General features: G+C 45.5%; 1 protein-coding gene across 1 annotated transcript; it reads left to right on the plus strand.

The window, feature by feature from the left end:
- Positions 1 to 14,211: 14,211 nt before the first annotated feature.
- ARR3 (arrestin 3) lies at positions 14,212 to 44,551 on the plus strand. Its single transcript, XM_056859720.1, has 15 exons — positions 14,212 to 14,286; positions 19,702 to 19,813; positions 23,035 to 23,079; positions 24,149 to 24,348; positions 25,213 to 25,272; positions 27,635 to 27,702; positions 29,934 to 30,069; positions 30,381 to 30,465; positions 31,135 to 31,207; positions 31,935 to 32,072; positions 32,183 to 32,266; positions 34,597 to 34,620; positions 35,350 to 35,406; positions 43,144 to 43,152; positions 44,350 to 44,551. Exons 1-15 carry the CDS (start codon positions 14,212 to 14,214, stop codon positions 44,447 to 44,449), a joined length of 1,266 nt encoding a protein of 421 aa, XP_056715698.1. The 3' UTR covers positions 44,450 to 44,551.
- The last annotated feature ends 27,538 nt before the right edge of the window (positions 44,552 to 72,089 follow it).

Below are 72,089 nucleotides of genomic sequence, written 5' to 3' on the forward strand. Positions count from 1 at the left end.
GTATGGATCGGGCCCGAGTGTCAAACTGGAGGACCATCCAGTCAGCGGCTTTTCCAGTCAATAGGGAGGCAGCGAAGCGCGCCCGGCTGTCTTCGGTGGGGAAGTGCTGCCCCTGTTCCCGCATATAACCGTCCACTTAGTGTAGGAAACAGGGTAGGGCCTCAACTGAGCCGTCATAGGTCACTTTTAACCGAGGTTGTTTCCACTGTATGGGAGGGGGCGCTGGGGGCAGCACTGGTGGTTGCGCTGGAGGCGGCAAAACCGGTGCTCCTGGGGCCGGCAAAACCGGTGCTCCGGGGGCCAGCAAAACCGGTGCTCCGGGGACCGGTGTCAGGCTGTTATCTGTTTCTGTTGCCTCTGTTCCTTTGCTGAACCGTCCAGACCTCAAGGACAGCTCCACATACCAAAGCCTGGGAAAGTGTGCTCTGTTTAGGCTTTGGTGATGCTTTGTAATCTCCCGCTGTTTTCAAGCCTTATATTGCCAACTAGCTAGCAAGACACTCATAGCTGTCATTTTATCTTCTGTGCACTGTATCGCCTATTTGACCAGTAAAAGCCATCTGCTTGGATTCTAAATGTCTCTGTGGTGATTTCTGGTTCTTTGGGTCAAGAGCTCACATTATGACAGCTATCTCCTTCATCACCCTTTTCATCAGTCAGGCTGGAGCCCAGGAGGGTTCGCATGCCACTCGGATGGGAGCTAAGACAAAGCTCTCCGAGTGAGTTTACCGTGCCTGGAGCCCCGTGTGGCTCGCCTGCCACTCGGATGGGAGCTACTACAGAGCTCTCCGAGTGAGCCCGTTCCCGGTGGATCTGTTCCCCGGAGCAGGAGCTCTGGAAGGGTCTCCTCCTTGATACCTTCCTTTGGGGAAGCCCTAGACTACGTTCATCGGGCAGAAGTGGAACGTAGCCGCCTGACTGGACTTGTAAGGGCGTAGCGTGGAGGCCAGCGCCGGCCTCCACGGAATGACCTAGACCACCGCTTCAATGGCCGGGATTGCTAAGCTGTCAACCCCCGTCTTTGGCGTCAACGCAGCGACCTTAGCGGTTCAGGTCCTGCCGCAACTGGATCTTCCGGATCAAGCCGGCTCTATGTCGGCATGGGAGCAGGAAGCTCTGCCACTAGTGACCACGACCCTGACCACCAAACTTGAAACGGATCAAGTTTTAGCGGATCGTAAGGGAACCAAAGAGGACTTGCACTATGAGGAAACTCTCTGGACTGCAAACTTCCGAATCAGCCAGCCCCGTCGCTTAGGTGATGCGGGCAAGGATATGTTTTTGCTCCGACAGCACAATCGGGAACACATAGACCGGGTGGCCCACTTGCAGGGTCAAATGCACGTTTTGCTTCACGACAACGACTGCTTGCAGCAGATACAAGCCGACCCGGATGGCTCGGCCCCAGCTCCACAACCAGGGTCTCCGGATCAGGCTCAACCGCAGCAACCTGCGGCACCTCTGGACGGAACGCCCATGTTGCCAGTAACTCTAGCAGTGCCTGTGGTGCCAGGGGACCCCAGAGCTCCCGTCCTGCCACCCCCAGGAAGTCCAGGGGTCCCGTTGCTTGGATCTACACCAGCACCCGTACTACCTCCAGTTCCATGGAGACCACCCAAACTGAAGATCTCTTTTGCCGACTCGGCAGAGATACTACCTTGTCAGCGACCCAAGGTGAGGGGAGACCAAAAGCCTCCCCCCGAAGTCTCTGTTCCCTGCCCGCAGAGATCAGCACGGCCCCCGCGAGACCGCGAATCCCGATTCCAAAGGGGAGCTTGCCTCGTTTGCGGCGCGATGAACCACTTTGTTTCAGCATGTCCTCAACGCCTGGAACTCCCTCGACCGAATGCATTGCCCCGAGCTCGGGGACGACCTCAACGCAGAGGCACCGCGGCCACCCGCAGTACAGCACCGGGACGGCCCAAACCCTCTGCACTTCCTACTTCTGCAGACCCCTCTGGGTCCTGGATTACAAGTGCCCCATTGGGGGACAATTCTCCGTCTTCGGACAGGGATCCTCCCTGGGATACCCTAGCATTAACCCTGGACTCACTTCCTGACCTCTCGCAAAACCGGGGAAGGTCTCAACGCGGAGGCGCCGTGGCCGTCCGCAGTATAACGCCAGGTCGGGGACGACCTCAACGCAGAGGCACCGCGGCCACCCGCAGTACAGCACCGGGTTGGCCCACACCCTCTGCACTTTCTACTTCCGCAGACCCCTCCGGGTCCTGGATTACAAGTGCCCCAGTGGGGGACAATTCTTCGTCTTCGGACAGGGATCTTTCCTGGGATACCCCAGCGTTAACCCTGGACTCGCTTCCTGACCTTTCACAAAACCGGGGAAGGTCTCAACGCGGAGGCGCTGCAACCGCCCGCAGTACAACGCCAGGTCGGTTCACACCCTCTGCACTTCTGTTCAGAGACTCTCCCGATCTTCCTGTTTCTACAGACCCCTCCGGGTCTCGGATTATAAGTGCCCCAGTGGGGGACAATCATCTCCAGGATACCCCAGTGCTAAACCTGGACTCGCCTCTTGACCTGTCTAATAACCGGTCACAGTCTGCGGTGAATGGAACGTCCCCGCAGACCCCCGCAGTTTCTCCTGTAAAACCTACGAAACCGACGAAGGTGAAAGAAGTAGAAAGTACGGTGTATGTGGATGCAGTGTTACAACACTATAAAGGGGGTCCCCAACTGCCTGTCAAGGCACTTATTGACTCCGGTTGCGCTCGCACTCTCATCAATGAAGCCACATTTGCAGCACTCAAAGTCAAGTCCGAGGCTTTACCAGCCCCCGTCCATTTTGCCCAAATGGATGGGAGCCATTTCAAAGGGGGCCCAGTTGATCATCGCACTATAGGGGTGGCGATGGGAATTGGCTCCCACTGGGAGCAAATAGACTTTACCATAGCCCCTATCCGATTTGAAGTGGTCCTGGGAATTAACTGGATTAAAGGTCATAGTCCCAGTATAGACTGGGACACGAACACGATCTCCTTTGCCAACCCAAAATGCGACCAGCACCGACAGCAAGTTGCGGTGCTGTCTCCACCCGCTTCGGCATTAATCTCCGAAGTCCCATCACTGCCATCCCTCCCTGATGTATACCAGGACTTTTCTGATGTCTTCAACATTAAAGAATGTGATACCTTACCCCCCCACCGGGCCACTGACTGTGCAATTGAAGTGGTAAAGGACTGCACACTAACCAAGAGTAAAATTTACCCCATGAGCGCTTCCGAGTGCACTGTACTACGAGACTTTTTGGACAAAAACCTTGCCAGAGGGTTCATTCGCCCATCGAATGCCCCAAACTCAGCCCCTGCATTTTTCGTCCGAAAAAAGGAGGGCGACCTTCGCCTATGCATTGACTTCAGAAAACTCAATGCAGTTACTCAAGCCAACGCCTATCCTATACCACTAATATCAGATATTTTGGGGCAGTTGCAGGAGGGTCGTATATTCTCCAAGTTGGACTTAGTAGAAGCCTACTACCGGGTCCGCATCCGCGAAGGAGACGAGCCCCTCACTGCCTTCTCTAGCTGTTTTGGAATGTTTGAATTCCTCGTGATGCCTTTCGGGTTGAAAGGGGCCCCGGGGGTCTTCATGCAACTCATCAACGAAATCCTCCACGATTTGCTGTATCGCGGGGTGGTGGTTTATTTGGATGACATTCTTATTTATTCAAAAACCATGGATGAGCATGTAGTTCTGGTCCGAGAAGTTCTGCAGCGCCTGCGCAATCACCAACTCTTTGCAAAGTTGGCTAAATGCGAATTTCATCAGAGCAAAATAACGTTCTTAGGATACATAATCTCCCACCATGGCCTTAGCATGGACCCTACCAAGGTCCAATCCGTTCTCGATTGGACCCCTCCTACCAACCGCAAACAAGTGCAACAGTTTCTAGGTTTTGCTAATTTCTATCGCGGGTTCATCCCTAACTTCGCCCAAGTGGCGCTACCCATTACCGACCTGCTGAAAACCAAGGGTAAAGAAAACTCGGCTACTTTACCCTCCGCTAAAATACTGTGGACTGATAAATGCCAAACCGCTTTTGTAGCCCTCAAACGCCTCTTCACTTCGGAACCCGTGCTACGGCACCCAGACCCAAATCGAATGTTCATTGTGCAAGTCGATGCCTCCGACGTGGCTATGGGAGGGGCTCTTCTTCAAAAAGGACCGGATGGTCTCCTTCACCCTTGCGCTTACTTCTCGAAGAAGTTTGCGCACTCCCAATTGAACTGGCCCATTTGGGAGAAAGAGGCATCGGCCGTTCACCATGCACTTACTCTATGGCGACAATTCCTGGAGGGGTCTAAAGTCCCCTTTGAAGTTTGGACCGATCACAAAAATCTAGCTGCCCTCACGGGGTCCCATAAATTGTCCGCAAAACAGCAGCGTTGGGCAGAATTCTTTGCTCAGTTTCGTTTCGTCCTGAAGCATGTCCCTGGGAAACAAAACGTTCTCGCAGATGCTCTCTCCCGGTTACCTCAATACCCGGCGAAACTCGATCGGCCAACAAACTCTTTATTTACACCCGCACAAAGAGAAGCCCTGCCTGTACTAGCTGTACAAACTCGATCCCAGACGCTGCCGCAACGGAAGCACGCAATAACCGGAACGCAAGCTCCTCCAGCCCTACCGGCTGCCCAGCCGCCTCCGCAACCGAAACTCATGATGGCCGGCGCTCCCGCTCCTCCAGCTCTACCGGCCGCCCTGCCGCCTGCAGTCTGCACACCACCGCAAGTAAGCGCTTCCCCCTCGTCAACCCCCATGACTGCTCCTGATGCCACTATGACCAAGGGGGGGGGGCCCCCATCTCCGAATCCTTCTTAAAGTCCCTTCGGGAACAATGCCTTATGGAACGCTCAGATCAAACCCTGCCTCCTGGTGTAATCGAACAAGGAGGCTCTTGGTACAAAGACTCGAAATTGTATGTGCCCAAAGTGCTCCGAAAAGACGTTTTACACTTGGCTCATGGAGTAAAGACAGCTGGACACTTTGGGTTCCTGAAAACCCTTCACCTGTTGCGCAGACAATTCTGGTGGGGGGGAATGCGTTCTGACATTGACTCTTTTATTCGCAGCTGTCCTGTTTGCGCCACAGTGAAACGTTCTCAAGGCAAGCCCCCAGGCCTACTGCAACCACTTGAAATACCCAACAGACCCTGGGAAGTGATTGCTATGGATTTTATGACGGATCTCCCTCTCAGCGGGGGAAAAACTGTATTATGGGTTATCACTGACTTATTTTCTAAGCAAATACATTTGGTTCCATGTGCGGGGATCCCCTCCGCTCAGAAGTTGGCCCGCCTCTTCGTGTCACATGTCTTTAGACTACATTCGTTTCCGCGCAAAATAATCTGCGACCGCGGAAGTAGTTTCGTTGCTAAGTTTTGGAAAGCTTTTCTCAAATTGGTGGGGGTGGAACAGGGGTTGTCTAGTGCATACCATCCCCAAACGGATGGTCAAACCGAACGTGTCAATGCTGTACTCGAATGTTATTTGCGCTGTTATGTCAACTACCACCAAGATGACTGGTTAGAACTGTTGCCTTTTGCAGAATATGCTTACAATAATGCTGTACATCAGTCCACAGGCTTCAGCCCGTTTTATGCGGTGTATGGACAGGACTTCGGTCCTATCACCCCAATAGAAGGTTTGGAGGGGGAGGGGGATGCCGACATTGCCTCTTGGGCACACACCCTCCGTACCACATGGCCCTGGCTGGTTAGCAACCTTGACCGAGCCAAGCGCAAATACAAGGCGCAGGCCGACAAGCATCGTTCCCCCGGGGGGGACCCGCAAGTGGGTAACCTGGTATACCTTTCCACCAAGAACCTGCGTTCCACCCGTCCGTGCCATAAGCTCAATGCTAAGTACATTGGCCCATTTCCCATCGTTCGCATCATAAATCCTGTCACGGTGGAACTGTCTCTCCCCAAAACCCTGAGGCGTGTGCACCCCGTTTTCCATATCAGCCTTCTAAAGCCCCATGTTGCTTCCCCGCAATGGCACCCGGAGCCGCCTCCTAAACAGCCCATAATGGTGGGGGGGGGGAAGAACATTTCGAGGTCTCTAAAATCCTGGATTCCTGCATACACCATGGAGTCTTGCAATACTTGGTCCGCTGGAAACACTTCCCCCCTGCCTATGATGAATGGGTTCGCGCACGAGATGTCTCCGCCCCCAAACTCGTCAACGCCTTTCACATTGCCTACCCAGACAGACCAGCCCCCTTGCAGAATGGGAGGGGGCCTTAAGGGGAGCAGGATGTCAGGCTGTTATCTGTTTCTGTTGCCTCTGTTCCTTTGCTGAACCGTCCAGACCTCAAGGACAGCTCCACATACCAAAGCCTGGGAAAGTGTGCTCTGTTTAGGCTTTGGTGATGCTTTGTAATCTCCTGCTGTTTTCAAGCCTTATATTGCCAACTAGCTAGCAAGACACTCATAGCTGTCATTTTATCTTCTGTGCACTGTATCGCCTATTTGACCAGTAAAAGCCATCTGCTTGGATTCTAAATGTCTCTGTGGTGATTTCTGGTTCTTTGGGTCAAGAGCTCACAACCGGCTGAGCTGGAAGTCTTAGAGGCGGCTGGGCTGGTTGTCCTGGAGGGAGGAGAAGTGGTGCCCTCAGCGGTGGAACTTGTGGTCATGGAGCCGGCAGAGTTGGCTGAGTTGGCACCGGTTGGACTGGGGTAGTTTGAGCTCGTTGTAAACGTTCATTTTCTCGGAGTAATTGCTCCATTTGGTCCTGCAGACGGACCACACGATCGTTCAAGTCCCTGTTTCGCCCCCGCAAAAGATGCATTTCGTCCCCAGCTCCCCCCATGCATCTGGACTGGCTAACCTGGAGATCAGTAGCCCAGTGGGGTCCCTCACCATACAGGTCCTCCTCATCCGAGTAGTCCTGTTTGATCAAGCGACCTGCAAGCCGACGTGCGCATTGCGCGTCGCTAGACGGGCCAAAAGTCAGGGGAAATGGGGGGATAAACCCGAATCCTGTGCTGTCTCTGGGACGCACGTCTGTGACCATGCGGGCTCAAACGGCGGCCAAACGTTGCTCCTCTTCTTTCTTGGCCCGCGCCCGAGCTGCCACCGCATCTGCTGCCCGCAACTGTTCCTCAGCTCGCTTTCGGTCAGCGAGCACTTGGTCGGCCTCGAGCTTGGCGGTAATCGCCGTGGTGACGATCGGGAGAGCTTCTTGCTCCAGAAGCAGGAGGAGTTCAGAGGAATCTTGTAGGTCCAATAACGGTTGAACCCGAACTGCCAGAGCAGCAGCGTCTGCTCCAAACTCAGGAGTTAAACACTTCATGAGTTCAGCCACCGTGGCCGTGGCCGAGGTCAGTCCCACAAACAGTAAGGTTGTCCGGGCCGCTACATCCCGTGCTTCTTTCAAGCACAAATTGGGATCAGGAGCGGTTGGGATTGGGACCTCCTCCGCCCATGTTCCCGCCATGGATCGGGGCGGGGCGGATCGGGGCCACTACCGGCTCTTGTTGCTCCTCACGTACAGTTAACCCCGCTAACAAACGGGTCAAGGCTGCGCCAGTCGAACTTCTTCCACCAAACTTCCACCAAACTGTCCAGTATTCGGAGGTCGTGCTGGGCACTTTGATCTGCATCGGGGGTCGTCCAGGGGGTCGTGTCAGCCAGGCGACGCCACTGAACTCGAATGAGTACAATCAGGCGATTGATCTCCGCATCCGTTCGCAGCGCCTCAGCAAGAATGTCATTCAGCAAAGAAGGGTCATCGGGGTACTCGTCCGACGGTTCCAGCGGAGGGTACCAAGGTTCAGGACCCTCCAGGGTTTCGGCCAGAAACCCTTTACCCGGGGAGTGCTGTCTCTACTACCACCCGGGACCTAGGCGAACCCTCCGGGGCTCCAGCCACAGGCAATTCACTCGGAGAGCACGTTCCCTGCTCCAATCCGAGACCCCGGCGAACCCTCCAGGGCTCCAGCCAGGCAGGTAAAAAATAGAGAAGGGAGTTGTGCCAAAATGTGAGCACTTGTCCCCGTGATAATCCCACAAACAACATCCACAGACAAGGAGTCCAAAAGAGAGTTGATTTATTGGAAAACCTACAGGTTTACAGAGCTAACAAGTAAATTGGCACAACTGGGAACGGGTAGCACAGTACAAGGCCTATATGGGAAAGCATGAGTCACAACGGGTCACGGTAACCCCCCCTCCCAATGAGGAGCCGTTCCCACAGGAGATAGAGCTGGAACAGGAATTCAAAAGTTAGCAGGCTCGGCCTTGAGAGGCCTCGAAACCAAAACATTCTCAGTCTGACAGGTTGCTGAGAGCAAAGGAAAGCAGGCCTGACACCAGCGGATGTGGTGATGGTCACAGGCATAGGCAGCTTTAAAAGGGGATTAGACAGATTCATGGAGGAGAGGTCTATTGGTAGCCAGTAGCTGTGGGGACTAAAGGGAACTTCCATGTCCAGAGGAAGTAAACCTCTGGATCCCAGTGCCAGGAGGCAACATCAAGGGAAGGCATTGGCCTCCGTGCCCTGTTGGGTCTCTAGTGTAACTGGTGAGAGAAGGGATGCTGGACTGGACAGACCATTGGTCAGATCCAGCAGGGCTCCTATTATGTTCTTATGATTTGTTGGCACTTTCTACCACCGCCCTCCCATACGTCTGGCATTCCCTCACTGATTCACATGGACCGTCCTTCCTTTTCTTGTGTCTATGAGGTTTACCACACCAAATGTCCCAAACGTCTTCCAGGTCTTTTAAACCCCGCATTTTCAGCACTCACCGCATCTTTTCCCCCCATTTGGTTGTGGAACCATTTTCAAAGCGCCGAGTAATCGTTCTTTCCAGAAACCCTTCTCTGGCGATGTTTTTGAATGCTCCGTCTCCATGATGTTTTCTCCACAGGTGCGAAGGGCCAAGAACGTTGCTATGAATCCCAGCAGCAATACCCACTTTCCCCATGTTTCCTCTCGCTGACTCCGCCCCCTCCATTTCGTCCCAGTTTGTGTTTCCAGGCGGCCATTTAACTTCTTTCCAGCTCCTCCGTAATCTTTTTTTAACCAAACATTTGAGTCTATCACTGGGAGGAAAGAATGTTAGAACGAAGGGACAAAAGGACAAAAGGCCATTGGCACAAAGAGTACAGCTGCACAATGACACAGTGCTCCCCCTCTCCTCCCCCCAAAAAACGTTCTGCTCACCCTGGTGCGTTGGGGAAATGTTACGTATTGGCACTTGTGTTGAAAGCGTCAGTGGGGGAAAGTGCGGTGAGGATTTCCCTAAATGATTTAAAGGGTTGAGTGGTGAGGGCACACAAATTTATTGGTGCGATAACCCCTGTGTTTGTTTTAATAGTTTTCAATTGTTTGTTCATATCTATATGAGTTTTAACTTATTCAAATGTTTTATGGTTTGCCACCTTCGGAACCTTAAATTGGGTGGAAAAGCAGCCTAAACATGGTTTAAATAAATAAATATTTATTGTTTACATTTTTGACTGATGGACTGGGATGTGGCTGGGATGTGGCCCTGTCTATTGGGACTTGGTGACCTTGGTGCAAACCATTTACAATGACTGTCATGATATATTTATTATTTATCATTTACAAAACTTTGTATCCTACCTTTCAGCCCAATCAGAGCTACCAAGGCAGCTAACATTTAAAACAAAACATTATAAAAACATATCATAAAAACAATGAATGACAGAAGGGGACAGACATAAATTCCTGGGGAGAGAATTCCATCGCTTGGGTGCCACGGCTGAGAAGATCCTCCTTTGAGTGGCCCCTTCCCCAATCTCAGAAGGTGGAGCAGGGCCTTAGAAGATGACCTCAGCAGCCAGACAGGTTTGTGCGGGAGTAGGCAGTCCTTCAGGTGCCTGTGGCTTCTAAAGTGTGGGCTCTTGGCTCTTACCTAACTTGAAATTTGGTAGGAAGGATTAATTAGGGGAGTTGTATAATCCTGAGAAATACATCCCAACTGAGTGGATTGGAGGAAATTTACAGCCAGAAATACATTGCCCACTGAAAGCAATAGAAATTAATGGTTAATGTCTTGGTTAATGTCTGTCTTTAAGTCAGGTACTAAAGAAACTGATTAAAGTTTTTAAAAAGATAAATCTGATGTTTTTGCCCACTCTTAATTCCTGTGGCTACTTCCTCGTCTGCCTCTCTCCAACGAAGAAGATGAAGGGCTCTTGTGTGTCATTCAAAAATTTTCCCTCGGCTTTTGCCTGGCTCCCTCCAGGAGTTCTTCCTGGCATTTTACCCCAGGGCCACCTCAGCCCAGGGCAGCAGCATCTATGGCAGCAACACAAAAACCTTGAGATCGAGAGCAAAATTCCTTCAGTAATCACTCTCCGCTTGAGCCTGCTCTGTCAATCTCTGTAATCTTCTTTCTCATGGCCCTTGCAGGAGCAATATTTATAGCTCACTCTCTTATTCAACAAGAGTACCTCCACTTAATAGTGTAATAGGATTGTAGATTCAAAATACACCCCCTCCCCCCGCATTAAGCCTAGAATAGGCGCACGCATGCGTGGGCACACATGGAGTCTTTACACATCTATTTCAGAATGAGCAATTCTTAGGGGAGGGACTATGAAGGGGGTATAAGAACTCCCCAGGCAGGAACAAGAGACAGACATCTCCTAGCACTGGTTGTATACACGTATGAGCCAGAAAAGAAGACTGTGCATTCAGTTTCAGGTAAGGCATTCTTCTTATCACATCCTGTTCTTGACTTTCAGATGAAGGAGCCAATTCTGCTTTCTGTGCACTGTGGACTTTTTTTTTTTAGATTGGGGAACACTCTTTTCATGCACTTTCTATTAGCCTGGAGGACAATAATAACAATAACAAAGGGCCAAGAGGCAGAAAAATAGCTTTTGCTCAGATAAGTACTTTGGGGCCTCAAGAATGGTGCCAGAGCCAGCATTTGTCCGTGTTTCACTCATTAGGTGAGATCACCAGGTCCATCTAGCCAGAACACTCGCAAGCAGGGTATGGTGGAAACAGACTTCCCTTTTGGTCTGGCCCCAGGATCTGGTAGTATGATGGCTGGCTCCTCACACTGCTTAGCTATTGTGGCTAACAGTCAGAGCTAATAGGCAATAATTCAACTGGAAATGAGAAGATACACACATTTCTAGAACACTGTAGGAATTGTTCTGTTTTTCTTCCCCCCCCCCCTGAAGGTCTATTATCTCCAGAAATTGTGGGAGCTGCAGCATTTCTATGTAGATCTGCTTGTTTGTTTAGTTAGCCATATAGTCAGAGGCATTTCCTCCTCTCTCTGGATGTGGAGAGCAGAATCAGCTCAACACGTCTTTAGTAAAAGAGGACCAAAAATTAGTTTGATTTAGTTAATTGGGTAGGCGTGTAGAAAGTGACAATATGTTCTCTTTTCTCTCTGGAGAAGAGAATCCCAAAACTGTTGGGAGAGCACCTAGAACATTTTTGCATGCCCCTGCTGACCTTATTTGCCGTGTACTCCTAAGTGGAGGGACACCATTATAAATCTACTGTGGGCTTAGGAGGATGCAACTCAATATAGGGTTGCACTGTTAATTCCTAACTTGCATTTTAAGGGAGCATTTCTAGCCAATATTAGAGGCTGTGGTGGAATATAAGGGTCAAGGCTACCTGTTATATGCACCGAACATTGTCTGGGCTTCTATTTAATTGCATGTCAAAACATTACCTCCAATGGGTCAACTGCTCATGGTAGTTGTCAACTCTCATCAACACTATAAAGAAGGTTGGAGTTTTGGGATTTCCCATAGGCAATAAAAATCCAAACAGGCCCTATACACGCACAATGGCTTTACTAGTAGGGTGGATTGTTCATTATCGGATAACCGCATGCTCCCTGGCGCCCATCCCACTTGGCTTAAACCTTGGTAAGGTCATGATGAAAGCTGAGATCAGCCCTGTTAAGCTTGCTGAAAATCAGCCGATTACAACAGAGGGATATTTTCATTTTAATGCTTAGTGAGGAGATTGAGCAATACTAACTCATTAAGGCAGAAGATGGATTACTTTAATGAGTGAACTGGGAAGTTTTTGTGTGTGATTAGAATATTGTTCAGATTTTACAAGTTCTATGGACGTATTCTGCCATACAACCATGCAGAAAGTGCTTTACTGTTCTTTGCTCATTTATCTTGTGATACGTAGGTTGAGTTGAGAGGTAATTACCAAAGTGCTTGAAAATGACTGGAATGCCGTGCTTGAACTGTCCTCTCTGTGTTCTGCCAGCTGTACCCAATAGGTTCTCATGCTTTCTTCTCCAAAACACACAAGTATGATTAGCGAGTGGCATAGAAGCTGCACCATGAGCACAACAAGTCAGTGTATCCTGGGATGACCATGCACATGAGGTCTCACATATGTAACAGGGGGAATATTTAACTCATCTGGAGCGGATTTGTTCAGTGACCATTTGAATTAATGGTGACCATTTGAATTAAACACAGGTACTTTGTAACCTTGGTGCTTCCCTCTTCCCTTTTAAAGATCACTTCTTATTCACTAAACATTTATGTGAGTTTTTCAAAAATTCCATCTGGCTGGGTGACTTTAAATTTAGTGTCAGACACAGGGTCAGATCAACATTTTTTTAAGGGGGGCAAAAGTACCAAATGACTCCCCCATATATTATATACACATTTTTTCTTTATATATACATATGCAATCAACATATATAATATACATAACCAACAAATCTTTTATTCTATAGAATAATTTGCATTGACCTCTATGAATAATTACACATTTACATTATCTTATCTCTCTATTATCTATGAATAATGGATAATTAAAGTGTAAGTTGATAGGGCTCATCATAACCTCTGGAAGCAAGGTACCAGTCTGAAAGTTAGATTTCTCCCCCTTAACCTACTTTTCAATAGCCACACCTTCCATGCACAGTCTCTCTCTCTCTCTCTCTGCAGTCAGGTCACAGCTGATTTATGACAACCCTGTTGGGTTTCCAAGGCAAGAGACGTTCAGAGGTGGCTTTGCTGCTGCCGGCTTCCACATCAGGACCCTCGTGTTCCTTGGTGGTCTCCCTTCCAAATACTAGCCAGGGCCAACCTGTTTAGCTTCCGAGATCAGGCTAGCCTGGACTACCCAGATCAGGGCACAGTTTCTCTAGTACAGTGTAAAGTATAAGTGCCAAGTATAAGAGACTTATTATTGTGTCTTAAAAGCACAAAATTAATATTCACTTTTAAATAAAGATTACAAAAAACTGAAGAGTAAGAAGGAAGCTCTACTCCTTTTTTGAGCATACCACTAATAGCACAAATATGGGCTATTAATTAAAAAATATATATGAATGAACACAACATGTCAAGAAACTATTTTCACACATATACAACTACCAAGACATTAAGGTGGAAAAGGCATAATTTAAAAGATGGAGGGAGACCTAATAAAATAAGCACATAGTGAGAGCGAGTGTGGTGTAGGGGCTAGAGTGTTGGACTAGGATCTGGAAGACCCAGGTTCAAATCCCCAATCTGTCATGGAAGTTTGCTGACCTTGGCCCAGTCATACACTTTCAGCCTAACCTACCTCACAGGGCTGTTGTGAGGATAAAAATGGAGAACGGTGTAAGCCTCTTCGGTCCCCCTGTTGGGGAGAAAGGGAGGGGGGTATCTATCAATGAAGCAAATAAACAACATATTGTAGACCTAACCAGTAAAGAATGCAGGATTGTGATTAGATGACAGCAAATCAGGTTAAGGAGTAAAAGTGCTGTTTGTGCATCCACAAGCACAAACGCCATGAAGAAAAGTCTGCCTAGGTGCAATTTTGCAGAATTTATACAAAGCTGCTACAATAACATTAACTGTTTCCCAATATTTCAGTGGATCAGTAAATGTGCAAAGAACTGTCCAGTACATTCAAACATACAATACCTATAACAAAAAAACCCTGATACATATTAATTAATTCATGTTACTGATGAATTCAACATTTAATTTTAGTAGGGCAGGTCTAGAGGAATTTCTTTTTTTAATCATACAAGTGTGCCATTCCATGCAAAGCTGCTCCAGTCTAAACTCATTGATTCCACATAAAGTGCAGTTACTCCAGTGTAAAACCATGGACACATATAAGCTCCAAGATCCGCTAAAAACCAACATAGGCAAATCACAACGTTTAAGTTCTCTGCCCAGGGTCTCCCCCCTGACACCCAGGTCGTACCGCCATGGCGGGTGGTCCACCTCCTCCCTGCCCTCATCCTTTGGGAGAGGAATGGGGATGGCGGCTACTGAGCTCTCAAGTGGGGCGCCCACTTGGAAAAGGTGGGGAGGCGAGACTAGGGTTGCCAGGTCCTTCTTCGCCACCAGTGGGAGGTTTTGGGGATGGAGCCTGAGGAGGGCAGGGTTTGGGGAGGGGAGGGACTTCAATGCCATAGAGTCCAATTGCCAAAGCAGCCATTTTCTCCAGGGGAACTGATCTCTATTGGCTGGAGATCAGTTGTAGTAGCGGGAGATCTCCAGCTAGTACCTGGAGGTTGGCAACCCTAGGTGAGATGGAGGTTACTGGGGCGAAGGATGGAGGCAGGGAAGGTTCCACTGTCCACCCTTGGGTACACCTGAAGCTGCCTTATACTGACTGAGACCATCAAGGTCCAGGGTCTCAGGCAGAGGTCTTTCACATCACCTACTTGCCCGGTCCCTTTAATTGGAGATGCCAGGGGTGGAACCTGGGACCTTCTGCATGCCAAGCAGATGCTCTGCCACTGAGCCACGGCCCCTCCCCATGCTTGGGGAGGCGGGGACTTCACACACCCACACCTGCGGTCCTCTCTTGTGGTGGCGGGAGCGGCGGGGGGGGGGCTTGGGCCTGGAAGGGACCCGCTATCTGAGGCCATCTGAGCCTATGCAAAGTGCCTCCCTCAGCCTCAGCCCAGTGCCTTCGAAGGGCGCGGCAGTGCTGCCTCCCCCCTCCAGCTCGCACACCCAGCAGCTGCTAGCAGTGGCCATCCCAAGCGGCCGATCCCGGGCATCACGTGGTAGACGCCCCCCGCCCCAGCAGAGGTCATTCCAGAGGCCAGGTGCCGCCCCAGAAAATGCCTGGCCTCTGCTCTCCACACACCCCCTCACAGAGAGCAGAGCTTGAGAGGCAGGTCTTAAGTGGCAAGTTGGATAGTACAGAAGGAGGTGGTCCTTCAGGTACCCTGGTCCCAAACCATTTAGGGCCCTAAATGCGCCTGGAAACAGATGGGGCACCAGGGGCAACCGTCGAAGCTCTTACAATGCAGGAATGATGAACACAGAGTCCCTCTTTTTACATCTGGGGAGCCTGAGGAAGTTTTCCACTGTGTGTGTGTGGGGGGGGGGGGCTTTTTTAAGCATGGGAACTAGCAACTTTTTTTCATTTGTGTGTTTACCTTTTCATCTATCTCTTGGACTGATTGTACAATGTCACTCAACTCAGCCGCACTGGGAAGTTGCACAACTTCTGTTGTTTTTGAATATTACATGGCTTACTGAAGCTTTGCATCTGAATTCTCGTGTTGCAAATCTCCTGAAATAGGTCAGCTGACAGGATATCTGTTGAGCCCCCTGTAATTTTTTTCCATTTTCCCCCTGTAATCTTTAGATTTTGAGCCCTTAGCCATATTGTTAAATTTAATATAACAATCAGCTTTCATCAGTTATCCTGATCAAAATCCTGCATCATAGAGTGAAATGTTAATGCAATTCTGAACATAGAAATCTTTTTGCTGCACAATAACCATGGCCTCCTGAAGTCTAGAGTAAAAAAAAAAAAATTCTAGGACATTGTTAGTGTCATGCAAAGACTCTTAAGAAATTTATATTGATTCCACCAGGGCTGATGCCTGTCTGTGAGACTCCAGCACCTCGTTGCATTTCTTTCATAAGGAACTTTACTCCAGACGTAGTCGCGAGTTTAAAAGTTTTATTTAAGAAAGCCAGCGAGTTCAGTAGGTCCATAGAAACATAAGGCTAGAATACAGACATGGGGAAACACCGGTACATTTATAGGGTACATACAATAGGATTGATTAGGTTCAGGGCATAATACAAAAGAACGAGGTGCGGCAGAGTTGTCTTGATGGCTCAGATACAAGGAAACAATATGGAAGGTAACTGCCGGTAACTACTCATTGAAAAACCCATACATGAAACTAACCCGTGAAATAGCTAGGTGATTTCCAGGGCTCCCAGGCATTGTTCCGCGGGACCTGGAATACACTAACAATTAGCCGGGCAGGTCTCCATTGAGGGGTAGATGCGGAGGGGAGGGGCAGAGGCAGAAAGCCAGAAAGCCTTAGCTGACACGGTCCAATTGAGATTTGTGGGAGCCTGATATTTTCCAGACAATTTTTGATTTTGTCTACCTATGCCAACACCTCTCAAATGCAAGTTTTGTAGTAATTTACAAATAAATAATTATTTTCCTGTTTTTCTGAAAGAATAATTCATGGGGTGAAGATAATAGAGTTTTTTCTTCTTGCCCTATGGTATTAGAACTCAGGGAGCACCCAAAGAAGATGATCGGCAATAGAGGCAGGATGGGCAAAAGGAGTGAATAAACTGTGGAATTCACTGCCAGTGGATATAGTGATGACCACAAGCATAGATGGCTTTAAGGGCAGGGGGCTTAGCAGATTCAAAATGAGGACAAAGCCATGAGAATAGGACTAACCATAGTGACTAAGGGGAAACTCCATATGCAGAAGCGGTAAACCTCTGAATACTAGTGCTGGGAAGTAACATCAGAGGCCTCGGCCTCTATGCATGTTTTGTTGGTCCAAAAACAAGATATTGGACCAGTTGGACCAGTGGACCGATCCAGCAGGACTCTTCTTATGTTCTTTTCCACCCCAAAGAAGGGGCAGAGGCCAACAGAATTTTACAGGTCCCCCCCCCCACTTGGGTAACGAAAAGGGTGAGGTCTGGCCTAGCTGCGCTCTTGCTCCCTCAGCCACATAATCTATGCCAGTTTATTATTTCTCTTGTTTTCTTTGCCAGAACTTCTATTGCATTGACTGAAGATGTCCAGTGGAGCGAAGTAAGTCTTCTTATTCTTTTGGAATATCTTATTTTAGCCCCATGAAAGACACTCCAACCACTGGAAAACAAGATACAGCTGCCCTTGCTCACAAGCTAACTTGTCTCTGACACCCTGTTCATCAAGTTCCTGTGGTTTCACTATATGAAATTATATTATATGAATATATGTTTGACCAAAGCATTTCCCTCATTCAGCTACCTACTACGTTTCATCCCACCCTTCTCCCCAAGAGCATAGAAGAAGAAGAAGAATTGTTTTTTATATGCCAACTTTCTCCACCACTTAAGGAAGAATCAAACTGAGCTGCCCACGTACCCCCCCCCCCACTCGTTTCTCTTCAGATCCAAACAGTATTCTTTAATGTTTAACACCAACTTGATAACAATAGAACCGGATACAGGAGAACTGTCTTGGTTCTTATTCTATGTTAATTCCAATTTACAATCTTCTGAGGCTTTTCTGCCAGCATTCTCATGGGGAGGGAAATCTCTTCCCAGGACTTCAGTGTAGCAGCCCCCTTCGTGGGCTTGGCCTTAAGGCTGGCTGAGGTCAGGCTGCGGGGTGTGTGTGTGGGGCCGGCTCTCTCCACGGCTCCTCAGCCCTCCCTGCTCTACGGCTCTGTCAGCCCTCAGGCTCCTTCCACCTCCTGAGGGAAGTCTTTGCTGCAGATATCTAGACTTCAGCCCTGTGCCTGTTTTCTGAAGTCCTTCAGAGTACTGTCTCCTCTTGCTGACTAAGTTAGTTATAGAAAAGGGCCAGAGTCCAGTAGCACCTTAAAGACTAACACAAATATTTTCTGGTAGGGTATGAGCTTTCGTGAGCCACAGCTCACTTCTTCAGTGCTCACGAAAGCTCATAACCTACCAGAAAATATTTTTGTTAGTCTTTAAGGTGCTACTGGACTCTGGCCCTTTTCGACTACTGCAGACAGACTAACACGGCTACCCACTGTGAATTAAGTTAGTTATAGTTTGAAGGGGGATTGAAACTCTAACTAGCGATGGACTCTTATCAAAGTTTGCTAAAGGGGCTGATAGGATTGCTACATTCTCCAGTGCTGTCTGAGACCTTTTATGCAAGGGTTGTTTTTATCACACTCACCCCTCACCCACCCACCCCGGACTATTTCAGGGCTTTGTTTTCATTATGCACATCTTTTCCGACCTTTAGAAGTCATTTTGCGCTCTCCCATGTTTTCCCCACGTTTTCTGGTGTTGTTTCTGGTGGCATCCAGAAAACACAGGGAAAATGCACTGATCACCCATCTGCTCTACTCAGTGGTAAATTCTTGTTAGCTGGTTCTAGGAGTTTCCAATGAGACCATTTCTTATGTAACTTAGTGTTGGTACAGGGAAGGCTGGTTTGTTCTGGTGGCAACTCACCATAAACATACCAATTGTCTTTCTCCTAGCTAACTTTAGAAGTTTGCTCTGTAGCCTAGCTTGGAAAGGTATGTTAGACTTGCATCTGAGCATAAGCAGAGTGTGTCAGATTTTCTGCGTTGTAAATTTTATTCAAGTTACTTGAGGTATAAAGCATCCTTTCACTACAAAGGAAAACTGACAGTATAATACTTCACAAAAAGTTTGAGCTGCTAATTTTTCTCCAAGTCTTTTTTTCCTTCTTGGTTTTATTTTTAGAGTTTATAAGAAGACCTCTCGCAATACAAAAGTAAGTATACAGTGCGCTATATGAACAGAAAATAATATAAATATACAGGGGTGCCTAACTACATCTTCAAGCCAGGAACAAAAATGTCACTTGTTTATTTTGGCCTATCCATACAATCCCATATATTTATTGTCTTTGGGAACTCACCTGAAGTCTGCAGCACAAGTCCTTTTCAACATTGTCTCTGGATACTTATAAAGTCCAGTCTATGCAACCTTTTTTCGGATGGCTTAAAGGTTTTGGTTTGTTAAGGCAGTATTGTGAATATTTAACAGGTGGGTTGTTATAGGATTAGGCAAGTAATGACCTTGATTATTATCATGAACTTCATTAACCCGACATGGTGAAGAATCCAATGTGTTTTTACCTTTTGAACATAATATTCATATTCAGAGCCCTGTACACATGTTGGCAGGAAAACCAGGAGTGGTGGATATACTCTTTATTAGAGCTGCTACTAAGACGAGCTCCAGCATGCCACTTAAAATGGATCTTCTAAACTGCTCCAGTACATCTGTTGACTGGGAATGCTCAGTTTGAAGGAGCAATCAGGAATGTTCCTGGACAAAGGGGGGGGGGTGTTGCTTATCCATGAGCTGATCACCCCAGGCAGCTGTCCCATATCTCTGGAATCAAATTCAGAAATGGGGCAAAGATCTGGATTTAAATTTCCTTGTGACATACAAACAAAACAAATCGCTGGCATGACCTTAGGGGAGGGGCTGTGGCTCAGTGGTAGAGCCTCTGCTTGGCATGCAGAAGGTCCCAGGTTCAATCCCTGGCATCTCCAGTTAAAGGGACTAGGCAAGCAGGTGATGTGAAAGACCTCTAGCCTGAGACCCTGGAGAGCCGCTGCCAGTCTGAGTAGACAATACTGACTTTGATGGACCAAGGGTCTGGTTCAGTATAAGGCAGCTTCATGTGTTCATGTGTGTACATAACAAAATTAATGTATAAAGCATTATGCTGAGTAACATAGCTCATTTTTTTATTTTTATTTTTTGCCTTCTGCCCCTTCTTGGATACCCAGTTAACCATTTACCTGGGGAAGCGAGATTTTGTGGATCATGTGGACTCTGTGGAGCCTGTGGGTGAGTCTTGTTTTATATGGCAGACCAATGTGCATAGGGCTGGTCTACTTGTTTAATGTATTCTCGAACCGGATTGAAATATGACACTGATGGAAGAAAAGCATTTTCCCATGGGACTACACTCTTGCTGTGCATCTCATTTAAACTGGTTCATTTACAGAGAGATAAACAGGTGTAAGCTGCAGTACTGGAGTCAAACGTTCTGTTCACGACCTGAGTTCGATCCCAATGGGAGTCGGTTCCAGGTAGCCGGCTCAAGGTTGACTCAGCCTTCCATCCTTCCGAGGCTGGTAAAATGAGTACTCAGCTTGCTGGGGGTAAAGGGAAGATGACTGGGGAAGGCACTGGCAAACCACCCTGTAAACATAGTTTGCCTAGTAAATGTTGGGATGTGACGACACCCCATGGGTCAGGAATGACCTGGTGCTTGCACTTTTACCTTTTAAACAGGGTTACTATACTTCATGAATGTCTTTTGAAGGGAACACATCTGTGTTCTCGGGAGTTGGGTGGGTGGGGAAAAACCATTTTGTTTTATAGATTCTCTATTTACTGTTCTTTAGCTTTTGGGCTGGGGGCTAAATCCTTAAATTTGGTTTGTCTGGATTTTTTTTTTTTTTTAGCCACTTCTTTGCTATTTGTTGAAGTGCCTGGATTTTAAAGTCCCCTCCCCCCAGTTTAAGGGTTCTGTTTTTAATGTCTTTGAAGTATCTTTGTTGCCTGGTTTTTTAAATTGTGGGAGTGGTTCTCCTAGGTTTTAATTTTTTTTGTTTTTCTTAAAAAAATTATTCTGTTTTGGTTTTTAAAAGGAAATGTGTTTGCTTGTATGATTTTTTTGGATTGTTTGGCTTTAAAGATGAATTTCTTTGATTGTGTCTTCTAGTTTAATTTTGAACTGTTCTTTGAACAAGCATTTCTTTGCTGTTTTGTGTGTTTCTGTTTGGTTATTGTAAAGACTTGCTTTCTCTCCAGTTCTTCCCCGCCCCCAGATACCCTCACCAGCACTCTGCCCTACTAAAAGCTAGAGCAGAAAGTTCCCTTTTTTCTTCCCCCAGCTCCCATTAAGTGGGATTTTATTTATTTTTTATTTATTTACAAAATTTGTATCCCACCTTTCTGCCCTTACAAGGGCCACCAGTGCAGCTAACAATCTAAAACATACAAGATAAAATCACATTTTTAATTATTAAAATCAACTCCCCAAATCATTAAAACAATTTAAAACAAAACTGAAATACATACAATTCATAAAAGCAGCAATTAAAATATTGTTTTGGAATGAGGGATCATTGAGGGAATGCCAAAAGGGAAAAAAAAGCCTTCATCTATTGGTGGAAGACAGCAACAGAAGGGGACAGACGAATATCACTGGGGAGTAGTGTTGCCAACTGCAGGTTGGGAAATTCCTCGAGATTGGAGGGTGGAACCAGGGAGGGTGGGTTTTCAAGAGGGGGGTGGGATTCAACAGGTATAATGCCATAGAGTCCACCCTTCAAAGAACTTTATAAGCATGTGAAAAGGAAACGTTTTCCTGTACCCAGAAAAAGTAATTTCTTGGGCAAATCTCTTCTTTAGAACAAGGAGGTGGGGAAGGACAGCACCCACCCCGAAGCTGTCTCTTATGATCTGGCTCTGAGGAAACCTGGCCAAGAGGTGTATGTGTGGAAAAGGCCTGAGTGCAGACAAAGGGCCTGCCTCTCTGTTACTCCTGCTGGATTTATCTGCTGCCTTTGATAACATGGACCATGCCATCTTGTTGAGATGCTTGGAGGCAGAAGGGGGGATGTGCGTTCACATTATTCCTCTCAAAGGATTACTACTGGAGACCATTTACCAGTTTGGGACCTATTCTGTGTGGGTCCACAGCGTAAAATCCTCCAAGCTTTTCAATCTCTATGCAAAGCCCTTAGGCCAAATCATTTGTAGTTTAGGAGTTGGCTGTCATCAATATACTGATGATACTCAGCTCTATGTATCCTTATCCGAATCTCCTGGTGATGCAGTAGAGGTCCTAAACTGCTGCCAGTCTGCTGTGGTTAAATGGCTAAGAGTGAACAAGCTGAAACGCAATCCTGGAAAGGAAGAAATTGGGAGACTTCAGTTGGCGTGGAACGCCACAGCTTAGCTACTATCAGGAGCCAGAAGGAGCACTCATATCAGTCCCATTCTGCAGTCACTCCATTGTCACTCCACTCAGTTACCAGGCTCAATTTGAGGTACTGGTTACCACACACAAAGCCCTTCATGGCCTTGGTGCCTCATAGGTGCCGGACCACCTCTCCCCTATGCTCCGCCATGACTGCTGTGCCTTCTACAGGTGCCACCCTGCCAATGGGCAAAAACATCATTTGCCCATACACAGGCATTCTCTTTTGTGACCCCACCTTATGGAATGGCCTGCTGAGGTCAAAGACTCCCACCTTTTTGGCTTTCTGCAAACTATTCAAATCTGAATTACTTACGAGGGCTTCTAGCACAGGAAATAGGACTGTACTGTAATGAAATGATCAAGAAAGAGGCTCAGGGTAAAGGGTTAGAAACTATAAACTATACAACAACTCTCAGTTGCTGTAAGTAGGTTCCTGCTATGTAATTTGTCCATCGTTTAATGTGTCATATTATTACTTATGCTTTGCTTCTCTGTTTCAATCTCTGCTTGGTTCCTGATTGTTGGTTGTCTGTGGAATCCACCTTGAGTTCCAGTGAGAAAGGCAATCAATATATAATGTAAATAAATAAATAAACCTGAGTCTTCCTGACTAGTAATTTAAATCAAATCCTCCCTGATTGCAGTCTGTACTACTGTTCAGTGTATGCATTATCTTTTTCTCGCTGCATTTACTACTTTTAAAATTCCATTTTCTGCAATGTTTATTGTATGATGCCCTATGCTTTTTGTTTGCATTTATTCTAATTTTGTAATCCTGTGACATTGTTTATTGGATGACTTATGCTGTTTGGGTGCATCGTTGTATAGTTTGTTTAGGTTGAGTCTCCCCAAGAAAGGTGGGCTATGATAATAACAGCAAGTGCAAAGGGTCCGATTGGTTGTCATGCAGCTGCATGTATTCATGTCTGTTCATATCATTGGTCTGAGGACCAATGGCTGACATGAGCTTCATGGCTGACGTGGGATTTGAACACAGCAGTACGAATCCAGTACACGTTGTGCGGGTTCTCTGTATTGTTTCTTTGTCTGATCTTCTCATATTTCTTTGCAGATGGGATTGTCTTGATCGACCCAGAGTACCTGAAAGACAGAAAAGGTTGGAAAAACAAACATACACATATTCATTGTGAAGATGTGAATATTTAGAAAAGTATCCAACAAATGGTTGGATCCCTTGGACTTGACCCAAACAGAAGAACCAAACCCACAACCTTTTCTCCTTCTATCCTTCCATTCTTCATTCAAATTAGTTATAAGCATAAAATAGAACTGTCAGAAATACAAGCATGCTGTAATATTGTGACAGGACAGCTGGTCAGAAGGAGCTGTCAATAACTGTCAGATCCAGAGGATCTGGGCTGATGCAATGAGACAGTAATGGCCTGCAACAGCAGAGTAAACTGGATTTAACCAGATAAGGCCAGAAAGGTGATGCAATGCTATGGGTGTAGCAGCAGGTGGCCTGATGCATATCTGATGTACATTATGTATATAAGTGTGTAGCCTCTAGGGCTCTGTGTTGGGGAGTTAATGAGGGCCAAGCTGGAGGCTATGCTGGAATGTGTTACAGTTTGGACGTGTATGCTGGAGATTTGATGCACTGTAAATAAACTAAGCACTTTTCTAGTAGTCAACGTCTGGTGGAGTGTCTTGGGACAACTGACTAAGCACGCTGAACTCGCGATAAGAACTGTGTTCCATTTATTTTGGAATGTAATAACAACAGTAGCACTTTTTTGCAATGACAGAGATTTATTTCAGTAACCCTTAAAAAAATTGTGCAACATGGACCTCATATGTGAGGTTTTGGTAACACTTGTAGAAGGATTGCTTGTGATAGTGTTTGAACACAAGACTGCCATCTCATACTACAGACTCTTACAATGCTATCCTAAGCAGAGTACAACCTTCTAAGTACATTGAATTTAATGGGATCTGTTTAGGATTGCACTATTAACCACTATGCAGACTATTCCATCATGACAGTATTACTTTGGTGTCTGAATTAAGAAACTTCTAATTCTGAACTCACTAATGTTTCTTTCTTTTCACTCCCTCATCTCTCTACATCCGCCTCCTTCCCAATGTCCTGTCCTGCATTGTCTCTGCCCATCTTCCTCCTCCTCTCTGTCCTATTGAATTATTTCCCTCCTACGGTGACCTAGTGTTCGTGACTCTCACTTGTGCATTTCGCTATGGCCGAGATGACCTGGATGTCATTGGACTGAAGTTCAGAAAGGACATCTATGTCCTCAGCACACAAATTTTCCCTCCTGTGCCGGGCCAGGCACCCAAGACTCTCACTGTATTGCAGGAAAAGCTGCTGAAGAAGCTGGGAGAGAATGCCTATCCCTTCACTTTTGAGGTATGGAAGACTCATTATATGATCACAGACTTTCCCCATCCCTCTGCAACTTCTTCATTTCTTTTTAGGCACAAAGGTTTGATTTCTGTTTTTTAAATAAAAATTCCCATAGGATTGTCCTAGGACTGCAGTACTAAGACACAGTGCTAAAACTTTGATTTGATCAATAGAGCAGCACTTCTCAGACTTTAGCAACTTTAATATAGCTTTTTCAAGGGCAACCCGCCCCTCCCCTGGACCTCTCACTGCCCCCCCCCCCGTATGATGGGCAGCCCCCTTCCGAATGCTGCATGGAGGCCCTTGTCCTCCGGCATCTTCAGAAAATACAGCGAGAGCCACATCAGCAAGTTTAACATAAATGTATGTTTGCTGCCTATTCCTGGCCGACCTCAGAGGGCAGCTGATTCTGTAGGGCCAGAACTCAAAAGACCTTTATATTCTACTCCATCTAACTCCCTAACACATATGGGAGGTCTAACCCCTCCCCCTCCCCCCTTTTTATTACCATTAGGGGGACATCTACACCTGTCCCCCTGACTGTCGCTGCGTGGTACACTCGGTGGGGCACCACTGGACATTTTTGTCCTCCATTTTTGTTTTTAGGTCTTTAAACTGATGTTTTTAGGGGTTTTATTCTAACATTATTTTTATCTTACTGTGTAAGCCTCCCTGAGCCTGGCCTTGGCTGGGCAGGGCAGGGTAGAAGAGTGATAAAATAATAAATAAATAATCACAAAACCAATTCTGCCTGAAGTTCGAGGCTAGTGGATAAGACGATACATGTTCTCTTAGTTTGCTGCAATAAATTCTGCTACTTATTTGCTTGTTTATTTTTTTGTTTGTTTGTTTTATATGTGTTCTTAGATGGCAACCAATTTGCCCTGTTCTGTCACTCTCCAGCCAGGGCCAGATGATACTGGGAAGGTAAATATGGCCTATCTTGTCTTAGTCTTGTTTCCATTTAAATAATGTTAACTAAGGCCATTAACGCATGAGAGTTTTGTCTTGCGATTCTCCCTGGAATGTAGCGAATGTTCCTTGTCCAAATGCACAGACTCAGCGTTGCAGCGGGACCAACCCACTTTCCCTGGTTCGCCAGTCTTTCTGTTTTCCCGATTTAAAGTACCGCTGCAACGCTGAGTGCTTCCTTGTGCATGTGAGCGAGTTGACTCTACTTCCTTCCCTTAAGGAGAGTTTTGCCGCCCCCTTGGCTGGCTCTCGCCTCGCCACTGCTGCCTCCTGCCTCCGTGACCCTTCCAAGCCGGGGGCCTGCGGGGTAAAGGAGCGCGGAGCCGGTGGAGAGGCAGTTCCTTCTGGCACCTCTTCTGCGCCCCCTCAGCAGGCTGCCCATCAGCACCCAAGCCGGATCCTACAGGGTGGAGAAGCGCGGAGCCGGTGGCTCCTTCTGGCACCTCTTCTGCGCCCCCTCAGCAGGCTCCCCACCAGCTTCCAAGCCGGGACGGCAGGGTGGAGGAGCAGACTGGTGGCGGCTCCTACCAGAGTGCCTTCTTCCTTGTCCCATGCGTTGGTTTTTTTGAATGTGCGAGTGAAAATCATGGGACAGAACAGGAATAAACAAATTGAATACCTTGCCATGCATTAATGGCCTATGTGACAGGGAGACCCAGGGTCTTGCAAAACACATATGGGAGGTCAGAAACATACCTTGTTTCCCTCAGAGATAGAAGCCTCTGTCCCAAGGTCTGCTCTCTGTGTGCCTGCCTGGAGAAAGGAGGAGAACCACAAGAGCCCGCTTTTTCAGCCATTGCAACACATCTTTGGAATGCTCTTCCCCTCCAGACTCACCTCCTATGTGCTTTCATTTCTATTAGACACTAGGCCAAAAGAGTTCTTTTTCATTTGGATTTTTACCTGAGAGAATCCATTTTTTTATGCTGTTTAAAATGGTCTTCTGACCTGCAGCCTGTTTTAGGAATATCATTGTGGGCTGTTGAATGTTGCTGTAGGCTGCTGCTTTTACACTCCTGCTTTGTTTATATAGCTTGGTTTTTTTAAAAATTCCTAATTCTTAATGCTTTAATGTTATAAAACGATTTTGATTTTGTTCTTGTTTTGATTTGATTTTGTTTTTATTTTGTGAGCTACTTTAAAATACACATGTGTGTGTGTGTGTGTGTGTGTGTAAAGTGCCGTCAAGTCACAGCTTGATAGGGTTTTCAAGGCCAGAGACCTTCAGGGGTGTTTTGCCATTGCCAGCGACCCTTCAGGGTATTCCTTGGTGGCCCCCCATCCAAATACTTGCAAGGGCCAACCCTCCTTGGCTTAATAAACAGCTAAACACAAGGGTATAATTTAGGAAGGAATGGCACTGTAGCTTTTCATTTAGAGAACTGACCATTTACAGAGCACATGGGATCATGCCTCAATCCACTGTTTAGCCCACACTCTGTGGGTAATTTATGCATCCTTGGGCTATAGCAGTAATTCTTAATATATGCCAGGGAGGAGAACTGTTGATATGACACCAGCAATAAATTAAAGGAAGTCATTAAAGGCTCATCTGAGCCCAGACAGATAATTAAAGGCTCATCTGAGGCCAGACAGATACCCTCTTTCTTCCTCTCTGCTTGAGTCACTACTCAGCAGTTTCTTCTATTGAGGTGAATAAATCTGAGGCATTTTCCCATCAGGTATGGGACAGCAGAACTTGCTACCCTCAAACATGGGTGCCCACAGCATGTGTGCATCAGTCAGTACTTTTCTTATGCTCTCATCCAATCAGGAGGCGTGGTGAGATCAATAAAGATTTCAGCTGGGAAAAACAAAACAAAAAATGCAGGGCAAGGGTGCTCAAAGGGAAGAAAATCCTTCCTATTAAAAGTAGTAATTTTGGCTTGTCAGAGGGAAATGTGCCACAATTTTAATTCAGAAAAAGAGCTGCAGGCTTGGGATATCTTCACCACAAACCTATGCTAGTTAACTGTGATGGTTTCTTACTCACTGTCGAAATCCTATAAAGTGTAATTTGGTGAAAACACTTAGAATTTTTTGAGATCCCTGAAACACACATCTGCAGCCTGGCAGTTCTCGTGGCTGACAGAGGAGAAGGATTGACTGTAACACCAGTAAAAGCCAGGAGTTTTCTGGTCTGCTGCTCATGGAACAGGTGGTGGGTTAGAGAGGCTTGGCCTTGCTGGTTATTTGGACTCAGATTATCCTGCTCAAGATGTGTATGTGTAACTGCAAATTCTTAGGGCCAGTTGTTACATGGGGAACAGTTTGTCTCTAGACATTTGTAACCTTTCTTCTTATGGGTTTTCCGCAGTCTTGTGGTGTCGACTTTGAGGTTAAAGGATTTTGTGCTGAAAACTTGGAAGAGAAAATACATAAGAGGTAAACCTCATTTCATAACAAAATTTCTGCTATTGGGCACCCAGGAGCTTCTGAATCAACATCAAATGTTCATTATCTATTAACTCTAAAATAGCTGTGTTGATCAGTTATTTAAAACAGACCCAGAATCAGGGAATTCACATATGAGCATCACCACACATGCAAGACATGAACCCTTGTCCCAGAGGATCTTTTAAGTTTTTTTGAATACAAAGCTTGGGCTGTAGCTTAATATTCCTCTGCGGAGGAGAAATAACAGGGGGAAGGAAAGATACTTAAGCAGAAAGTAACTTTATTGTCCTTGCTAAGAGGCAGACTCCAAGAGACAGTGGTTACAGGTTCATCCCATGTCTGCTAATGGTGTTTTAAAAGCATTTGTAGTTCTTAAAAAAATGTTGCAAGGCCCTGACCCGGATTCACTTCATGGCACAGTGAGCCCAGGAACCCTTGTGCATTTTGGCCATAGAAACATGCCTGTTTTCGCCCTTGAGAAGGCAACTGGGTGGGGACGAGAGCTCCTGGGGCCACTGTGATGTGCACCCAATCTGGATTGGGGCCTTGCAGCAATTTTTAAAGAACTACAAATGCTTCTAAAATGCCTTCAGCATGGGCCCGAAGCAGTCATCGTAGTGTGGTCCTAAAATACATAATAGTGTTGTATATTGGTTAGAGCGCCAGGTTAGGATCTTGGAGATCACCACTCTGCCACAGAACCTTGCTGGTTGATCTAGGGCCCATCACATACTCTTAGCCTAATCTACCTCACTGGATTGTTGTGAGAATAAAATGGAGGTCAGGGGAATGATGTAAGCTGCATTGGGTGCTGATTGGGGAGAAAGGTGGGGGTATAAATGATGTGAAAATGTGTGTGTGTGTGTGTGTGTGCATAAACAAATGTAAATAGATAGCAACACAAGACTTGTTCAGTGATAAAATTTACTTGGGATAAACCAATAATCATTTATTTTGCAAGAGCCTAGTTTCTAATTGCATACTTAAAACTAGTGCCCAGTTATGGTTCCCTCATAGCTGTTCCACAGAAAAAAACACTCCCAAGGTGACAAGAAGATTGCCAGGTTGCCCCCATAAAGGACACAAAAATGCAAAGGGCAGGAGGGAGAGAGGGTATGGATAAAGAAAGCCAAGACATCTCTAGCAAGGGGAGAATTGGGAGGGAAGGCAATTGGAGGCCGAAGGACTGTAAAGCCAGCTGGCAGAGGATGTGGGGATGAATGGGAAGGAAGGAAGTGGGAAAAAAGGCAGAAAGGCAGAAGCAAGAAATGAGATAACACTGTGCCTGCTCTTGAAGAGAACATTCAATTGTTTCATGTCTGCAATGAAAGAAAGTTTGGGAGCAGAACCAACTACAAAATGGTAGTGCTTAGGGGAAGCTTTTTAAGCACATTCTACCTGCCACAGGCTTTTCAGATCCCTCATGGGGTACCCGTAGATTGATGCTATTGGCTGGAGTCCCTTACATTTTTGTTGTGATTGGAAGATTTTAGTTTTTTTGTGTGTGGGAGGTACATTTAAATGAGGTAATCAGAAGGTAATTTATTTGTTTGTTTGTTTAAAACATTTGTATGACAAATGATCCCAGTACTTCTCACCCAGCACCACTACACACGCCATTTGCCTTTGCTTTTGTGATAGGTAAAGGTAAAAGGGTACGCTGAAATAGACTTCTTGCTGATTTACTTACTAAAGACTTATTACGACATGACATATTTGCAAACTGGAACCCACTTCATCAGATGTAAGAAGTGGTACAAATATAAAATTACAAAATTAGAAACATGGTTTGAATCAGGGTCATATGGGAGGGGGGCAGGTGAAATCTTTGTCTGGGGGCCCATGCTGGCTCTTGGCAGCCCTGTGTTTTGGGATTAATGGAGAGGCAGAAATTTAGTTTAGGTGACATTCAACAAGAACCCATGTAATAAGAAAAAGTCACTAACTGGGTATAAAGGCAAATATAAGATAAGTCATTTGTATTTTGAACTATATTCAGCTTTTCCTCAGTGGAAATTTAAAGCAGTTACAAAGTCAGACTGCAGAATGCATCTTACAACAATTTGGACTCATTAACTCTTTGGAATAAACCTGCCTTTGTATCTCAGTACTGATAATATTGTTTGGAAAGCCAAGGAATCACTCATAGTTATCAACAGCCTTGGAGCATGTCCATCTGTGCAGATACGGTATGCTGAGATGCTTTTTTTTCTGTGCAGGAATTCAGTGCGATTGGTGATAAGAAAGGTCCAGTTTGCACCAAAAAACCCAGGCCCTCCAATAAAGTCTGAGATTACTAAGCAATTCATGATGACGGATAAGCCCCTGCATCTTGAGGCATCGCTGGACAAGGAGGTCTGTTGTGTGTCTGGCCAGCTTTTTCTGGAGTCCGTTAATGTTTTCATCTCATGGCCACACCTCCTCTCTTCCTTTGATCACTATAGATTACAGCACTCTGCTTTAAGTTTATGCTTCAACCTTCTCCTCAAACCCATTGCTTTTCTCCTGCTTAGCACCTATCTTTGGTTCTGGTCCACAGAAGCTGCAAAACATTCTTCTTAGTTGGACTTGTTTTGCAGAAACAGTTTCTGCAGGACCATTTGGTTGGTGTTTTGTCATTTTATGTAACTACATATTTCTTTGACCATAATCCACTGTTATTTCAGATTTATTACCATGGAGATCCAATTGGAGTTAATGTCAAAATTAACAATACCACCAACAAAGTTGTAAAGAAAATTAAGATATCAGGTGAGGGGGAGCAACAACAAAACGCTGGCAATGCAAGTAATTAACTTGTTTACATTGTGGGTGAAGGTAATTCCGTATGCTTGTTCTACATCTCATTTATCTTTTCTGCTTTCTATTTCAACTTGACCTGGAACTCACCTACTACATATTGTTCTCATCCCTCATCCCTAGCTTGATATGTCATGATAAGTTTTCTGGCTCAAATAGTTCTTGTGGTCTGCTATATTTTCATCTGAATCTGTGGTGGTTTAGCAATATGGGTAGCAGTTCTTAGTACAGCTATATTCCACACATTTTTGACTTCTTAAAGCCATTTAAGGTCTTCATCTTGTCCTGAACCTACTCTAAACTCCAAATCTATTGCTAGTCAACATCTTCAGGTGACTGGAACTTAAAGTCAAGCCCTAGTACTTATTTGAGAAGGAAAACAACCTTTTTGTGCTGGAGGAAAATAAATAGAGGATCGTATTTGATAGATGAGATGGAAAAGAAGCTGGCTGGTTAAGAGCTAGAAAGCTCATAATAGACCACCATTTCACTAGTATAATATAATATAATATAATATAATATAATATAATATAATATAATATAATATAATATAATATAATATAATATATCTTCTGGAATTCCTGGGTCATTGCTGTTCTCCCCCTCTCTTTCTCTGCTTAGTTGAGCAAACAACAGATGTGGTTCTCTATTCCCTGGACAAATATATGAAGATTGTATGCACTGAGGAGATAAGGTAAGTGGGAGACGTTTTACCAGAGTTAGAAGAAGGGAAGAAAGGAAATAATGGGGGCGGGGGGAATGGAAAATCGGATTTTTATAGGGACAAAGGAAGCCAGTCCCAGGCTCCTTCATATTTGAGACTTTATTAGAAGACCAGGGTAAATCTTTTCCTAATGAAGCTATAGCTTGGTCCAAACAGGCACTCTTTTGTTTCATTTCTTGTCCCCTCTGCAAACCCTCACGATTTTGTTTTTGGGGGTGAGCAGAACCTCAGGAATATTACAGGGGGGATTGTCTTCAGAATGGAATGATTGGATACAAGTCACACTTCAACAAATTCAACAAATGATATCCCATAAACACACAGTTCTAAACATCTGGCAGACAAAAAATTAAAAACATTATTGAAAGATCCTAGAAAATAAAACAGCTTTGCGCCTTTTCTACAAGATCTTTCAATGCCTCTGGTAGCCTTTGGAATTTTGCAAATGGAGTGGATTTGGTTGTTTCTCTTGGATGAGTTCAGAAAGGTCATGACCACTTAGATAAGATTGCCAGTGTGAAGTCTACCTGCAGGGTGCATGTTAGTTTCTACTCACCAGTTATTTCCATGTAGGAAACATTTATGTGTGGTGGGTCCTTTATATACATATAAAATCCCAGATATTAAAATCACCAAAATGTTTTGGTGTATAGCATCTCACAAGCATCAGGATTTAGGAGGTTGTTCTCCTTTTTAGTGAGAATGTGGCTGCCGAGTCGACTTTCTCCAAAAGCTACTCTGTGACCCCCACACTAACCAACAACCGAGAAAAACGTGGCCTGGCTCTGGATGGCAAACTCAAGCATGAGGATACAAACCTAGCTTCCAGCACCATGTAAGATAAATGACTTCCCTCTCCATCACTGCCTATTGTCTATTATTCTCTTTACTATGTTCAGTTTCCCTATCTTTAAATAACACATATCAGTCTCTCCCCCTCTTTAGTCTGAGGCCTGGAATGGACAAAGACGTTCTTGGGATTCTTGTGTCCTACAAAATCAAAGTCAACTTGATGGTAACCAGAGGAGGGTGAGCATCTTTATATATTGTTTATCTTCATCATATATCTAATAGCCAATTGTGGGTCCATCTGCAGATACTTAGATCCATGGATTGGGCCCATGCTACTATAAAACAGGTATTTCTGGAAACATGGAGGACTCCCCACATATGCAGAAAGATCTGAAAACATTGAAAAATATATTGGGGAGTTTAAATGTCTCCCACTGGGCGATTTTATACCTCCTGACTTGCATGACTCACCCAGTCCTGGCTGCTTGCTACTGTTCAACAGCAGCCACCCCATGAAATCCAGTGTGGTGTAGTGGGAACAGTTGAAATGTTGAATTTGTCTGTACAATCTGTGTATTGACAATGTTGTATCCTGTATTGGAGCCTTAATTTGAAAGACCATACACAGCTTGATCTCCTATCAGTTTGAGAAAGAGACTGTATTTAAATTGGATAACCTTATGTGCATATAAGAGAAACTTGAACTAAATGGAACTGATGAAGAATACAGAAACGATCGTCTTCCTAGCAACTTCTATATGAAGACTTCCTTGATGCTTGGCTCTTTAACTAGCATTTTGTACCTTGGACTTTGAAAGAGTTTTGTATTATATTTTGTGTTTGTTATATGCTAATTTGTACACTTGATACACTGTGATACACTTTGTCACACTTGTGTGTTGTCCGTTATATCTCAGGAATTCCAGCAATTCCTGCACTACCTGGCAGTTGGCAACCCTACTTGGGATGCATAGCACAAATGGAGAAGTCCATCCTGAAGAGATGGAATTACTTGCTTCAGCTGGCCAGGGAGCATTTCCATGCTGTCATGGATTGCAGAGTGCCCTACAAGCCAGCAGTGGTAGAGGGGTTCCCCAGCACCGATGCCACCCTTCAGAGAGTGATCCCACCCGTCATCGTTGGGAAAGTGGGATCAAGGTCTTGTCTGCCCATGAGGGTAGCTGCCATGCATGCATGGCCCCTCCCTCATGCGGCCCCCACTCCACAAAGGCTCCTTTGTCCTGTGCAGCTCTTTAATTCCTAGCCCTGTTCTGGGGACTCGCAGAAGGGCAGGTTCTACTGATGCTGGCCCATTGGCACCCCCTGCTGGTAAACCTGAAACCTCACCACAGATGGAGGGAGAGATGGCGAGAGGGGCCTTGTCACAGGAACAGAGGGTCTTGCTGTGCTGTTGGGTGCCACCATGGGCCGACCATGGCAACTCCATCTGCCCCAGCCCCATTTTCTGTGCCAAGGCCAGCCAGGAGGAGACTGAAGTCAGTGACAGTGGGGCCTCCTCTGTGACCCTGTCTACCAAGGGGCCTGAGGGCAGAGGGGAGGTTTGGGGAAGGAGACTCCTGTGGGTGCTTGATGTGCTAGGCATGTGGTGGCTGGGGCCTTGTGCAGCGGATGTGCTGCTCCGTGTTCTTTCCCCTTCAGAAGAGATCTCTATGACATTTCTTCCAGCTGCCCTTGAGAATCTGCGTGTCCTGAGCCTGCCCAGTGGGAGGAGGGGTCTGCTGCCCTCAAGGGCTTGGGCATCTACAGTTCCATTGCAAGTGTTATGGCAAAGGGGCTCTCGCAGCCAGCAGACTCCACCTCTGAAGGTGGGATGGATGAGGTGGGGACGTGGCTCCTGCTACTGGTCAGGTGGTGGCTGCGGCTCTGCAGACACAGCTCAGGGAGGCATGGCCTGGCATCTCCCAGTGACGTGGGGGAGCAAGGAGGGGGTGCCTAGGCAGGGGTGCCTGGCCCAGGCCTCAAAGTGGGAGGGGAGAACTGCATCCCACACAGCACCTGCTGTGGACACTCAAGGCCATGTTGCTCGATCAAGGGGGCAGCAGTACTGATAGGGTCTGGTCAAGGTGCACACAAGCACTTACAAGCTCCTTGACCCGCTGCTGGCCATTGTGAGTGGGGTGGGTCAGCAGACGGAGTGGGTCGAGGGATGGTGGCAGCCCATCCCTCCTACGCTCTCCAGGCATCTGTGTGGGGCCATCTGCCTTGCCCTCACAGCGTGGTCCTTGCCTATGACAGTGACATCACCGGAGAGTCCAGTAGTGTGGCCAGTGATTCTGGGCCCTCAGCGGCACTGGTGGCTCTCCTCGGGATGCCGACTGGAGGCGCTGCCATTCTGCAAGCAGTCTACTGTGGTTGCTGCCACCAGCCTCAGGACTGAGCATTCCATGTCAGGTGGTTTCCACACTAGCTGTTGTGTCTGCAGTTGTGAAAATTGCCAAACAATACACCTGTCTATTTAGTATGGATGCCTTTATGGTCAGAGGACTTTCGGGTTTCTTGCATTCTACTGTTATCTAATGTGAGTGTTTTTTGCTTTTATTTACCAGCATCCTGGGAGATCTCACTTCAAGGTAAGGACTGATGGATGTCTGCCATATTTTACATGAAAGGCTGCAGAGCCTCACACGTTAATTATACATTTATTGAAATATTTATTTATGAAAAATACTTGCTAACATATCGTACTCAGCATTTAAAAAATCCAACAATTTCCAGTAAGTGGTGTAATAATCAATAAAAAAGTTGAAGTAGAGATCTTTTGCAATACTGAGTAAAACAGCAGTTTAAAAATATACCCCAGCAAATAGAAACATCCACCCAAACAATAACAAAATCTGAATTGAAAAACGTGAACAGCAATCTGAATATGCCCAAACAAACCAAAAAATCTCAAATTAGTGCTACAGGGCATTTAATTTGGTATTAAGCAAAGGGTTCTGGGAAAGGCATCCCATAGCCACATTATTATAACATTACTTTTTATTGTATAATACATGGGATTTCAATTGCCAGAAGTTGTATGTACTGTGTGTGATTGTATGTGTGTGTGAACCTCTGATTTCGACGCACATGGAAGGGACTGTAAAGGAGAGGCATTTGTTATGCCGCTGACTGAAGCCTTTCATGTGGAAATGCTACAGTCCCCTCCACACTTCCTTGGGAGTCAATGCCATTGAATGTATGGGATTTACTTTGAATAGATGGGCAATAGGATCATGGAGGGAATTAAAACTCCTCCTGCGTCCCATGCGATCTACAGGTAGTTGATTCCTGCTCACCTCTGTTCTTCTCTCTTTCAGTGACATCGGGGTGGAGCTGCCGCTTATTCTGATGCACCCAAAACCCAAAGACAGTGAGTCAAGCTGACTGAGTGAACATTATTTTATATTTGTTTATTCACAGAATTTATACCCTGCCTTTCTGCCCCTATCAGGGCCTCCAAAATGGGTTAAAACATACATAAAACATACGTAATAAAAACATGTTTTAAAACCCACTACAGGTTGAATAGCCCTTATCCGGAATGCTTGGGGCCAGAAGTGTTCCATATTTCGGATCTTTCCGTATTTTGGAATTTTTGTATATACATAATGAGCTATCTTGGGGAAGGGTCCCAAGTTTAAACACAAAATTCATTTATGTTTTATATACACCTTATACACATAGCCTGAAGGTAATTTTATACAATATTTTTAATAATTTTGTGCGTGTGGGGCATCATGTGGAACCTGCTGTTGGCCATTTTATTACCCTTTATGGTCACTCAAAAAGTTTTGGCTTTTGGAGTACTTGGGATATTGGATTTCCAGATAAGGGATATTCAACCTGTAAAACCAAATAAAAACACATCATTTGAAAATTAAAACCAGGAACTCTGTGCAGGATTTGGAGTTCCTGGTTTCCGCCCATGCCGATTTCACTAGCAGAAATGGTGATGGGGGAGGGGGGAGGTATATTGCGCCCTTTTCTCTTGCTCCACAAAGCCTTCCTAGGGCATGTGGAGCTAGAGAAAGGGGCCAAAAGCCCCCTACCACAGTTTCTTCTTGCAAAAATGGCACAGAAGAGAAACCAGAAGCTCCTTCTTCCCCCTCCCCAGCTGTGCCTTTTGGCCTTTAGCTGAGCTATTTCTCTTTCCCCTTTGAATAGCTTCTCAGTTCTTTTCTCACACTCCATTTCAGTCTAATGGTCTTATTCTGTGTGTAGGGTTGCCAGGTCCCCCCTCTCAATTGGCGAGAGGTTTGGGGGGGGGGTTGAGTGCTAAAGCAGCTGTGGCGATGCGATGCTTCAGCGGGTAACCCCAAAAGTGGCGTGCACATGGCGTAACCCCATTGCGTGCACATGGCATCACGCAACTGTGGCTCCAGAGAGACTAGGTGGATTGGTGGGCAATTGCCCGCCAAAACTACCCACCTGGCAACCCTATCTATGCGATACCTCAGAATTTGGGAAGCTGTTCCTACCCTCCCACCATCGTGCCTGATGTATTTAGAGCAGGGGTCCCCAAGCTTTCTGGGTCTGCAAGCACCTTGGGAATTCTGGAGGGTGAAAGCACAGAATAGCTGCCATGGGAGGTAGAGGCCACATCCACACAGAGGAAATCCAGTTGCAGGGAACAAGAGGAGTAATTTTTAAAAACACAGTGGGAAAGAGGAGTGAGAAAGAAAAAAGAATTTATACTGTGGTGGCAGCTACTGCCAGACCTACGTTATTTCAGTCTGAACAGCCAACCAACTCTCCAGTGGTCAGTCAGCCCTACTGGGCAGGAGCCCCCCTGCCCCCCCCACTTCCTGAAACACTTCCCGTGGGCACCAGGAAAGGTCTCGGTCAGCACCATGTTGGGAACCTCTGAGACAGATGATCTATTCTTGAATGGGACCTAGGACGTTTCAAGTGCTCTGGATGCAATTATATGTGTGTGACCAGTATCTGCTTCTGTCGTTCCTCCTCTGCCTCATTTTGATACTTGGATTCACAGCTACACCAAGGTAAAAAAAACCAAAAAAAACCCCCACTATTTCCCAACCTGTCCTTTGCAAGCTGCTCAATAGACTAATTGTGGATATGAAAAAGCCACTGTTATAATAATATGTGATTATGTAAAGATTTTTTCTTCCAGAGTTATAGGGGGAGAGGGAATCGGAAGCATTCTGAACAGTTTTTTTAAAAATGAAATCCATTCTCTAATTTTGATTCCCACAACATTGTTGAGTATAGACATCGTTTCAGAAAGAAATTTACAACATACTGAGTATGGTAATTTAATGTTTGACATGATTGTCTGCAGTTCTCACTGATCAGTCTTAAATTTTCATTTTTTAAATCTGTCTCACAAAATCAGATTTGGACATCCTGACCTTTTGGACTAGAGTTTCAAATCCTTGCTGAATTTTGCATGTATGTGAATGTGGTTTGTGGTGCGGCCTGCCCTGGGCCCCATGTGGCAGATGGCATGATTGCCATGGTGCCCCACTGCTCATCGGTGGCGGAGAAAGAGGCTCCTCAGCCTCCTCATGATGCCTCCTGTGCTGCATGACTACACATAAACATCTGTTAAGCAATAACACAAAGAAAGCCTCTAATCATGTGCAGAGTACTTTCCCTTTCATCTTCCATTTATGGAATTAGGAGGCAGGAATCTTTTTTTACTGCAGGCAGTTTTTAGCTTGCTCCTCCCTCTGGTGTGGCGGGCCGGTGTGGTGTATTGGTTAGAGTGCCGGAGTAGGATCTGAGATGACTGGGTTCGAATCCCTCTCTCGACTATGGAAGGCTGCCAAGTAGGGTTACCAACCTCCAGGTGGTGGCTGGAGATCTCCTGCTATTAGAACTGATCTCCAGGTGACAGAGATCAATTCCCATGGAAGAAACGGTGTCAGCTCTGGGCTCACCAGATAAATCCCACAGACTTCCAGGCAGATCTTCCTAAGAAAGCTGGTTTATTAGGAAATATACAGCGAGTTACAGAAATTGACTTGAAACTTAGCAAGGATACTAATGGAAGGAAAACTAAAGGTATGGGTGATATAAAGGCGAAAGTAAACTTTCAGGATGACTACTGGTTGCTAGGGCAACCCACTAGATAACATTCGTTCCCAGGAGCGATCAAAGACTAAACAGAGCTAGAGCTAGGGCTGATTAACAGTTAGACCTTGAAACGCCACCTGGCCTGACCACTGGGTGCCTTTCCCAGGCCGGTGCCTGACAAACCTTTGGAAGGTGGACTCTGTGGCATTATAACCCATTGAAGTCCCCCTCAAACCCTACCCTCCTCAGGCTCCATCCCCGAAATATCCAGGTATTTCCCAAACCAGAGTTGCTATCCCCTACTGCCAGGAGACCTTGGGCCCACCAAAATCTCTCAACTTAATCTATCCTCACAAAGTTTTTGTGAGGATTAAGTGCAGGACAGGGGGAGTGATGCGAAAAGCCGCTTTGATCAGGGAGAAAAGTAGGATAGAAATAAAAAAAATAAGCATGGTTCCCTTTCTCTTTCCAATGAAGTCATTCTCTTCATGTAGTGAAGCCAACCAACTTGCCTTCAGTAAGCCAACCCACTAATGCTCCATCCCAGAATTTGTCCCATGACACGTCATGTCTTTAAAAAGCTACAAGTCCAACCTTTATAACGTATACATTAATAAGAGATCACTCTGCACATGTTTAGAGTGCCTGACTGCACCACTCTGTCCTATGTGACTTTCGGGACAGAATGTTTCTTCCTTGTAGGAAAAGACCTCTTTTTACCCCCAGAAATGAGCCCGTCCTTCTTATGGTTTGCAGAATGCTCCTTCCCTCCTCAGAGGCAAGGACAATGTTTAATTGGGAAGTTTCCACCAAATGTTCATGCCTGACCAATCTTTTAGAATGAAAGATTCTTGGACGAAAGATGCATTTTGGTGCCTCATTGTGTTCTGCAAACCATAGAAACACAGGTATGAAAATTATAGTCATAATATATATGAATGAGGCATAAGAACCCAGTTTGACAACCAAGTAAATGCCCACATTTTACAGCAGTGACAGGTTCTCAATTTTAAGCCTCTTCTAGGGCTCATGTAGCTGTGTCGTGGCTATCAAGGGAGGAGCTGACCATCTCTAGACTTTTAGTTAACTGAACATGTTTCCTTCATGGGCAGAAACGGCTAGCAGATGTTACTCCAATGGCTTTTGGTGGCCGGGGGATGCATACAAATATTTGTAACACATACCAGCTGTAACACATGGGGGCTAAAAAGCAAAGGATCAGCAAGCACACAGGTCTCCATTTTGCAGTTTGTTGTAAAAGAAAGAAAGAAAGAAAAGAAAACAGAAATTGTATACATTCTTTGCTGCCTGGTGTGTTTGGAGCCCTACATGCTCAATGCAATATGTCTTATAGCTGCCACATCTGTTGATTTATTGTGTATGTTGAAACATGACTGAAATAACTTACCCTGAAACATGACTAAATAACTTACCTCCTTTCTTTTTTTCTGTGCCTCGTCCTGTTTCTTGGTTTTTCTTAATGTTTTTTCTCTTGCAAGGAGGTAAGTATTTGTCTTTGTATTCTTTCATCAATTACTGTGGACTTCTCCTCAGGAGCAGTGGGCCAAATTTGATTAAATTTATTTTTATTTCAAAAAACATCTATACCCTCTTACCTTTTGCCTCAAGAGGTCCGCCGTCAAAGTGAATGAACGCACTCAGTTTCCAGGGTGCCCTGTGGGATTTTGAGAGTCCCAAAAGTTCAAGCAAACCTTAGTTGCAGTAGAGGCATAATATTTCCAGAAATTTTGAAACAACGGTGGTGGTGGGGGGGGGGGATAATTTTTGGAGGTGTGTCGAAAAAAATTGAATTTAAAGAGAACATTGAAATATATCCATTATTTGCTTTCTTTTTCGACATTTTTGTCTCTCTGCCTCCTTTGTATCTATCCAGATCTCTGTCTACACAGCACAACCTCCTCACCTGTCAGCTCCTGCTGCAGAGCCAAATGACCCCTGACTACTGCTCCCAGGAGAGTTCCCTTGGAGCAGCCGAAGGGGAGATCTGCAGCAGGAGGAGGAATCAGTGAACATCCTCGCCCCTTGGGTCAACAGAATTTCTCTGTTGGATCCAATCCTATGAATTGGTAGCAAGAGAGGGATATTTTCCCACTACCATTGCAACAGCAGAATACTATTGTTATTGTGTAAGGTAATTGAGCAGCTGCTGACTCAAAGAGTGGAGTTCAAACTGAGGAAGATTGGCTTTTTATTAATGGAGATACTTTTGCACATTTCTTTCCTTATACAGTCTACCAAGTCAGTCTTGGACTCCAAGTAGTAGAGCAGAACACCATCTAGAATATTGTCGAAGGCTTTCACGGTCAGAGTTCATTGGTTCTTGTAGGTTATCCGGGCTGTGTGACCGTGGTCTTGGTATTTTCTTTCCTGACGTTTCGCCAGCAGCTGTGGCAGGCATCTTCAGAGGAGTAACACTGAAGGACAGTGTCTCTCAGTGTCAAGTGTGTAGGAAGAGTAATATATAGTCAGAAAGGGGTGGGTTTGAGCTGAATCATTGTCCTGCAAAAAGTATCAAAGGTAATGTGCTAATCATGATTAGTACATTACCTTTGATACTTTTTGCAGGACAATGATTCAGCTCAACCCACCCCTTTCTGACTATATATTATTCTTCCTCCACACTTGACACTGAGAGACACTGTCCTTCAGTGTTACTCCTCTGAAGATGCCTGCCACAGCTGCTGGCGAAACGTCAGGAAAGAAAATACCAAGACCACGGTCACACAGCCCGGATAACCTACAAGAACCAACCATCTAGAATGTTTATGGACAGCTTCAGCCTGATGTCCTTGAGTGATATGACAGGATCGTGCATGTCGTGAAGGCACCCATGTATTGCCTCAAACCTTCCCAATCCTAGCCAGCATGTTGTAGTCATTAAGAGTGGTGGTTTGGAGTGGTGGACTCTAATCTGGAGAGCAGGGTTTGATTCCCCACTCCTCCACATGAGTGGTGGACGCTAATCTGGTGAACTGGGTTGGTTTCCCCACTCCTACACATGAAGCTAGCTGTGTGACCATGGGCTAGTCACAGTTTTCTTAGAGCCCTACCTACCTCACAGGGTGTCTGATGTGAGGAGAGGAAGGGAAGGTGATGTCTATACCCTTGGTGGCTGTGGTGGATAGTCTTCCTTAGTCTACTGACAAGGGGCCTTGCTTCCTTGCTAATGTTATATTTATTGGCTGCCTTTGACATGGTGGTCAGCCATTTCATTACGTTGCCCAGAACTGATCTTGTATGTCTTCTGTGCCTGGCTGGGTGCAGAGGGTTGTGCATGGGAATTCTGTATCGGCTTCTTGCACCGCCAATACGTTTAGAAGTATGGAGAATTAACAAATAACAAGACTTACGATATATTCTCATTTCTTATCTTCATCAGATTCATGCAAAAAAACTTTCAAGCAAAAATACAGTCTAATACAGAAGATGCTAGGAAGCAGCCATCTAAAACTCTTAAAATTATACAATTATCTGGAGTCTTTTATTTGTTATAACATGTTAATTCTCCACACATGCTCTGTCTTTATACTGGTAGTATGAGTGTTGATTCTTTGTGGTCCTCTGTTTTGCTTTGTTCTGCACTGCTTGTACTGAGGACTATCACCTTTTCCCTTATTCTTTCCTTATTGTCATCTCTCTCTAGTGTCAGGGCCTCTCTGTTGTGATCAGATGATTGGGTGGGGGGGGGAGGTATGATACAGCCAGATATAACCTCTTCCAGTGCAACAGTGAACCAATGGGTGCTATGCATATTATTTGCCTATATACTGTGGGATTTGGGGCCAGCAGAGACATGGCCTTGGGGACGGGTTGCCTTCAGCAGCCATGATGGGCATCTATGGGTCATGCCATAGTTTTTTATGGTGCAACTTTCCACTCGTTTGGGGGCATTCCCAGGCTGCGGCAGTTTTGGGAACTCCCAGGATACCCCGCCCTGCCCCACCCCTTCTCATGCTGGCACAGGGGGTTGCTCTGGTGGCTCACTGCTGGGTGGCTATGGAGGGGATGTGCCAATGTCTGGCACCTGTTTGGCAGTGCCGGGGTGCTATACTGGCCAATCTGACTTATGCCGGTGTATCTTGGAGACACTCAGGCATCGCGCCCAGTTGGCTCCCTTATTGCTTTCACCTCTCCCCGCAGGACTGTTCACTTTATTGTCTAAATAGGTAAATAAATTATAAAATTAAGAGCAGTGGCGGATCTACATTTTTGGGGCCCTAAAGCTTGAACTGTTATGGGGGCCCCTTAACTAGCAACAATAGGGCAACATCCAACAAAGCCCTGGCCCCAGCCTGATGGAATGTTCTTCCAAGTAACATCAGGGCCCTATGGGACCTTCAGAAGTTCTGCAGGGCCTGTAAAACAGAGCTTTTCCACCAGGCCTACAATTGAGGGCGACCACAGGTTGTCATCTTTATTGGCCTCACTCTCCTCACCCTAGGGGCTTCTGATATGAGGATTTGGCTGCTTGGCCAGGCCTCCAGTGGCCCTGTAATTATATGAGTACCATCTTGTTAACTGTATTGAATGGTTTTATGAATTTTATTGATTACTTATTAATTTTAGATATATATGATTTTTATTATGATTGTTGTTACCTGCTGTCTTCAGTAGCTGCCACCACTCTGGTGTGAGCCTAACTCAAGAAGGCCCAGAGCACCCTGCTTCTTCTCCCAACAGGGTATACTTTGTAGGTGACCAAATGAGGCATGAGGACCCAGGGCAAAGTAACAAACAGTTTATTAAAAAGGTTTAATAATAATGATAACTCAAGCCACAATAGGACGACAAAACCAGTAAAAGCAGGCAATCAAACAAATAAAATCCCTAACACATCTATCTTTACTGTCCCTAGCCCTCTCCTAGCACTAGGCCTCAGGCTAACTCACCCATTCCTGGATGAGGGATCCCTCCGTCTGCAGCAGCCTCTCCCTAGCAGTGAACCCCCTCCCTTTTCAGGCAAGGCATTTTATTCCTTCTCCCCAGGCACCACTCCCTTACCCCTGATTGGCCCTAGCCTTCCCTCCAAATTCTCTTCCACCAATCACAAGGCCTAGAGGGTACCTGGGAGATGTAGGCCTGGAAACTACTTTAATATAGGCCTCCCTAGGGCCTGTAGGCTGCACTTGAGGCCTAGGATCATGAAACCCACCCTGAGCCTGGCTTTGACCGGGAATGAGGGTGGGCTACAAATTTAACTAATAAATAATAATAATAATAGGGAGGGGGGTCATCAGAGGAATAAAGAGGTGAAAATCTGATCTTTTGGTGTTAAAATGCACAAGCGAGACGAATGCAGCATGAATTGAGATGTCTTTTTATGGTTCTGATTGGCTCTAGCCTAAGGGCTGAGCTAGAGAACTATTAAGCCAAGCACCAACAAAGGATTTGAGGATCCAGCTGCCAAAATGTAGGCTATGAATAGATTCTGGCAAGCTCAGTGAGCCCTTATAGCTGGCGGTTCAAGCACTGCAAGCCCCCAAGAAAAATTTGAAATTTGACCAATTACAGGGACATGTGAAATGGGTATTATTAGAGCATATTCTAAAGTCAATATTACGTACTTCAACCCATTGGCTTACGATTCTATCACTAAAAAACTCCATTGATTTTGTAGAGAAATTCACTCATTAAAAAAAAGTTGCTTCGGGGCCCCCTCCAGGATTGGGGGCCCTGAAGCTTAAGCTTCATTAGTTTCACAGTAGATCCGCCTCTGATTAAGAGCATTTTAAATTTAACCCCTCCTTTACCAATTAACTTCATACATATAATTTTCCATTAACTTATGTAAGGTCATAAGAACTCCCAGACAGCTGCTCAGCAAACACCTTTAAAATATTTTTTCCATTTTGAACATAGAAAATATCCCCTCTGTAAACAGATCATCTTGACCTCTGTTTCCTGAATTACTGGCAGAAAGACCTCTGTTAAAAGGCAGCGAGTTATGGGGTATTCACGCTCATCATGTGTCCTATCTGTTCTTGAGCTGTACTTCTACAGACTTGTGTGTGAAAAAAACCCCTACATGTGGAAAACTATCATGCCAAGGGAAGAACACTAGGCTAGAAGCTTTTTGCTGCAGTTTTCTCTGTGCAAGGAAAATATTTGTAAGGAGTACTGTGAGCCCCACCTTGTCACCAGGGATTATAAACTTTTGTTTCTTGGGAATAATGTTCGTGTTTTTTCTCAAAGCATTGGGTGATGGGTGGTTGCGAATTTTCCCATTTGAAGCCTCACCTTTTAAAAATTCTTTCTAGTGAGGAGGATATTGTGATTGAGGAATTTGCTCGCCAGAAGATCAAGGGAGAGCCAGATGATGATGAGGAGAAGGAAGAAGAGGACAAAGAAGAAAGCTAATTTGCTGTCCTGCTAGGCAGTAACCTTTCAGCAGTCTGCTATACTCCAACTTCTGAGGGCAAAGATCTCTGAGGACATTTCCTTGTGTATTTGCTCTCCGTTGAAAAAAAAGGCTTCAAAGCATCATCAATTCTAGTAATGAAGGTGCAAAGTTATGTAATGGAACTGTATTTATGTTTATATTGTCTCAAGAGTTTCTGACCATCCATTTTTAGTTATTAATTGGCAGTGTGATTGGTTACTTTTACCCGGCCAAACAAGTATGCCCCGGAGCATCTGGAATGTTCCCATTCCTTCCCCCCTCCCCTGCTACCATATCTTTAATTACTTTGCATAGAATATTATCCATTTTTTTACCCTTCTGTTCCTCTGAGGATGGGACATGTATTTGCCTTCCCCATTTTATCTTCACTGCAAACCCATGAGATTAATTAGGCTGAATGGGAGAGTGATTGGCTCAAAAGGCTTCATGGATGAGTGGAGATTTGAATCCAGCGAACACTTTAACTGCCACATATCTTTACCACAACACTGCTCAGCTCACAAATCTGAATTCTAAGCTGATCCCTTACCACATACACTACTAGTTCACAATTCAACTCAAGAATGAGTTTCACAGGCAACCACCATCTTAGCCTCAGCCCCTCCTCCCAAACTGTGATCAGTAGTGGCCTACTTTATGGGGCTGCCCACAGAATGAATGTGAAGTGTTAGGGCCTTTGGAAAGCACTATATGACTCCTTGATGTTATTCTTTTGAACTAGTAGGACCCTAATGTTATATTTGACAAAACTTTGCCAAGAAATGGCTGTGGTCAAAATACGTTTAGTTTTGTGATGTACCAGTCAATTGCATCTTCAGACCCAGTCTGAGCATATTTCCACTGGTAAACAAAAATGTTGCTTATACTAGTTCATCTTGGCCTCAGTTACATAATCTCCCAGATCCGTCATGCCCTTGTTCCTTGCTCTCGCCAACCAGATACTCCAGGAAACCCACCACAGGAGCTGATAGCCATCTGTTGTTGTTTGTCCCACTGGCTCCCATCCAAACGATAGCCTCTGAGAGTTGTGATTCAAGATGAATGCCAAGAACCAGCACAGGACCCAAGACATTCTGTTAAGGGGACAAATGACTCCACTGAAGCATTGTGAAAGATTAAGCTCTTAAATAAGAAAAATCTTTATTCCCCTAACAATCAAAGAGTTGGAAGGGGCCATACAGACAGGGTTGCCAGGCAGCTCCAAGTTGTGAAATACTGTACCTGGAGATTTTGGAGGTAAGGTTTGGGGAAGGGAGGGACTTCAACAGAGAATAATGCCATAGAGTCCACCTTACAAAGCAGCCATTTTCTCCAGGTGAACTGAATATCACCTGGAGATCAGTTGTAATAGCGGGAGATCTCCAGCCAAAACCTGGAGGTTGGCAACCCTACATACAGGCCATCTCGTTCAACCCCCTGCTCAATGCAGGATCAGCCTAAAGCATCCGTGACAAGTCTTCGTCCAGCTGCTGCTTGGAGACTGCCAGAGAGGGGGAGCTCACCACCTCTCTAGGCAGCTGATTCCACTGCTGAGTTACTGTTACTGTAAAAAATATATATCCTAATATGCAGCCAGTACCTTTCTGCCCATAATTTAAACTCATTATTGCAAGTCCTATCCTCTGCTGCCAACAGGAACAGCTCCCTGCCCTCCTCTAAGTGGCAGCCTTTCAAATACTTAAAGAGAGCCCTTTTCAGCCTCCTCTTTTCCAGACTGAACATTCCCACCTCCCTCAGCCTTTCCTCGTAGGGCTTGGTATCCAGGCCCCTGATCATCCTCGTCACTCTCCTCTGCACCTGTTCCATTCTGTCCACATCTGTTTTGAAGTGAAACCTCCAGAACTGCACACAGGACTCCTGACCAATGCTGTGTACAGCGGAACTAGGACATCTTGTGATTTGGATGTTGATGCACCCCAAGATCTCATTAGCTTTTTTTGTCGCTGCATCACACTGGCTGCTCATATTTAACTTATGGTCCACCTGTACCCCAAGATCTTGTTCATACACACTGCTACCCAGAAGTGTATCCCCCATCCAATATTTGTGCTTCTCATTTTTGTTACCCAGATGTAGAACTCGGCATTTATCCATGTTGAATCACATCTTGTTCACATCAGCCCACTTTTCTAGAGTGTTCAGATCTTGTTGGGTTCTGGTGTGTTTGCTACCCAAGATGCAGAACAGAAAAAAGTTAAGGCAAAAATAGCAAAATGAGACAGTAAATAAACAAGTGCAAAAATTTTTCATAACCCTACCTGACTGTGAGCTGTTGTTTATTAGAGAAAAACCTGGAAAACTGGGACTGGTGGGCAGTCAGCCAAGGCAATGGTGCTTTGGGGGAATAAAGGGGAGAAGGGGGGGAAATGCAAACCAGATCCTAAAGAGAAAAGATGGGTGAGAGCGCAATCCAGAATTGGGTGATGCAAAGCAGGTCCCAGGAGGAAGTTTCAGGCTTCAAAGGAGGGAAAAGCTCAGTGATTTCAGTCAAAGGGGGGTACAGAAAGTGAACCCACCATAAAGTTGGGGGACCTGGCTTGGTTCCAGAAAACCAGCTGTGAGGGGTGAGGTCCAAGGTGGGGAGGTTCAGTGATTTCAGCAAGAATGAGGAAGTCGACCAACCAGGGGGGGTTGGGGGTAATGGGTAGGATCTAGAAACCATCTGCAGAATTGAAGGGGCAGCAGTGCCCTCTTTACATGTTGCATGGCAAATAGTTTTTTTTCCCCTGGAGAGCTCTGTTTAGGGTTGTGCAAAAAAAAAAAAAAAAAACAGTAAATTTTGGATTTATTGGGCCTGTTTTTTTCCAGTAAACCTGGAATAAGCTGATATTTACCCATACCAGTAAATTTCATTTCATTTCATTTCATTAACCTTTATTGGCATACCAAAAGACAGAGATAGAAAAAAACAACAATATACCTCCAAAGGGCTATACATATAAGTTACAGTCGGGTTAATAAAACTTTTCTTGTTCTTTAAGAACTCCTGTAAGAAATTCAGCCACGGTAGCCGTAATTTTAGGATCATGGTCACTCAAAAGAAATTTGCATTTCACTTCATTACTCCTGTATGTCTTGTACTGGAGCAAAGTAGATAGCAGTTTATCCCGCAGAGTCACATAGAAGGGGCAATCTAAAAGGATGTGGTCAATTGTATCTAACAAGTTTAAACCGCATGTGCATAGGCGTTCATGCCTAGGGATCTGGAGGTATCGGCCTAAGAGCATCCTAGATGGGAATGCATTAACCCTAGCTAATAGAAAAGCGCGGCGTTGAGAAGGCATCTCTAGGTTATCTAGATACCTAGCCATTTTACCCGATCCATTATTAAGGCCTAGGGCCGCCGGAGAGCAGATGGGGGGAAGAGCTGGATTAAAATTCTGCAATTCTACATCAAGGAGACGTTGCTTGATTCTTTTAAAGATGTAAGATTCATTGGCCAGAGCAAGATTATCTAAATCAATTCCAATTTGGCAGAGTCTAGATCTAATCAATATGTCCCATGAGAAATAATGAAGTTCACTTTTCAAGAAATATAAAAGGGAACCTGGCTCAGTTTGAAAATATAATTTGAGCCAATATCTTATTGTTTGAATCCAGGCTTTGGTGGCAATCAAGTTTTGCCCAGGCCAGTTTCATGACAAATTGTGAAATATGAGACACATTTAGGTATCCCCAATATTTGTCTAAGAAATATGGCTTGGATGTTCTCCACTTCTTGATTAAGAGTTCGAAGCCATAAAGGAACTCCAAACAGAAGTTGGGGGAATATTTTCAAATTCAGGATTTTGATCACTGCAGGAACACACTGATTCCCCTTCACATAGAAAAACTGCTTGAGTTGATTTAAGGAAATCCTGGTGGCTTTAATAGTATTTTGTCGATGTATAGACCAATTGAGATTATAGTTATAAGTAATTCCCAAATACTTATAGCTTTTAACTTGTTCAATTGAATCCTTCCCAATGTGCCATTTGTATGAGGACCATTTTTTTGGAAAATACCACTACTTTTGATTTGGAGGAGTTAATAGAAAGTAAATTAAAATGGCAATAATTATTAAAAGCATCTAGATATCGTTGGAGGCCTACTTTAGTGAAAGAAAGAATGACGGTGTCGTCTGCATAAAGAAGTAGAGGTAAAGACTGGGACCCTAATTTAGGTGGATGACCATTAACTGAACCCAATGACTGCACTAGATCAGAAAGAAAAATATTAAAAAGTAGGGGAGCTAAAACACACCCTTGTTTAACGCCTCTTTGAATTAAGATTTTCTTAGTCCACCATTAGGTGAATATTTAACTTGGCAGGTGGTATTTAAGTGTAATTTCTTTAAAAGTATTAGCAGCCTGGGGTCAATTCCTAGATTTGACAATTTGTCCCACAGTTTCTCTCTAGGAATAGAGTCAAAAGCACTTTTTAGGTCTATGAAAGCTGCAAACAATTTCCCCCCACCTATCTTCATGTATTTTTCCACAAGAAAGGATAAAACGATACAGTGATCTAAAGATGATTTGTTCTTAGTGAATCCTATTTGCTCTGGGCCAATAATGGATTTAGCTTGAGACCACTCTGAAAGGCGGGTCTCAAGGTGTCTAGCATATAACTTGCCCAGTACTGATAGAAAGCTAATAGGACGATAATTTCCCAGGAGATTGGGGTCTCCCTTTTTATAGATTGGCATTAGTATTGAGTTCAGCCATGAATCAGGAAAGATACCATAATGATCAATTGATGTAAAAAGACTGGCTAGTAGTGGAGCCCACCAGTCAGCATATTTCTTAAAAAGTTCGACAGGGAGCCCATCAGGACCTGGTGCTCGACCGCTTTTTAGTTTAGAAATTAGGGTCATAATTTCTTCCCTACTTACTGCATGCCAAGGAGGGATATTTGCGGGAATAATTTCCTCATTATCAGATGGAGGGACCGTAGCATGGCCAAAGACGTTAGAAAAATAATCAACCCATACTTGAGGCATAATACCTGAGTCAGGAGAGGGTTTGTTGTTTAATAGACAAGAAATTGTTCTCCAAAAGATTTTACTGTCACTTGATTTCAGAGATAAAAAGAGCTGGTCCCATCTTTTTTGATAATAGGCTTTCTTTTTATTAACCACTAATTCCTGATAAGCTTTTTTTGACGATAAATATTGCTCCATATCGATTGTTTGGCCTCCTTTCCTAGATTTCCCAAAAACCGATCGCAAATTCCTTTTTTGAGTTAAACATTCATGATCAAACCAGGTCGATGTTTCAAAAGTAGTTTTACGTATCGGTTTGGCTATAGAGCTACATTGCTCTATAACTTGAGAAAAGGCTATCAGCACCTCCTCATGAGAGGAAGAGCCAATTATGGACATCTTTAGTTTGGACAATAAGTCAGATTGGAGGATATTGAACAATTCAATTTCTGTAGATTCTGACCATTTAATCCTTGTCAGGATTAAAACCTTATTCTCATCAGGGGAGGGATTTAAAAAATTGAAGGTCTTTATTGGCAAGTTTAATAGAAATGAAAGGGGAAGATGATCACTTTCAGTACGGGTTTCAATATTCACTGACTTGACAAGAGGCAACAAGTTCAAAGAGCATAAACCATAATCAATCACACTACAGCCTCTTGTAGATATAAAGGTGGAGTTTGTTGATGAAGGGAATTGTGGTAGTCCATTTAGGGTTATTAAGCTATGAGTCACACAGAACTCTATCAGTCTAACTCCAGCCTTATTATAAATTTTATCAGTAGAGTAATGAGGCAAACTTAATTGGGGAGGTAACAAGTCTTCCCCATCAAAACCCATAGAGGAGGACCATTCCTGCTGGTTTGACCCAATTCAAGCATTTAAATCTCCCAATAAAACAATTTGAGCCAACGGATGATTTTGAGCTATTTTAAAAGTAAATTTAGAGAGGTTGGACCACATAGTGTCCAAGTCCTTAATATTATTAGAGGGTGGCAGATAGGTATTAATCATAATAAGGCTCAGAGTGGGAGAGGAGAGTAATATTGCTTGAGCAAAACAATCACAATTTCCCAAAAAGGTTTGCTTAAAGAAGCTATTGTTCCTGATCAAACTGGCTAGGCCGCATTTTGGGCGACCCATTGAGGACACTTTATAGGCTGGGAGGAGAAAAGTTTGGAAACCATTTATACTCAAGTCAGTAGCTTCCCAAGTTTCCTGTAGGAATATACCATCAAACCCTTTAAGAAAATTAATAAAATCAGTATCCTGTCTTTTGTTATTCCACCCAGCAATATTCCATGATAACAAATTAAAAGCTCTGTTATTACAGTCTGGAGATAGTCAATCCTTTACTTCTATCAGATCAAGCTTTTTCAGAGGGTCATTAAAAATACAGCCATTTGATTGAGGAGGGATTAGAGTACCAATGGGCATTCCTAACGATTCCAAGACGATAGTAGGCTCAGTTGCATCCAATGGGGAAGATGGAGATATATTTGTCAGTTTTTGCAGAGAAGCAGTATAAGGGTCATCAATGTCTGTCAAATCTGTTTCCTGGGTGAAATGAGGATCCGATGTAGTAGAAGGACTAACAGACTTTTTCATTTTTAGTGTCAATAAACGGTTTTTTGTACATTCCAATCTCTCAATTACGTCTTGTTGTTCCTGGGCAGAGAGATCCCCAAATGAGAGTAAAAAGGAGTCTTCAGTTAAGTTCTCCAGATTTTCTCTGGCTTGGGATGCCTGAGAAGGCAATTCTTCCACCTCAGCATCTGTTTGAATATTTTGTTGGGAGGGTGAGACCAGATTAACAGTCGCAGTAGTAAAGGGAGACTGCGTTGAAGGTAATGTGGGTAGAGGATAAGACAGAGGGATATTAGTTTCCATCTCCTTAGGGGACCCTTCTAAGTGGAGGTTCAAGGGTAAAGTTGTTAAAGTAGTCTGCTGAGCAGTAGCATGTTCGGCTTCCAAAATTTCAGTAGCCAGAGATTTATTATGCGATGGGAAACATGGTGTCTGAAAAGTAACTCTGTGTGACCTTAAGTCCAAATCCATCTCATAATGAGCTCCATCCTGACACTTGGTTGCCAGATTCCCTGGCAATTTAAAGGTCCTGGAAATTCCATCCTGAGATGATGATTGCAGAGAAGAAGAACCTTCACCATTTAGAGGATGATCAGATGGAATTACATTCGAATTGCCAGGTTTGATAGGGTTGACTCCATCTCTTGTCTGTTTCTGTTCTGTTCTAATATTACTGAGAGAGACTACTCCTGAAGCATCCTTTGTTGGTTTAAATAGAAAATCTTTTCCCCTTAACTTGAGGCACAGGGGAGCTTGCACACAGTTCTTAAAAACTCTGGTCACCCGAATTCCGTATTTCCTATATAAAATGTTTTGGAGGTGTAGCATCCTAGAAGGGATATCTCCATTTTTAAATTGTAGAACCAGTCTGTTATAAATTCCCACTCTGGGGAGTCTAAAATAGGAGCGTAGGGGTATAGTTGAGATATTGCAGTTAAGCAATTGGCTCAATGAAAGGGTAATGGCATTAAAATTGCTCCATCTATAATAATCAGTCTGAGAATTAAAAAAGATAGCCAAATGGTTCCGTTGAAATGTCAGAGAAGCTGGTGGAGAATGCACCCGAAAATCCTCTTTCATATTTGGCAAGTCAGCTAAATCAGTTTGTTTGGTTGAGGAAGTTCAAAGTCTGCCTTATCATTACGCATGTTAGGCTTGTTAAGGCTTACAAAACGGTCAATAGCTTCCCTCATGGAGCTTACTTCGGCTTCTATGTCCTTGACTTTAGCTAATAACATAGCCATGGATTGAGAGGTTAAAATTGCTTCCTTAGAGAATATATCCAGGAGTAATGCAGGTAATTGCTGGCAGCAGTGTTGACGTGGGTTTAGATCAAGAGGAGTATCCTCCTCTTGCAAAACTCCCTCTTCATCACCCGGGAGTAATGGGGTTTCCGATTCTAAAGCAGCAAATCTGTTAACAAGTCTAAATACACCAGGTTGCGTTTCAGAGGCATTGTTGTCAAGGACGTACCTATCTATTTCTTGTTGTTTGCCAACTTTTAAGCCAGTTGTTTCGGAGGAGGAACATCGGCGTTTTCTTGTAAACATAGTCTCCTTCAAGCCTTTAGAGATTTTTCCAGCCACTGTGTTACTGATTCTAAAAAGACCCTGAGATTATTTCAGGTTTCAGACTGATAGTTAAAACACCCTCAGATAGTTAAAAGTTGTAAAAAGAGAAGATAAAAGTTTTCACTTGCGGAGAGAGTGTACCGGAGCTCCTCCCATACCAGTAAATATCAGTATTGGGCTTATTTCCAGGTTTACCAAAAAAATCAGGTCTATTATAGTTTATGGGGATTTTTTTGAAGCTCCTGTGGAGATAGAGACCCCCAAATTTTCAGCCTGGCTGCAAGGGACTCTCCTTAGATGGTCACCAAATTTTGTGAACTTTGAGACAGGGGGTTTAATGTTATGGGCCCGCAAAGGGGTCGCCACCATCCTCCAGGCATTTGTGAGCCAAGCTGTCCATCAGTTTTCAGGCTGAGAAGTTCAGCATTGCCAAGGACTGGCAGAAAAAAGCCGATTGACAGGCTGGCGCCTCGAAGTCTGGAAATTCAGTTTGTATCTGTGGTGCATAGCATGATGTCCATGCAAATTAGCTTCCAAACTGAGGGGAAAAGGCTTAAATGCAAGAAAAATAAGGCACAGAAAACATTTCTTTGGTGGGAAGTGACATCCTGTGAACAGTCCTTTATTGTGGTCATCAAAAATCTGATTTCAAGAGATGCTGCAGGGAAATGAAGCCTCTGCTTGGGGCAACCTTCAGTTTCAGAGCAGGTTTTCAGGGGGGTGATATTGGAGCCAACCGAAGTCTCACCCACAGGAGCTGCCGGAAGGAGATTGCTCATCTCCTTCGGAAGCCTGGTGGTAACAGCAGTTGAAGCTGGCACTCTTTAGTTTTAAAAAACCCTTATGCCTTCTCCTTCCTTCTTTTTCTTCTCCCTTAGTCCAAGACTGCGGTCATAGACCTAATAATAAATTATTATTAAAACCCTTATGCTTGATTCAGATCAACCCACTGAATGGTTGGTCAGACTAAGTTGGCTCCTATTACACAATCCCTATGGAGCCCTAACAAAACCAGCAAAAAAAAAGATAGAAAAATTGGAGAAAGAACAGAGCCATGCATCTGAGCAAAGGCAAATAGCCAAATTCAAAAAAGCTGAATAATTATTCGGTTTTTTTTTTTTAGGAATCACCTATTCGGCTTTGGGGAGATCCCCAGGTTTTGGTTTTCAGTAAACCCAAAACCTGAAAATTACTGAAACGGCTAACTTCCAGTTTATTTTGGTTTGGGTTTATCGATATGCATAACCTTAGCTCTGTTATTGGTAGAAATCATTGTGGGATAGGTTTGGAGGTGTGGGGTCTTGGTTCTTTTTGGCAGATTTCAAATTTAGGGGATTAAAAATCTTTACAGGAAGAATTAACTCCAAATATAGCTTGCTATAATGCTAGGGTATGCTATGTGCTTGGATACGCTGTGGTAGATCAGTAAGGTGGTGTGAGGTCCTCCAGCCAACCTCAGCAATCCCAAAAAGTCACTCGCTCAGACAGGCAGGTCTAAAGCAGGTAAACGTTTATTCAGGAGCCGCAGGTACAGCATAAGCAATCCACAGGTTCAAAGCTGCTAATGACCATCCATTCTACAAAGCATAACTTTAAGCACAAAGCAACCCCAGGTGCAAGATCAAGCAGGCCTGGGAATTGGGAGATAACAGTGCCTGGTGGGAAGCAGGGAGTGAGCAAGCCATAATACTGAAGTTGCCTGCTTGCGACTCAAGGTCAGAGCAGGGGGGGGGGAGGCAGGGAGCGGGGATAGTTTGAACAGCTCAGGGAAACAAAACCAAAAGACGCTCTTGAACAGAAACGGGCCTAACTCATGTCAAGCGCCTGCCTGGACCACACGACTCCTGACTCCAGACAGGTGGGCATATTAGGTTACCTGGCCAGAATACCAGCTTGGGCTGGTTTTACAAAGACTGAGCAGAGACTTGATGTTTTTTTGGGATCTTGATTGATTTCTGTTGGGGAGTGGAGGTTTGGCCACGTTGGGAGCCTCAGTTAGTGTCCAGCAAGCTTGAGTCAATGAGTCATTGCCAGGTTTGTTACCCTAAATAGGCAGTCTCCACTTTAGTTGGGGGGATTAGCTGAGGAGCAGAGCTAGTGAGAGGTGGGTAACTGGGATAGGTGACCTATGTATACTAGGATAAATCCTGGGGGAAACTCTCAAATAAGCAGGCAGATATTGGAAGTTGAATCAAGTTTTATTGAAAAATAATAATGTTATAAAATAAAGTTATAAAAAATAATAATGTTATAAAATAAAGTTATAAAAAATAAAAAGGAAAAATAATGAAAAAACAGTATTTAAATCTAGTGAAATACACACACTGCATGCAAAAGCTAACGAGAAAAGATGGAGTTGGGATGGGTGATAATTACCAGTCTTAAAGGGGGATGTCAATGGGAGCAGACATGAGATATTAGGGCAGGGGGAAGATCTCAGAGAGATCAAAGAGAGTGATTGATTGTTTTTCCAGATCTTCAGACCAAAAGGGAAGAAAGTCTTTGAAGGTTCATCACCCTAGGGATGCAGATTTGAGGTGACAGAAAATAGCTTTTAGCTGACCCCTTTGTTTAGCCAAGCACATCTTTAGGCCATGGGAAAAGTCAGGTTAGCTGCCCTCTCCCTTCCTGTCAATGGTTGTAAACCACAAGATGGGTCCCAGAATTGTAAACCAGGAAGGGATGGGGACTTCCTAGCACATTCCTCCAAAAATTCTATGGTTTGGAGGTTTTTTTTTGAGGAATGTGCTAGAGTCCCCATCACTTCCAGGATAAACCTGGATGTTTTTGTGCACGCGCGCTGTGCAGACGTGAATCGCCCTTTCTACCAAAGCTCCTGCCGATAGCAAGGGGGGACCTGGCAACCCTAAGGTCCCTCCTGGCCATAGGTGGGGGAGGAGTAGGATCTTACTAGGCTTAAAATGAGGCCAAGGCCTTGACATCGCTGCATGATGATGATGATGAGGAATTTACAGAAAATTTAAATAAAGCTTTACGATTAACCAAGGGCCCGAGACGGGCAGTATTGAGTGTTTGGAAGAAATGGAAAATGAAGTGGATGAACAAACAATCAAGATGGACCCCAATAGTCTGTGTGAAAGAAAGTGTCATAGATGGTAACTTAGGGTTAAAAATGAAAAATAAGGGTTATTATAGAGTGAAGGACATATTAGATCACCAAGGAAATTTGAAACCTTTTCAGAGAGTATTAGATGAAGTGGGCCAAAGACATTGGCTGGGGCTGAGGGGACTATATGAAGCAGTAAAACAAGGAAGATGGGGAGAATGTATGAAAAGAGAGGACAATGAATTGGAAGAGTTAATAAAGAGTGAAGCATATATTAGAAAAGGATTAGCAGGGAAAATATACAGAATGATGATAAGAGATAAAGAATTTATGATTAGAATAATACAGGCAAAATGGGCAAAAGAAACCACAATATCATCATAAATGGTGAATAAAATGATGAAGGGTATTAAAATGTTGAAGATGGATAGATATAAAGAGTTGGAAAGGAAAATAATGCTGAAGTGGTACAGAACACCGGCCCAAATAGCACATATGATCAAAGGAATGAGACCGAATTGTTGGCATTGTAATGCGAAAGAGGGGTGGTTCTCACATTTGTGGTGGGAGTGCCCAAGGGTAATAGAATTTTGGAACAAAATACTTAGTAAAATTAGAGAATTGTTTAAGATTAGACTTCAAGTAACTGTAGACCTGATGTTTATGGGAATAATGGGTTGTGAGAAGGTAGAAAAGAGTGAACAAGAGATGTTTAAAGCGATGATATTAGCGGCTCACGCAGTTATAGCTTTTGGATGGAAAGATAAAACAAAGTGGACTATGGACAGGTGGAATAATTATGTGTTCGAATACGTGCAAACAGATGTATTGGGATACTTAAAACAACAGACGATGGGAGAAACAGAAGAAATGGAAATGAAGACTAAGGGGTATTCTTCATGGATATTTGCTGCTGCTTCGACGCTGTTTTGCGTCGGAGGCAAATTTTGGTTATTCACTGCAGAGCCGTGTTTTCACCCACTGAGCAAAATAAGCCGGTTTAAAAGAGAGGCAATCCAAACCACTTCTGAGCCGTACTTTCCAGTAAAAGAGCGTTTTTTTGCTCGGATGCCCATGAAGAAATGTTTGCTTCGCTCCCCGGGACGTCTCCTTTCTCCTCCCCCAAGAACGGTGATTGGCTGGGGGAGTTGCCACTCTAACAGCATCGCACCGGCAGGAGGGAGACCCAGAGCAGACTGGCTGCCCCTCTTCAGAAGGGTGATGGGGTTTTTGCCGCTCTCAGGATTCCCCTCCCCAACACACACACACATAGGATCGCACCGGCAGGAGGGAGACCCAAAGCAGACTGGCTGCCCCTCTTCAGAAGGGTGACGGGAGTTTTGGCTTGGGTTTGCCGCTCTCATGGTCCCCCCCCCCCCAAACACACACACACACACATAGGATCACACCGGCTGGAGGGAGACCCAGAGCAGACTGGCTGCCTCTCTTCAGAAGGGTGACGGGAGTTTTGGCTTGGATTTGCTGCTCTCATGGTCCCCCCCCCACACACACACACATAGGATCACACCGGCTGGAGGGAGACCCAGAGCAGACTGGCTGCCTCTTTTCAGAAGGGTGATGGGAGTTTTGGCTTGGATTTGCTGCTCTCATGGTCCCCCCCCCACACACACACATAGGATCACACCGGCAGGAGGGAGACCCAAAGCAGACTGGCTGCCTCTTTTCAGAAGGGTGACGGGAGTTTTGGCTTGGATTTGCTGCTCTCATGGTCCCCCCCCCCACACACACACATAGGATCGCACCGGCTGGAGGGAGACCCAGAGCAGACTGGCTGCCTCTCTTCAGAAGGGTGACGGGAGTTTTGGCTTGGATTTGCTGCTCTCGGGATGCCCCCCCCAAACACACACACACAGGATCATGGGAAGTGTGGGCGGGATTAGGCGGATTTGGAGCGGTGAGTCATGAGCGGCAGCAGACGTAAGCAGCGCAGAGAAGTGCGCTGTTTCTCCCGTGAAAAATTGGGATGGGGGGCGAATCTGCACTGCCATGAAGAAGCTATTTAAATCAGTTTATTATTTGCTCCGGTTCGAAACCGAAGCAAAATCCACCGTGAAGAATACCCCTAAGTGGAACCCATACATTAATTGGGTGAAAAGAGGAGAAGCCAACAAAGAGACGTTAGTAAAACTAAAAAGGCTATGCTCATTGCTGAAAATATGAAAATATGATATTATGGATTGGTCCGTGGGGGGAGGGAAAGGGGGAAACTTGTATTGGAAGAAGGAAAGTGTAAATTGTAATTATAAAGGTATGGAGATGTAAAATGACTTCCAATGCAATATAAAATGCAATAAAAATATATTTTAAAAAAATGATGATGAGGGAGACTTTCTGGTATATGGACAAAAAAAAAATCTCTGGTAGAAGCTGTTTTTACCATAGAGTTTTCCACCAAAACCAGAGCGTCTCCCCAGGTGATGACTTCAAGAAGTGATATCATCATGCCAGTGACGTGCTTTGGGGGAGATTCTAGAGTGAAAAAACCATGTTTGGGGGCTTCCAGAGTGAATTTTTTTTCCTGGAATCTACTGCTGAAAAATGTTTTTGGGAGGAGTCTAGAGTGAAAAATGTTCTTTTGGGTTCTAGACAGAGAAATGTAGTTTTTCAGGTTCGGGATAGAGTGTAAATACTTGGTTTGGGGGGTTCTATAGCAAATAAATGTGGATGGTTTTTTTTATTCTATACTGAAAAAATACCCTTTTGGTTCTAGAGAGAGAGAAAAATATGTTGTGTTGGGGTTCTATCATGGGGAAAAAAAGCCTTATTTATTTAGTTAAGGCTGATTACACAGAGTGAGTCAATACCATCAACAGGATGGGATATTCAATAAAAAAGCAAATGAATTTATATTGTAGAAATCTGGAACCAATCAAAAATCTGAAAACAACTGAAGCAAAGCATAAGCATTAACATGACACATTAAATAATGCCCAAATTACATAATGAGATCCTTCTTATAGTAACAAGCAATACAACCCTAATATCCAAGTCATTTAATACAGTGTTACCCTATTATCAGTGTAGAAAAGCCCAGAGCCAGATCTATGTTTTTTGGGAAGGGGGGCAAAAGTACAAAATGATGCCCCCCATATATTATATACATTTTTATATGTATGCATATATTCAACATGTCTAATATACATATACAATCAACAATTTTAAATGATAAAATAAATTGTGTTGATCTCTATGAATTGTTAATGAATAATTACACTTTTACATTATCTTATCGATCGTGTGTAAAGTGCCGTCAAGTCTCAGCCAACTTATGGCTTTCAAGGCAAGTGATTAAGCAGAGGTAGTTTGCCATGGCCTTTTCCTGCAGTCGTCCTTGGAAGTCTCCCTTCCAAATACCGACCCTGCTTAGCTTCCCAGATCTGACGAGATTGGGCTATACCATGCTGCTTTCCCTCCCTATCTATGTATTATCAATGACTAATTACACATTTGTCAAAAGTGTAAGCCGATAGGGCTCATAGAGGAGAAGGTTCAGAGCCTGGAAGATCAGACTGCTACCCTTCATGAGATCAAGTATGGAGAGGATTTCTTTAACAGCAGCCCCAAGGCCCTGCATAGTGATGGGGAGTCCCTCTTCACCACAGATGGGAGATTTTTGGGGCACAGCCTGAGGAGGACAACTGATCTCCAGGTGACAGAGATCAGTTCCCCTGGAGAAAATGGTCACTTTGGCAATTGGACTCTTTGGCATTGAAGTCCCTCCCCTCCCCAAACCCTGCCCTACTCAGGCTCCACCCCAAAATCTCTAGGTATTTCCCAACCCAGAGCTGGCAACCCTACTCAGAACTCTTTCAGCTCCACCTACCTCACAAGGTGAATGTGAGGTACTGTGTTGCTTTTCTTTTGGTTTTGCCCGTACAAGCGGCTGGGGTCTGGTACGAAGGCCAGGCTCTTGACATGAGTCAGGCCTCTGCCGGTGTGTCCTCACTCCCAGTGATTCCCTCCCCCCCCCCCCCCGTCTCCTTGACTGCTAACAAGCAACTGCTAACGAGCAAGCCCAAGACTGTGTTTTGATGTCTGCTTTGCCTTCCTGCTCAAGAGTCTGTTATCAATCCCTTTCCCAGGTCTCTGGGCTGTGCACCTGTGATGTAGATATATTCATAACTATGCAATGTTTTCTAAGTAGTCACTAGTAGCTTTGCCTTTGTGAGGGCCTGGCTGAACCTGTTGCTTCTACAATAAAGTTTACCTCCTTCTGACCTGATCGTCTGAGCGAGTGGCTTTTTGAGAATTGCCCAGGGTGGCTGGAGAGCCTCACAGTGACTTTTGTGGGGAGAGGAAGGGAAGGTGATTGTAAGCCTCTTTGAGCCTCCTTAAAGGTAGAGAAAAGCGGGGTATAAAAAAACCCAACTCTTCTGTTTGCTAAAAGCATCTCAAGCTAAAACGTACTCTTCTTTCAGCACCCCTCCCAATTAAAAAACCCTCCTTTCATAGCAACCCTCTGGCATAGTCCATGATGTGCCCATTCAGCAGAACACTAATGCTATGGCAAGTGCCCTCCATCAGTTTACTCTGCAATGCTTACTTCCAATGTCATCAGCTGCATAAGTTTATGTGGGTTTCTCTCAGGTCATTTATGCATGGGTACTTTCACTCACGGTCGCCCCCAGTCTGTCTTGGTTGTTCCTTGGAGTAATGCATGAGTTTTCCCTCCATTAGAGATGATCTCTCTGCCAACCCTCACAATGTCCGGACTTTCTGTTCCTCTATTAAGCAGATTCTCCCATCTCCCCTGAGCTCAGCCCACTTGAAATCCCCATGCATAAGGCAAAGTGCGGGACATGGAAGCTTGGAGGAGTGATGTTTCTCTCACAGAAAGAACTACAGCCAATTACCAAGCAGTGTGTTAAGAGGTGGGGATTCAAATGCTTCCTGCTTCCTGGGAGTTCTTTCTGAGCAGAAGAAAGGCATTTAGAACTGAGACTTGGCTTTCTCCCCTCACATTCTTTTTAGGGAGCTTGGTTTTGTTTTTTAAAATGCTTTTTGACTTGGCACTTGGGTTTCCATGGGGGGGGGGGACTTTTCTCGCAAAGAAAGCCAATTGCAAAGCAGCATTTCAAGGAGCAGGGACTCAAAAGCTTCTTGTTTTGAGCTTGGAGACTGCTGGTGTATAGATTCGCAAGAAGAAAGTGTGGATCTAGCGAGCAACAAACCTCAGGTAACACTCCCATGCATAAGCGACCTCAGAGAATCAGTATCCCAACAACACCAATTCATCGACAAACGAAACTAAAACAAAATTTTGATGTATGAAGATGCAGTTGGACAATCTTTGGTGTATATTTTCCTTTGTCTTTCTTGTCTTTCTATCCCCAGCTCTTTTCCTGCTGTTTCTAACCATTGTCATAATATAAGTTTTAAAAAATTACCTAAGATATTGTGGGCCCAGTCCAGCAAATGACTTTACTGAGAGTTAGTTATGACTTGTTTTGCTGGATTAGATCTTGTGTCTTTCAAGCTGCATTCTTGATCTTCTCTGGGCTATTAATTTGTTTCACCTTCTATAACTGCCACCAAACACCCCAAGCTATGAACATCAACTCAAGATGACACTCTGCTAATTATGTTGGGAAATGGAGAACTGGAGTCCTTTTGAAGATATAGTTCTAAGAATTTTATACCTGACACGATGAAGAAAAATATCATAAGAACATAAGAAAGGCCTACTGGATCAGACCAAGGCCCATCAAGTCCAGCAGTCTGTTCACACAGTGGCCAACCAGGGGACTCTAGGAAGTCACAAACAAGATGACTGCAGCCCCAACATCCTGCCTGTGTTCCACAGCACCTAATATAATAGGCATGCTCCTCTGATACTAGAGAGAATAGGTATGCAGCTTGACTAGTATGCATTTTAACTAATAGCCATGAATACCCCTTTCCTCCATGAACATGTCCACTCCTCTCTTAAAGCCATCACCACATCCCGGGGCAGGGAGTTCCACAATTTAACTATGTGTTGTGTGAAAAAATACTTCATCTGTTTTGAATCTCTCACCCTCCAGCAGATGACCTCACGTTCTAGTATTATGGGAGAGGGAGAAAAACTTCTCCCTGTCCACTCTCTCCAAACCATGCATAATTTTATAGACCTCTATCATGTCACCCCTTAGCCGCCTTCTTTCCAAGCTAAACAGCCCTACGTGTCTTAACTGCTCCCCATAGGAAAGTTGCTCTAGTCCCCTAATCATTTTGGTTGCTCTTTTCTGCACCTTCTCAAGCTCTGTAATATCCTTTTTTAGGTGCGGTGACCAGAACTGTACACAGTATTCCAAGTGTGGTCTCACCATAGATTTGTACAAGGGCAGTATGATGTCAGCAGTTTTATTCTCAATTCCTCGTCTAATTATGGCCAGCATGGAATTTGCCTTTTTTACAGCAGCCACATACTGGGTTGACATCTTCATTAAGCTATCCACTACCACCCCAATATCCCTTTCTTGGTCTGTTGCTGCCAGCACATGTCCCAATGAAGAAGGTTAAAGGAAGTATTTGACAGCTCATGGGAGGGAGGGATAACCTCCAACACTCCTCATAGACCAAGGGTCCATAAAGTTTGAACAATAGAATTGTTCTGATGCAAGATTGTTTACTGCCATCCCTATGGCAACCCTGCAGGCTGGGAGACAACTCAGGAGGAGAAAACCTCCAGGCAGAGACTGGAGATCTCCCAGAATTCCAGCTGATCTCCCAACAACAGAGATCAGTTTCCCTAGGGAAAATGGCTGCTTTGCAGGGTATACTCTATGGCACTCTATCGCACAGAGGTCCATCCCCTCCCTGGCTGTACCCCCCCCCCCAAATCTCCAGAAATTTACCAACCTTTAGCTGATAACCCTAGACAGTCTACCTGAACACCCTCCCTATATCATCCATCTGTGCATCCCCTTGATTTAAGAATGGGATCCTGAGAATCAGATTTTCATAGATACCCAAGGGTTTTGGATCTGAGCGGAAGCTCATCTTGTTATGCCTTTGGGTCCTCCCAGTCCCAATTTCACATTGAATTCCTGAGAGTTAACCACTGTTGAATGGTAGCCTCTGGCTTCTTAGGATAAAAGAGAAGGTGGCTACATGGCCAGGTCTTCTTGTATCCTCTTCATGTCTGTTATGCTGGGTGTACATTTTCATCAGGTTTCTACAGCACATCTGAACATTCCACCCCAGGTAGGCCCTCTATGTATTCCTTAGCATCTTCCAAGTAGTTCTGAGGAAGAAGGCGCTTCAGTCTTCAGAAGCACTCCATAGCTTTGCAAGAGATTTGCTTTAACACTCTGTTCATTCTCTGTACTCTTTCTACTCCCATCTGCAAAGCTCCATGCTATTTTAAATGATCGTGTTATATTTCACAGCTAGATTCCTCCTCCCCCCACTTTTTGTTTGCTAATCTAACATGAACAGAAGACATGAGGTGTGACTTCTACAAATGCTGGTAAGATCTGTTCTAGACCTTTGGGTCTGAAGCGGGTCAATGCTTTTCAGTGCCTATGCTCTTAGAAAGAACCCCTTCCTGAGAAGAAGTATGTTATCTTATTCAGTTAGTCACCTACTAAGCAGGACTCAACTACTTTACTCACTTTACTCACTTTTTATTGATGTGCTCCAATGTAATTGTGTGTGTATATATATATATATGTGTGTGTGTGTGTGTGTGTGTGTATGCAAGTATTACAAAGTCTTAAAATTCAGTAACAATGTATACAGTTTATTTTACATAATATATATGCATGTAAATGGTTACAAAAGTCTAACACATGTTATAAAGTTCAGACATTATGAGTCTTAAACATGTTCATGTACGCAAGCAATCTTAAGCAATCTACTCTTCTATATGAGAGTTTAAACCTTAAACAGTAATAATATTTCATTCAGAAAATAAAGCAGTTACAGAAATCTTGTAAAATATGGTTAGTGCAATGAATTAGATCTGATTTAGTTAAAAGCATCTTAATTCAAAGTACCTAGAACATCATAAAACATAAGACATACTTTACCTAGTCATGTCATTTGCAAACCTAACCAGCACAGCAGGGCTTAGAGAGATCTGAAAAGTTCCCAATTCATGTTAAAAATAAATAGACCTTTTTGGGTTCTCAATGTGTTCTTTTAGTATTTAAATGTCTTTGGTGTATGCAAAGGTTAGAGAAATCTGGTTCCATGAGTTCATGTCAGAGCTGAAGTCATGAGCCCTTAAAGCATATTTTCAGTCCATGCCAGGACTAAGTTCATGAAACCATAGAGAACTCTCCAAGTGTTTTTAGCCTACGAAAGGCCTCTGATCTATATTAAGATCAGAGAGATCTATATGTATGTGCATGCCATCTATAGCTGTGTCAGAACTAGAAAGCAATGCAAAGCTTAAAGCCATGTGAATGTCAGAGTTCTGTGTAAGAACTGAGTTCAGAGGTCTCTCTGCTTACTAGAGAGATCTCTGACTTATGCTTAGAGAATGTTCAGAATTACCTCTGTTAGTCAGAGAAATCTCTGATGCATGCTCAGAGCATAAGCTCCTGGCTTCCCCAACTCTTTGAAGGGTTGAAGAGACCTGTGTTAAGGGAGCTATTGGTTTTACAATCTCCATGTCTGTCAGAACTGGGAGGCCTATACTAGGCTAGATAGATCTTAGTGAGAACTCATCAATCCCTACTAGAATCAATGAGCTTTCAGTGTTTCCATTTCAAATATGGAAAGATTTAAACCCTTTGACTCCATACTAAGGTTGATGGATTCTAAGAGTCTCCATCTTATTCATAAGATGGAGAAGTCTGCAGGCATTCAGTTCAGATATCCAGTCCTAGCAAGGGCTGGCTATCTTGAAAAGAATCCCCCTTTAAGGGCGTTCTCCAGTCTTACAGGAAGATTTGTAAATGTTGGAGAAATCTGTAAGTATCCAGTTCACACAAGGACTGAACACTTAGAGAGACCTCTTTAGGCCTGAGAGCCTCAGTCCACGCAAGAATCAAGGCTCCAAGTTTTTACATCCCAGGTCAGGGATGGAGAGATCCATTCAAGTCAATGGGTATCAACCTGTTAGGATAACTCTTGGCTAGGAAGTTCCTCCTTATATGCTTTCCAAGATCAGTATTCTTCCCTGCCCTTGACGGTGCTTGGTAGGATCTGATCTTGAGATTGTTCCAGTGCATCAACAGCAGCAGTATTGCTTTCACCTTGTAAGGATTATTTGCTGACCTGGTCATACACTAAACAGTCAGTTTGTGGCTTTATATTTCTTAAAATATAACTTTCCTCAGCATTCTCTTTGTGTTAAGAATACGGTTAATTTGATACCTGTCTTGCTTTTAAAAGACTTTTCTTAACTTTAAAAGGACTTAATACTTCATATAACATCACATGATTTATTTCATTACATCATTGCTCACAGTCAGCAAATGTTATCAGAGTACAGAGCAAAAAGTCAGAAAAACCCCGATGCTGCCTCTGTGGAGGACATGGGAGCCTCCTTGCTGGCTTCAAGGTCACTCTGAATATCCTCAGCGTCTTTCCTAAGAGGGCGGAGCTGCAGCTCCTTGACTAAAAATAGTTAAACTGAGTCATTGCTTTTGAGAATCAGGCTTCTGAAAACCCTGTTTTCTCCTTACACATGAAGCTTATATGGATTTCAAATGGGAAAATTCTATATTTTTCTTCCATTTATTCGTTAGCCTGTGACAGGTCAAAAGAATAGTAACATAAGAATTTAATTTTTTTTAAAAATACATCATATTAAGGTTCCCCTTCTGGCTTTTCCACTTGGAAGGCACTCTCTTTTACTAATCCAAGTACAGAACTGTACAAGCTTCTGCAATAACAGTTTTTGCTTCTCCCTGGTAAAGTATTTCTTCAGCTCATAGTTTATGCAGTATTCCAAAAGTGAGTCCGATCAAAGCTAGTACCTTACCCCTGCTACCTCTACTTGGGAGTAGTAATACAAATTTAAGGCATATAACCTGCCATTTTTTGTAAATCTCAGCATTTTAAAATAGCCAGAAGATACCATTACAACTGACCAACTATTGTGCCACAGCACATTTGAAATGACAAAAATTATAATTTCCATGCTTTTAACCTGCCTGCATAAATGTAAGCAATGACAGTACATATACGATCAGCATCCAAACTATAAGTTAAAGAGATCATTTATGTATCCACAGCAAATGGCACAACAATATCAATTTTATCCATTTTCACATGCTAAGCTAACATTATGGGTCAATCCAGAACTAAAAATTGGGAAGAAATATTTTTCATGGAAGACTTGGACTGATAAGGGGGGATTTTTACATTGGCTTGATAGGTTATGACTATGAGTTTTTGCCATTTTCCGAGCTGAGGTGTAGATGTCGAATGGCAATACTTGCAGGTGCAACATCTGTTGTTGGAATCTAAATTTGAGACTGTGGCATTAAGTGTTCCCCTTTGCTCCTGGAACATCTAATTAAATCAAGGCAAAAAACAAAACCTACAATATTTGTTGATAACTACGTGATGGACAGATGGATCTAGGGAGGCAGTGCAGGTAAACTGCCTAGTAGGGCTGTCGATTCGGTTCCATCCAAACCGAAAAACAGCCGAATTTCCCCCGATTCGGCAGTTTTCAGTTCGGATGGAACCGAATTAAAAACGGGAAAACGACGAGCCGAGTTCGGAGAGTTCGAGGCGATCGCCGAATAAATTCGGCAAATTAAGGGTCTCCGAAGCAGCAGCATAACCGTCACTTAGTAAGCAATTAGAAGCATTCTCCTGCTGCCAATGGTGGCCAAGCCGGGGCTTCCTGGCCAATCAGAACAGGGATTCTCCCTTTTTTGAATTTGCCAGGCCAAGAGTAAAAAAACTCCCGTCCTCCCACCCCCACTCGAGTCTGGAATTCCTTCCATTTTGGTGGTGCTGCTCTGTCCTGACTCTGAGAGATCCCGAATCCCGATTCTGTCAGGCTGCTATCTCGGTTTCGTTATTGCCACCGTCTCTGTGCTGTATTGTCTGCTCCCCAAGGTCGCATGCCTCAGCCTGGGAAAACTCAGCTCCTGGGAAACTGTATTCCTACGTGTAATCTCCCGCCTTTCCTGCCTTATAATATCTCCCAGCTAGTGAGCCTTTCATAGCTGTCATTTTATTCGTTTGCACTGTATGCCTATTTGATCAGTAAAAGCCATCTGTTTGGACTCTATATGACTTTGTGGTGATTTCTGGTTCTGTGGGCCAAGGGCTGACATTATGACAGCTATCTCACATCTTCACCGTTCTCCTAGCCAGGCTGGAGCCCAGGGGGGTTCGCCTGCCACTTGGATGGGAGCTGTGCAGCTCTCCAGGTGATCTACTACCCTGGAGCCCTTCTCAGAGGACCCTACTCTGTTACAGGACTTAATCGCTGAACTTTTCCGGACGAACCGAGAGGTTTGCCGCTTGAGGGGACTGGTACACGCGCAGTGGCAATCTCTTACAGGACGTCTCTGGATGTTAACATCGGAGGATACTGATGCTCGTTTAGATCTTCAGGACTTGGATCAATTACTGGACGATGCCCGATTGGCGACTGAGGATTTACAAATATTAACTGGACTTTTGGATACTCTTATTTCTCGACAAACTCTTTCTACCATGGCGGGAGCCCCGCCGGAGGGTTTTTCCCTGATCCCGGATGCGGCCAGCTGCCAGGCTGAGGCCAAGCGAGTCGCTATTAGCACCGCTCTTCTCCTTGTGGAATGTACAAAGGACACCCCGGTAGCCACCTTGGCTCAGGTTTTGACCCCGACGTTTGGAGCCGAGGCATCCGCACTAGCGGTTCGAGTACAACCTCTGCTGGGCGGGGAACCTGACCCCATACTCTTGCTCCTCGAGACAGAACTTTTGCCGCGCATTACAGCAGAGGCTGCCCTAAGACTTGAGAACGCCAAAGTTCTTGCGGATCAGCAAGCCGCCGAAGCGGCTAGGGTCGCAAGAGAGAGAGAGGCGGCGGAAGCAGCCAGGGCGGCTGCAGCACGGAATCAGGCGAACGTGGACACGCGCCCCAAGGACTATGTACTGGGACTATCAGGTCTAACTTTTTCCCCGGCGTTTGTCCCGTCGCGTGCGACCCAACGCGCACGCCGTTTGGCTGACCGACGTCGAGACTCAGATGAGTCTGAAGACGAGGATTTATATGGGGATAGCTCTCAATGGGCCACGAGCTTCCGAACCAGTAAGCCTCATCTTACTGGTGGCCCAAGTGAGGAGGTTCATCTTTTACGAGCCCAGAATCGGGAGCTCTCCGACCGTGTTGATCGACTCCAAGAAGTAATGGAACTTATGCTTCACGAGAACAGGCAATTACAACAAACCCTGATAGCTCAGAGACAGCCCGTTCCGATACCGGGTCAGGGGGTACCCGTACAACCACCCGCTAATGTGCCTGCTCCACCCTTACCTCCTGGAGCTCCTGTTGCTCCTCCGCCCGGACCACCTGTGCAACCACCTGCTAATGTGCCTGCTCCACCCTTGCCTCCTGGAGCTCCTGTTGCTCCTCCGCCCGGACCACCCGTGCAACCGGGTCAGCCCGCGCCCGGCCCTTGGAAGCAACTCAAATTGAGGACTACGTATGACGGATCTCTTGAGACTTTGCCTTGTTTCTTGCATCAAGTGGACAGTTATATGCGAGAACAAGGTCAACTTTTCCCCACGGAAGATAGCCGGGTGCGGTACGTAGCTTCCCTCCTGACAGGCAAAGCGGCTGACTGGATGGTCCTCCAGTTTGACACCCGCTCTCGTGCGATTCGTTCCCTCAACAACTTCATGACTGCCCTGAGAAGGAGGTTTGAGGACCCCTTCCTGGGAGAAAGAGCCAAAACGGAACTCTTACAATTAAAACAAGGCTCTGCTACAGTTCGGGAATTTGCCGATGAATTTCAGCGACTGGCAAGTAAAATTGTAGGTTGGCCCGAGACCACCCTAATCCATCATTTCAGGGAAGCCTTGCATCCTGACATTCTGAACTGGTCTTACATGCGGGGCGATCCCGATACCCTCGAAGGCTGGATCCTATTAGCCGAGGAGGTGGAAAGCCGCCGCCGTTTTATTTCTCTCGTCCGTCAAAAGCACAAGGAGAAGGGCACCCCAAAGCCTCAACCCAAGGCACCACTGCTCGTCCCACGAAATCCCCCACGTCCACTCCAGGAACGTGAAGCCCGATTTCAGAGGGGTGCCTGTCTTACATGCGGAGAAATGGGCCACTTTGCAGCCGTTTGTCCACGCCGCCAGGAATTATTTCGTCCCAGCACGACAACCCGCGCCCGAGGTCGTCCACCACGCAGAGGCACCGCGGCCACCCGCAGCGCAGCTCCGGGAAGGCCCACACCCTCTGCACTCCATGCCGGGGACCCAGCCTCCCTGCCTGCTTCCAACGACCCCGCCGGGTCTCGGATTACAAGTGCCCCATTGGGGGACAGCTTTCCCTCTTCGGATGAGGAAAACCCTTGGATTTCTCCAGCCTTAAACCTGGAATCTCCCCTCGACTTGTCAAAAAACGGCTCCGGTCTGTGGTGAATGGAGCATCTCCACAGACCTCTCAGGATCTTCCTATCAAACCGAATGCTCCTACCAAAATCAAAGAAGTGGACTCCACCGTCTACGTAGATGCAGTTTTACAACAACTTAACGGAGGAATGCTTACTGGAATAGGACTGGATTGGATTTACTTCTTGTCCCTGCTCCTGCTGGAAGACATCCACATAGTTTGATTTTGGGGTTTTTTCTCTATACCTTTTCTCCTGTGTGTGTGTGTGTGGGGGGGGAGAAAGCAGATTCTCGGTGTGTGTGTGTGGGGGCAGTTTCTGTGGGTGGGGGGGAAGCCAAAGGGGGTTGCCAGTTGTGCTGGGGCCTTGTGTTTGTGCCTGCTCGCCTTTACATAAGAACATAAGGCCCTGCTGGATCAGACCAAGGCCCATCAAGTCCAGCAATCTATTCACACAGTGGCCAACCAGGTGCCTCTAGGAAGTCCCCAAACAAGACGACTGCAGCAGCACCATCCTGCCTGTGTTCCACCGCACCCAAAATAATAGGCATGCTCCTCTGATACTAGAGAGAATAGGTATGCAGCATGACTAGTATCCATTCTAACAGCCATGAATACCCCTCTCCTCCATGAATATGTCCACTCCCCTCTTAAAGCCCTCCAAGCTGGCAGCCATCACCACATCCTGGGGCAGGAAGTTCCACAATTTAACTATGCGTTGTGTGAAAAAATACTTCTTTATCTGTTTTGAATCTCTCACCCTCCAGCTTTAGCAGATGATCCCGTGTTCTAGTATTATGGAAGAGGGAGAAAACCTCTCCCTGTCCACTCTCTCCAAACCATGCATAATTTTATAGACCTCTATCATGTCACCCCTTAGCCGCCTTCTTTCCAAGCTAAACAGCCCTAAGCGTCCTAACCGCTCCCCATAGGACAGTTGCTCTAGTCCCCTAATCATTTTGGTTGCTCTTTTCTGCACCTTCTCAAGCTCTATAATATCCTTTTTTAGGTGTGGTGACCTGAACTGTACACAGTATTCCAAGTGTAGTCTCACCATAGATTTGTACAAGGGCAGTATGATATCAGTTCAGATCCCATCAGTGTATACCGTATATACTCGCGTATAAGCCGAGTTTTTCAGCCTCCAAAAAGGGCTGAAAAAGCCGAACTCGGCTTATACGTGGGTCAATACGGTAGGGGAGGGGGGAGGAGGGAGGAGGGAGGAGGGAGGGGGGAACTTACTGCCGCTGCCGTCGGGCCCACGCCGCTTCCTGCTGCCAAGAGCGGCCTGGGGCGGCCTCCTGCAGCTGCAAGGAGGCTGCCCCTGCCCTCGCCCGGCCGCGCCGCCGCTTCTCGCGGCCTGGGGCGGCCTGGGGCGGCTGCCCCGGCCCTCGCATGGACGCGCCGCCGCTTCTCGTAGCCGAGAGCAGCCTGGGGCGGCCTCCTGCAGCTGCAGGGAGGCTGCCCCGGCCCTCGCCCGGCCGCGCCGCCGCTTCTCGCGGACTGGGGCGGCCTGGGGCGGCTGCCCCGGCCCTCACCCGGCCGTGCCGCCGCTTCTCGCGGCCTGGGGCGGCTGCCCCGGCCCTCGCCCGGCCACGCCACCGCTTCTCGTGGCCGAGAGCGGCCTGGGGTGGCCTCCTGCAGCTGCAGGGAGGCTGCCCTGGCCCTCGCCCGGCCGCGCCGCCGCTTCTCGCGGCCTGGGGCGGCCTGGGGCGGCTGCCCCGGCCCTCGCCCGGCCGCGCCGCCGCTTCTCGCAGCCGAGAGCGGCCTGGGGCGGCCTCCTGCAGCTGCAGGGAGGCTACCCCGGTTCTCGCCCGGCTGCGCCGCCGCTTCTCACGACCGAGAGCGGCCTGGGGCAGCTGCCGCGGCCCTCGCCCGACCGCGCCGCCGCCACTTCTCGCGCCCGAGAGCAGCCTGGGGCAGCCTCCTGCAGCTGCAGGGAGGCTGCCCCGGCCCTCGCTCGGCCGCGCCGCCGCTTCTCGTGGCCAAGGGCGGCCTGGGCTGGCCTGGGGCGGTTGCCCCGGCCCTTGCCCGGACTCGCCGCCGCTTCTCGTAGCCGAGAGCGGCCTGGGGCGGCCTCCTGCAGTTGCAGGGATGCTGCCCCGGCCCTCGCCTGATTGTGCCGCCGCCGCCAGGCCCACGCCGCTTGCTGCCGGGAGCCCAGGTAAGCCTGCCGGGGGGGGAGGGGTTATAAGCCGACCCTAGGCTTATACGCGGGTGCCTAATTTTTCCCCATTTTTGGGGAGAAATTAGGCACCTCGGCTTATACGCGGGTCGGCTTATACACGGGTATATACGGTATATGAAGTTGGGATTTTTGTCCCAATATGCATCACTTTACACTTACTCACATTGAATCTCATTTGCCATTTTAATGCCCATTCTTCCAGTTTGTAGAGATCCTTTTGGAGCTCTTCACAGTCCAATTTTGTTTTAACCACCCTAAATAATTTGGTGTCATCTGCAAACTTGGCTACTTGGCTGTTCACCCCCAACTCCAGGTCATTGATGAACAGGTTGAAAAGCTCCAGTCCCAACACAGATCCCTGAGGCACCCCACTGCTTACATCCCGCCATTGTGAGAACTGACCATTGATTCCTACTCCGAGTCCAAACGGTCTATTTATTTCTATTCATTCCAATGGGCTGATCATGGGGGGGGACCCCTTCCAGGTCCCATACCTTGGGACCCCCTGGCCCAATCGTCACCAAACTTGCGGGTTCTTGCAAGAAGGGACCCCTCAAGCTAGGCTGAAAGTTTGGGGCCTCTACCTCTAAAAATCCCCCCAGAGCCGTGGAAAGGCGCGAATGTGTTTTTAATGGCTTTAAATGGTTGAATTTATTCGTGAACTCCGACCTTGGTGCCGAATTGCACGGATCCAAATCGGGG

This window comes from Euleptes europaea, chromosome 13, assembly GCF_029931775.1.
Source record: "Euleptes europaea isolate rEulEur1 chromosome 13, rEulEur1.hap1, whole genome shotgun sequence".
Lineage (NCBI taxonomy): Eukaryota > Metazoa > Chordata > Lepidosauria > Squamata > Sphaerodactylidae > Euleptes > Euleptes europaea.

Excerpts from the sequence above, each read along its gene's own strand:
- ARR3 (XM_056859720.1), top strand. The coding sequence starts at position 14,212 with ATGGCGGGTGGTCCACCTCCTCCCTGCCCTCATCCTTTGGGAGAGGAA. Across the intron at positions 14,287-19,701 it reads GGCGGCTACTGAGCTCTCAA|CTCATTTTTTTATTTTTATT; the intron begins GTGGGGCGCCCA and ends TGAGTAACATAG. Across the intron at positions 23,080-24,148 it reads GTACCTGAAAGACAGAAAAG|TGTTCGTGACTCTCACTTGT; the intron begins GTTGGAAAAACA and ends ACGGTGACCTAG.